General features: G+C 44.5%; 1 protein-coding gene and 1 non-coding gene across 5 annotated transcripts; one reads left to right on the top strand and one right to left on the bottom strand.

Moving 5' to 3' along the window:
• Positions 1 to 26,089: 26,089 nt before the first annotated feature.
• On the bottom strand, positions 26,090 to 58,513 carry RUBCNL (rubicon like autophagy enhancer). 4 transcript variants are annotated; one of them, XM_032496140.1, is made up of 14 exons: positions 58,149 to 58,513; positions 46,818 to 47,439; positions 43,966 to 44,048; positions 43,309 to 43,519; positions 40,020 to 40,121; positions 39,503 to 39,563; positions 38,785 to 38,917; positions 37,434 to 37,579; positions 35,402 to 35,466; positions 32,925 to 33,163; positions 31,924 to 31,985; positions 29,550 to 29,703; positions 28,819 to 28,909; positions 26,090 to 27,065 (listed from the first exon to the last, which is right to left on the bottom strand). In XM_032496140.1, exons 2-14 carry the CDS (start codon positions 47,344 to 47,346, stop codon positions 26,953 to 26,955), a joined length of 1,989 nt encoding a protein of 662 aa, XP_032352031.1. In that variant the 5' UTR covers positions 47,347 to 47,439; positions 58,149 to 58,513; the 3' UTR covers positions 26,090 to 26,952. The 4 variants fall into 4 exon arrangements, with proteins under 4 accessions (XP_032352031.1, XP_006187407.1, XP_014416946.1 ...); XM_006187345.3 differs by having other exon boundaries at positions 58,049 to 58,513; XM_014561460.2 differs by lacking the exon at positions 58,149 to 58,513 and adding an exon at positions 57,273 to 57,388.
• On the top strand, positions 36,786 to 36,857 carry TRNAG-ACC. Its single transcript has one exon. It is a non-coding gene; the product is annotated as a tRNA-Gly (tRNA).
• Positions 58,514 to 66,581: the final 8,068 nt, after the last annotated feature.

The following is a 66,581-nucleotide window of genomic DNA, read 5'->3' on the forward strand; positions in this document are numbered from 1 at the left end:
AAGTAGACATGATTCATTTACTTTCTTTCATTACTAATAAAGTTGATTTATATTGAGAACAGTAACCCTCTGTCCTGTAGGATGAAATTTCCTTTTTTTTTTTTTTTTAGTTTACTGCCTGCCTTTTATTCTTACCTGAAGTGAGGTTTGGTTTGGTTTTGTTTACCAGGGATGAGAGGGCTGGGAAAATGGAGCAATGTTGGTCAAAACCAATTTATTCCTTTATGTTTTTGTTTTTTATTGCTAAGCTTAACAAGTCCTTCCTTACAGTCCTTACTCCCAAATTTACATAAATATTGACCTATATTTTACATTTTAATCTTTGATTCATCCCAAAATTACTTTAGTATCCTAAGTGAGGTGTGGTTCCAAAATTCAAGTCTTTCTAGAATGCAGTGAAGTTGTGCCCTCATTATCTACTGTCTACCCCACCAATATGAAATGCTGTCTTTATGATATATTAAATTCTTCGTTAGACCCATTTTTTGTACTTTCTACTCCGTTCCATTAACTTGTCTATGTGATGCCAACACCATACTGTTTTAATGATTTTAATTGGAACCACATCTTAATATACCTCGCTTATCAAGCTCCCACTCAATGTTATCCTTATTCAAGACTTTTCAGCTATTCTTATACCTCTTTTTTATACAGTTTTTATAATTTTAAAACTTATTTTACCTCCTCTCCCCCTCACCAAATAAACAATTTTGGATTTGGGTGAGAATTTGAAGAAAACTGCTATCCACACAATATGCGGTCTCCCCATTCAGGAACATATACTATGTAACTTTACGTAATAATAATGACAACAAGTCAGTTACTGGGGGATTTGTTTCTGTATGACTCATACTGTTTATGATAAAATGTCTGCTTCTTATCTGGGAGCAGTAATCATAAGTATAATGGTTTATGCACTTACTCAGAAATATTATTTTCAAGCTGAGAGTTTTGATCAATATAGCTCCAAGGAGTACTCTGCCTTGCTTTGGAGTCTGTATGCTTAGCCAGCTGTGATGAAAGGCAAGAGAGGTAGGGCTAGGAGAGCAGGGCCCTCTAAGCCCCCTTTACTGGGGATTGTCACTTCCCACTCAGAACCCAAGGAGGCAGAAGTATGCAGCATCTCCTGGGCAGCAGGTGCTCAGAGGTCGCTCACTGGGGTCACTGTTTAACCATAACCTGCACATCAAGGCAGTGCTTAATTTCATACACTAGACATCACACATCCTGAGCTTGGATTCCTGATCATCTGACTCCCAGAAACTGCCTTTCCTGCAACACCCTATGGGTGACAATCTGAAGATAGTCCATGGCATCGATGTCTGCCAGAGATAGCAGAGGTGGGGACCAGTCCTGGACCAAGGTAGCCCCGGGGCCTTCTCCAGCCCAGGCTGGCGCAGCTGCAATGAGCCTTCAGGGTGGGACCACCCGGGCCTCTGCCTCCTGCAGACTCCGAGGTCAGGTCCTGAGGCCCTGGAGTCAGCCTGCTCAGGAAGGTCAAACAAGTGTCCTGCTCTGTGGTGATGAAGAGGCCCTCTACAGACCAACCACCCTCCTCTACTAATGCTCCATCCCTCCCAACTTCTTTCTCCTTCTGCTTGCCAGCACTGAGGGTTGACCTTGGCTGGAAAGCCGCAGTGTGAGTGGCATATGTAGGTGCAGTTGTTCTAACAGGCAGACACCTCAACTTGGGCGGCCACCATGGGACGGGGAAGGGCATTATGGTTTGTTTGCCTTTTTAAGTAGATTTTAAACACATATTTCTCCAATTTCTTCTCTTTTTAAATTCTCGACACAATGACATTTCCAGTGGATTGAATGTCAACTGAGGATCTCTGATTATTTTTATTTGTTGTTTTCATTACATTGGGGGGCGGGGCGGGGATGATGTAGAGATTAATGACAAAAGAATGATTCTTCTCTTTTCTTCAAGTTGTGCTTAGTTAAGCACTTCTAATCCTTAAATAGGATTCCTTTGGCTAGGGCCTGCAATGCAAATGTTCCAAAAGCAATTAATCTCAGAATTCCATACCTCCACAAATCGAGAGTGCCAACCCATTCTGACTATCTAACCACTATTTTCTAACATGATAGGAAGTTCTAATTTTCATTAATAAGAAATGCTGTATGTTTGATCAGAAAATGGTATTGGGGGACATCTATGTGGGAAGCCAAAGGGTTCAGAAGATCCTGCTGCCACATACTTCTGGGGAGACCTGAAGATCAGTAGTTTTGTAGTGAAGAAGAAAATAAATAATAATCACATTAACTATTCTTTAAATAAAACCTTCAAACTAATGTTTTCTGGAGATCAAATTTTTTTTGAGTTGAGTTCAATCCACCAGTGATTGAGCACTACCAGATGACCATCACCATGAAGCGTAGGCCTTCTGGATACAGTGTATGTGGCATGTACTATGACCAAGGTGTGCCCAGAGTGCCACAGGAGCACAGCGAAGTCACACCAGGCCAACTCTGGGGATTCCAAGATGACTTCCTATGGGCACAGTAGTTGACCCAGTGACCAGGGCTACTGTTGTAAAGTGTACGGCACAGCCAGCGTCACGGGAGATAAGGCTACAGAAATAAACAGAGTGGGGTCATAAGACCCACATGCCATGCTAAGGGGGGGTCACTGACTGCTAAAGAGTCACTGAAGGATCTTTACAGGACAGTAACATGACCAAATATGGAAACAGATTAGGAAATTTAGAGAAGGTACAAAGGTACCACCAGGCACAACAGTAGTAGCAAGGAGGAGAATTTTCAAGGAATATTTAGAGCATATAATTGGGAGATTGAGTGTTGAAAACGAGGGTGGGAGGGAAGTCTCTAGAATGGTTCCCTTGATTTGTATTTCATGGGAGGAAGGAGTATGAAAAAAATCTTTTTTGCATTAATTAATTCACCAAACTTATAACTCTGTCATAGGAAAAAATCAGTTTTATAGAGCTGATATATTTCAAAACTATACATTGGTTTTAAGTCATATTCTGTTCTCTTCTGGGCACGAAAGTGGAGTTAAGGCCACTTTATGCAAATACTACATATAAAAAAATTCTAGATTTGTCAAGACAACAAAATAAGGGTGATTATATTACTTATAAAAGCATTCTTTGTTTTGCAAAATAAATCTTATGATACCTTTAAATTATTAGCTCCAAATATGATACAATATACTGCTCCTCAGAAACACTATTTTATAAAAACATACATACTTGCAAGTTGATTTCTGTTTTATCCCCCAAGATTTTTTTTAGAGTAAGATGCACAACAATACTTTCTAGGATTTATTCATTCATTCATTCATTCAACTAACAACTGCTTATTGGGTTCTTCCTGTATGTCAAACACTGTCCTAGACCCTTCAGTTACAGGAGTGAATGAAATTGACAAAAGTTCCTGTCCTCATAGAATTTACATTCTAATGGATTGTCCTTTTGTTTTTCTTTTTAAAAACAGGGTATACCATTTTCCCTTTTGCTAGTTTTTAAGGTATTTTCTAGCACAGTTCCTTGCCCAGAGCAGGCACCTTCTATGTATTTATTCAATTGAATAAATTCTTAAAAGAACAGAAAGTGACTCTAATAATACATTGTATAAATGACTTCACAATTTAAAATATTCTGATATACTGCCAGACTCAGATGAAGATGGCAGACTATACATTCTCATTTTTTTTTTTAAAATCAGATCTATAGTCACAATGTTTAAGTTATTAATGAGAAAAAGATACAATTGTTGGAATACTCCTAATTTGCTAGCTTAATTTCTCATCAAATAGTGTACTGTCTTTGCATCACTTCAAACTCTTACTAGATTACATTGCCTAAAATTTTATAATTTGCAAAGCACTTTCATATCCCAAAGGGAGGGAGGGATTTTAAAGCCATTGCTTTCCTAGTATTACCTGTGTGGCACAGAAGGCTGATTACCCACAGCATTTCCTTTCTCCTGTTCCTCATGAGGAGTAGACTTCTGACTTTTAGCTAGGCACAACTGCCTCCCAGTATAAGATATTACATTTCCCAGGCTCCCTTAAAGCTAGACCTGATCACAAAATTATGGCCAGTGAAATATGAGTGAAAGTTTCTATAAGACTCCAGGAAGTCTGTTTAAAGAGAACAGATTGATCAGAGAGAAGACCCTTTCTGCCCTTTCCTCTTTCCTCCAGCCTAGAATGCATATGAGATGACTGGAGTTCCAGCAACTATTTTGGGCCATGAGGTGACTTTGAGAATAGAAAGCAGAAGCCAGCTATCTGATGACACCATAAACCACAATATTGGACCTGGTATTGCCTACCTTGTACAAGAGGGAGAAATCAATTTCTATCTTGGTTTAGCCACCAATATTTTGCATTTTCTGTTATCTTCAGTCAAACCTAACCCTAAAAACTATAGTCTGTTATAGACGTCAATCAACTACACCAGCAATGAGTAATACTCCTACTAATCTACCTTAAGCTCGACTCTTTCCCTTCAAGCTGCTCCTTCAAACCTGGTATCACTTAGGTTTATATCGTAGGCTGGAAACAAGGTTAAGCAAACTGATTTGCCATGATCTCACTTGTGGGATGGACCAGGGGGCCCAGGTCTTTTACCTCACCTGACACTGGTCTATATGACCTACTGGCAAGGAAGAAAGCAACCACTTCTGGTCCAATTACTTTTCTTTCTTTACCTCTGCATACCTCTTCTGAAAAAGAAAAAGGCTTCTAAACCAGCAAACCAATATAGCTTGGGAACAGCATGTAAGATCTGCTTTGTTAATGAGCCCCCAATGTCTTCTGGGGTGGCAAATTCCTAGCCCTGCATCATCGTATTTCCCAGCTCACTGCAGACATTACTAATCAATCCTAAAACTCATACATGCTAGGCCCTGCCCTGCCCTGCCCCTGAATTCCTAACTGGCCAGACTAAGCTTTTCTTTGTTTACATGTTAGTACCTTATAAATACATTTGATATCACTTCTTAGGTTGCTAAGCTATTGTTTGGTACTGGTTAGCAACTGTAACAGGAAACTAAAATGGGACTCTTGGTGTTTCTATCTTGCTGGGGCATAAGTGCTTAGAATAAAACGATGTTTCCAAATCAAAGTGTTATACGTGATCAAAACATTATATGGAACTCAGGAATAAGGTGGACAAATCAGATTTGTAATAGCTAGTCAGACAGGCAGATAGGTAGACAGACAGACAGACAGGCACCCCCCAGCCACCTGAAGGAAGTCATGGTGCTTGCTTTCCCCTTGCCTTAAGCCAAGTGAGAGAGGTTTCAAGGCCCTGCTTGATGAGTTTCATGTGTTCACTGGAACATCACAGACACAAGGCACTGATGTAGGACACACCCAGAGAATTCTAAAGGGAAGAGACTGTGGCTATTGGCATGAGGTGGCCAAGCAAAGATAAAAGAGACAGGGCAACTTGGGCATAAGTGGCAGGACCAAAGACAGAGGCAGAGTTTTCCTCTGAGTCACTTGACCACAGGGAGGATCAGGCCTGGGGTCATTCTGAAAGGGTTCTCTTTGGGAGCTTTACTCGGGGATGGAGCCAAATGACTCTGCAGTGGGATCTCCTGCTACAGGGACAAGGCTTGAGTGAGGAGATGGAAAGTGGCAATTGATGGAAGCATCACCTGAATAGTGGGAGCTGCAGTGGGAGATTCCTGAGGGGCAAGGGGCTCCCCAAGAAACCCACAAACCTGCCCAGAGAGAGTCGGCTCGGAGCATCTACTAAGCCCACATGGCACAATGCCAGGTCATAACAATTCCAAAGACACAAGGCTGTGTCCTTTCCTCCTAATCTCCTTCTCCCCAGGGCACTTTTCTGAATGGTCAGAAACTGCAGCTAAGCAATGGGAGAGCGAGGTGGGGGAGGGCAGTGAGAGGTGACAGATGCAGCTGATCACGGCCCCTACCCCACTGTGGGTTTCTGGCTTGACCCAATATATTCTCACTTGCTTAAGAGTTTGGAGTAAGATTATTACATTGGTCTGGATGCATTGTTGCTGCAGTAATACTGGTCTTATGACACAAAGGGCAGGAAGGACTTTGGGACCCAGCAGGGGCCAGGAAAGAACAGTCCTTGGAAGTGGATATAAAGGGCCATGGAGAGAGAGGGTCAAGTTACTCCGCACAGCCCCCCACGGCCTCATCCTTCATGGGGTCCTACTTGCTTAAAAAAGCTGCTACACCATCCTCACCATCGGGTCCCTCGTGGCCATGGACAGTGCGTGAGTCCAGGACACGGGGACCACCTGTCCCTTTTGAGAGAATTTCCACCCTAGCTGCTCCTGAAAATTGGAAAGGATGTCTCCTGTCACCTGGAGCATGAGAAGAATGAGGATCAGTCTCTTCAAAGTGTCACATTGGTTTTGCAATGTTGTCTGACCCTCCTTAACAATGTTTCCACAGTACCTTGCTGAATATGTTTGATTGCTGGGAAAATCTGAACGGGTTAAATTTTCATGATGTTTCAAATACAGAAAGCTGACGTTAGAAAATTCTGCAGAAGCCAGAGTCAAAATTTTATGGGGACAACTGGCAAATTCCTCAGAAACCCAGCCAAGCCACTTACTGAAATTTTTAAAAGTTCAGTGAGAACCATGGGCTTTACTTGAAACTGTACAAATAATAGCTTGATTTTCTTCCTTTACTTCTTTCCAGCTCAATTTCATGTAGCTTATGGGCTATAGTAGTTTTCTGTACTAAAAAGAGACTCACACTAATTGCATTTTTTGATCCCTGAGTCACTCTTGCTTTGGTCAGACACTTTTTAATTTAAGGAGTGAGGCACTAAAAAGTAAGAATTACCCAAGTAATTTATAGTAATGCAAAATTTGGCTCAACAAGCAGATCAATAGTTTCCATAAGGCCCAGGACAGACAGAGAGACGGTTACAAAAAGTCATTATCTAATTGGGAAATATCTGCTTGGACACCAGATTTCCAATTGACCTTAACTGAAGATTGTCTTGGCCCAGAAAGCATAATAGCCCTTGAAAAAGACAAGGGCATTTTTTTTTTTTGTAACATCACATGTCATAGAAAGAATTGCCTTAACTGGAACTTTCCAATTTCATTTTCCCTTTCCGCTTGGCAATACCCTAAGAGACCCAAAATGATCTACAGAATTCCTTTTGACAGTGCTCAAAGGACCCTCAAACGCCCCTGAATTTAGAGTCCAGCTGCTTTCATTCCACGATGATAACAGAGGGTGTCTGCTGTTGTGACTACTGGGTCTACCTCCTTGACCCCCTTTTTACAGAACAAATGGAATTACAGCTCTTTGGAGTTCTCAGTGGACACTAGTAGAAAGTATGTCCTGTGTAAAAGACAAATGAGTTTTTTTCAAAATAGGAAAACAACATTTCCTTATGAAGTGAGTGGGGATGCCATTAAGCACCATCCCAGCCTGAGGGGCTAGATGTTGCTCAGTTCAGCAGGACTCAGGCCAAAGCCCCAGGACGGGGCTCCTTTTGGGTTTACAAGTATCCTGGGGAGTTACAGAAGGTGCCTGCACAGGGTGGTTTGCCAGAAGCAAGACTTGTGGCAGTGCAGGGGATCAGTGCTGCTAATCCTTCTGCCTGCAAGGCACGGGGCAGGTGGAGCCCAGGTTTGTCCCATATGCAGCTCAGTGGTAAGGGGGACAGAAGTCTCCACGTGTGTGAAGGCTGGTGCATCAGCAAGGAGGACACCATTCAAGGTAGCCCCCAGGTGCGTGAGAAGGATCCCATGGAGGCCTGTCAGGCCACTTCCCTCCTCAGTGCCCGCCCCACTCCCCGGACAGCCTCCCCTCCCCACGCTGGCCACTCCCTCTCGCTCAAGTCCCCAGTAACTAACTCTCCATCCCGCGTAACACGACTTGCATGCAGCTCTCCTCTCTTCTCTGTGAGTTCCTGTGACACACCCCCTTTACCACCTTCCCTAACAGCTCAATTCTCCTCTTTTCTTTCACAACAGACCCTGATTTACCCACCCAATCATTTGACCACCACCTAATCATTACCAGCCAAAGCCAGTCTGAATCCCCTTTCCTCAGGAGCCAGAAGGCTTCTTCAAAGACCTTTGAAAACCTTCAAATAGACCCAGATCCTAATCTTACAAACCTGCCCACTGAATACGTTGATCAGCCCACACTAAGCACACAATTGCAGGCGCGGAGTGCTCACTAGAATGTCCCCTCGGGAGAACACGACGTTTGCCCCTAAAGCAATCCATAAAAATAACGTGTAGTTTTCTTATGCCAAGGAAGTCCTTAACCTTTTTTATGACAATACGTCTGAATTAAATTGAGAGCTCCAGCTTCCACACCTTCGAGCCATCTTAAGAGACCTATTTCAAGAACTGAATGGGAAGTAGGTGGGCCTCTCTTCCCAAAATGGGTTTTTTGGTTCCTCAAGCACATGGGAGTATCAATACCTGAAATTTCTATGCCACCGTGTTGCAATAATTTTTATCTGGAAAGACTTTTATTTTTTTTTTTTGTCAATATTATGCCTAACAATTGTCAAGCACACATTGTGTGCCAGTTTTCCATTAGTGAATTTGCAAGTCACTATGAAATAGTTACTACTAATATCTCTATTTTACAGGTAAGGAAACTGAGCGGATGAGTTAAAAAAAGAGGATGAACTCTGAATAATATAATTTCAGGGTTATACACATAAACATGCTGAAGGCTCCTGATACAGAAAGTCAACGTGCTTTCTGGAAAATTCATGCCCCACCCCCCACTCTACACCATCATCTTTTCCACCACACACTCAACAAAACATTGAGGGTTGTCATTTAAAATATTTACTCATTCAACAGGCGGAGCTGGGACCTTATTGTAGTTATTTTCATTGTCTTTTAAAATTTTCCTATTTTCTACTAGTTTAATTTTGGAGTCCTTCTGAATTTTGTGGGAGCAAACATGGCATAAATCCTAAGGAAATGGATTAAATGCTTCACTATTTTACCTGGAGCCAGAGTTAGCTATTTTACTTTCAAAAACTAGAAAAGGGAGAAGCTAAAAGTATCTCACACTTCTACAGCTTGTTCCAGAAATAGAAACAGCTTCTATACTCTGAGGAACCAGAAAGAAGTTTGTTCCTCTTCTCAATAGTCAGCGGGTCTGCGCCAGCCTCAGCATCGTCAGAGAAGCTGAGGGTGACAGAGCACATGACTGGAAGCGAGTGGCCAAGTCTGTGCCAAAACTAGGTTGAGCCTCACTCTGCTTTCTCCTTTTCTTAGATAAACTCATCACTGGCAATGTCATGTTATGGTGCCTCTGTGTGCTGAAAATATTCTGCAACTTGATGAATATGTGGTAATGAAACATGCCAATCCCAATACCCGTGCTGGCGTATAAGGAAGGGGGTCAAACAGGAGCTCGCTGCCTTTCACACTGCATCAAAGGGTTGCGTCAAACAGGATGATGGGTGTTGCAAGGGGCAGAGACCACAAACCGCCTACCACCACTGCCAGGCACCAGGGAACCTCAGTCATTGCCGCTCTCTCAACCCTTTCCTGGCAGATAGGTTCTGACACACTGCAAGAGGGCAGCTCGAACTAAAATGTACCATCAAGCAAGAGGAGAAATAATCAGATTACCAGCTATTTTAGACTACATTTGAATTTCCAAGTGTGATGATGACTCCCAAATGAACCCATTGTTTTCAACTCAGCTCTAACCAAAATAGCTAAAAGCAACCGAGTAGCAGCAGGAGACAAGCTACACCCTCACGAGAAGCAGCCCTTCTGCTCTGGCTGGCTTGTGTTAGAGGACATTCTGCCCCATAAGTACCATTATGAGGTATGTCCTTCCAAAAGACATGTCTTCCAAGAGATGATGCAAAGACTGCCCTAGGAGAGTGGGAATAACGCGCAGATGAAAGGTGTATCTGTTTCCTACAGCTGCTGTAACAAGCTGCCACATGTCAGTGGCTTCAAACAACACAATTTTATCATCTTACAGTTCTGGAGGGTTTAAGTCAGAAACGGGTCTCACTCGGTTTAGGGATTAAGTCACGGTGTCAGCAAGACTGCATTTCTTCTGGAGGCTCTAGGGTAGCATCCATTTTCTTGCCTTTTCCAGCTTTTAGAGGCTGCCTTCATCCCTCAACTCACAGCCCCCTATTGTCTTCAAAGCTAGCAAAGTTAGACTGATTCTTCCTCTCACTGTCATCTCTCTCATTTTTCCTCTTCTGTCTCCCTCTTAGAAGGACTTTTGTCCTCATTACAACGGTCTTACCTAGATGATCCAGGCTAATCTCCCCATCTCAAGATCAGCTGATTAGAAACCCTAAATCCACCTGCCCATCTTAATTCTCCCATCACCAGGTAACACGGCAGAGTCACAGGTTCCTGGGTTTAGGACCAAGACATCTTTGGGGAGCCGTTTTTCTGCCTACCACAAGAGGGAACAACAGAGACTTCAGTTTTGTATCTCTAATCCCCACAGCAAACTTCAATGTGGGACGTTTACAAAATAAGAAACCGACGCTTCGAGAATTTAAGTAATTTTCCCAAATATATTAATCTAGTAAGAGACAGAGCTGGAACATGACCTGGATCTATCTGTTCTGAAAGCCCACACTCATCCTCCACATCATGCTCCCACCCAGGAGGCACCCCTGACCTTCCTACTAAATCCCTATGTCAGATGGAGCCTGAAGACTATTTAGCAGGAACCTCAGAGGAAATTCATCTAACTTTGCGCTGGTGATGAGACTTAGAGGACATGTGACCTCTACTTCATGCTGCATTGTACCCACAATGTGACTCTGGGCAATTTACTAGAACTTTCAGGTTCTCAGGATCCTCAACCCTAAAACCAAGAATCTGGATCACAGAGCATCTAGCACACCCTCCGGCTCTAAAATTCTAAAATCAAGTAATCCCATGGAAGAAATCACTGTGCCACAGAACAGTGCCACATAACGCACGCTTTGTGGACCCCTGCCAGCCCACAAGCTATTCATTACCTGTCTGTCTCAGTCCATTTACACCACTATAAAAACATATCACCGACTGGGTAACTTCTAAACAACAGAAATCTACTGCTCACAGTTCTGGAGGCTCTAGAAATCCAAGATTAAGGATTTTTGTCCTCAACTTGTTTGGTAAATTTGGGAAAGTTGCCGTTTTTCCCCTCTGCTTTTTTTTTTCCCCCAGAGAATTGTATCAACAGTAGTTAACATTTAGAAAGGGCATTATGAGAAATATTAATTTTTAGAGACAAGTATATCTTAAAAACAGGAAGAACTTCTGTTACATGGTAACAGAATAACTGCCCTTATTTCACTTCACTCTTACATAACAATTTGAGTATAGAGTTCCAGGAGGATGGCTATTTCAGTCCAGCACTTTGCCCTGTATTTTTTGCCTCTATTGTTGACAAGACTGTTGTCTCTATGATTACTACTGTTTTTAGGTAACCTATGGATGTTTAGTATTTCCTCGCTGTTGTTGATATTCTGAAGTCGACGCTGATGTATTTAGTGTGGACTTGGTTTTATTTGCTATGCTTGTTAATTCAGAATGCGTCTTCAAACTGAGGCTGCATACACTCTCCCTCTACAAAATTCTTAGCCATTGGCTCTTCATTGGCCTCTCCCTCATTCCCTCTATGCTCTCCTTCTAGATGTAATTTTTAAGTCCCTTCTTTAGTTCCCATGGCTTTTAATTTTTCTCATTTCCTTCTATTTATTTTGGTGTACTGCATTCAAGATGATTTCTTCATATTTATCTTCCAGTATTTCAGCTGTTCCAAATAGTCTGTTTAATTTATACACTGAATTTTTGCTTCCAACGACTTTATTTCTAGAAATTCTTTTTCATTCTCTTAACTTTTTTTCATAGAACCTATGCTGTTACTATGATTCCTAAGCTTATTAAAAATTTAGTCCTTATTAATATGCTTATTTTATAGTTCCTTACAGATTATCCTGTTATTTAAAATTCTCAGGATGTTAATCTCCTGTTTATTATATATGCTAACTCTCCTTCATGATGGCTGATTTCCTCTTTTGAGAAGAATTTTTTTTTTAATTGTACTCATTTTTACTAGGAGTTACTTTTTCAGTGGGAGTCCCAGTGAGCCCTGGATTAAGAAAATCTTACATTTGTTTTGGTCAGGACCCTAGAGCTTTCAATGGCTCTGGATCAGTCTGCATGTTCACTTCTTGGCTTGAGTTTCACAATCCATACAAAGAGGATACCTGGCGACAGACATTATGCCTGTCTGTGGGGCATGCCCAGAGTTTTTATTTTTCATGGGTGACTTTTTCCTTACATGCCCACAGACAGGATTAATTTTCTCCCAGCTTCCTCAAGCAAGTGGCCACCATTTTTCTAATATGTATTTGTTGCCAAGGCTGCTCTAGGTCTTTGCTCACAACCCTCCAACCCCCAGCTTTAGCAAGAATGTCCTTGATCAAAACCTGCCAACCTCCACACCCCCTCACCTTTAGCAGGAGTTAACATAAATATTTAAGTTAAAGGGTCCAGAGATAAGGAAGCTACAAAGGGGAAAAAACCCAGATGGAACCAGCTGGGACTAAGATGGTGATGAATCTGACCTCCAGCAGAGTCTGAGTCTCATTAAATGCTGACTTTTACTACATTAACATATTAAATGACATCTACCAGCAGCCAGGGCCAGACATTAAAGACCAAGAAAGGATAAAATGGAGATGGCACCCCAATTCTTCAGAAAAAGCTCTGCCCCTTCCCAGAGGCATAATGCACAGGCCTCCCCATCATTAGTCTCACTCTTCCTCCCTTTGTCTTTACTCTTTAAAATTAAGTCCCTCCGGCCAGGTGGGCGAGAAGTTCATCTGCGAACTCAATTCCCGCTTCTCCATTCTTTGGCTACTGAATAAAGCTTATGCCGAGTCTATCGATTTCAGCTGCAGTTTCGTTATTCATCTACTCGAAACAGGAGGGGAAAATTACCCAGCAGGGTCCCTATGACTCAATTCGGTAACACACTGGGTTCCTCCCTCACCCCCTCCCTCCAACTCCCCGCTTTTACTGTCTCGGGCAAAATGCAGACTCCTCTGTACTTGGGGTTTGGAAAGTTGTTAACCTCTGGGCCTTCCCGCTGGAGCTGGCATCCTCTCATCACTCCCTTCACGGCGCTGAGATTTTCTTAAAACCAAACATTTTCCAAACTCATACTTCGCCACCTTAGTTTGCTATCTTAGAAGTATCCTGGGAAAACTTACAAAGAATAATAGCAGCATACCAGTGGTTGGTTCTATGTGTCAGCTTGGCTAAGTTGAACCGCATTTTCCAGAATTCCCGTCCTAGCGTGGGTCCCTTTAGGGAGAAACCACAAGAGAAATACGCGCGACACACTAGCAGCGTCTCCCTCCTGAAACGACCCTGGTGCTGCGCATGCGCATTGTCATGGCTCTGCGGCTCAACACCCGCGCCCCTCTAAATCTCGCGGGATCTCTTCTTTGGCTTCACAGCCTAGACCAGGTGTGAGTGCGGCTGCACAGGTGGGGCACCATCCTCTCCGCAAGCCGTGCACGGCGGCGAGGTTGGAGATTTGGAGTGGGGAGGCAGACACAAATACTGGTGGAGACTGGGCTGATGGCAGCAAACCTCGTAACACCCTCCAGCCAGAAGGGATGAGGGGATAGAATTTCCAGAACCAAAAAGGGGAGAGAGGTGTGTGGAGTAGGCAGCCTGGACAGGCACTGTGACCTTTGATCAAGGGGCACGGCCAACTCCAGGGACCCTCGTGGGAAAGAACCAAGGGGAACAGAAACCCTGACCTGACTCTCCTTCCACTCCCACATCTCCTTTCAGCCCTCCTGATCACCCAAACCTACCCTAAGCCAGAAGGCAAAGAAGGCATTGACACGCAGCTTATAGGTTGGCCTCCAGGGCAGACAGTGGGAGAGGGGTGGGAGTGGATCTGGAGGAGCAAACACAGGCTATCTTGTACTGCCTCTAGCTCCTCCTGTCAGTCATTGTGGTATTAGTAAGTACAGCAAAGTTCAGCAATACAGAAAAGAATACTTGCCATGTACCATTCACTTATCCAGGAAAACCAATACTTTTATACTAAAACCTTATTTGTACCAACATATTTATTACGTATCCACTTGTATTTACTCTCCTCTTGCATTTGTATGAAACTTATTACAAAACTAACTTTCTGAACATCAAAACAACGAAGTCCCAACAACACATTTCAAGTTTCTTCTGTTGAGACTCATTGGGTTGCCAGCAACACAGACTCTTCAAGCTCAAGTAAAGGGAATTTATATAAGGATACAAATAAAGTAATAGGGAAGATGAGCTGTCTTTCAAACTTTAAAGCAGAAGACCAGTGTGGCTGAAGCATAGTCAACAGGGACAAGGTAGAGAAAGATGAGGTCAGAGGCTAGAATATGTAGGATGATTGATGATGAGAAAGTATCAGGGCTGAGATACGGAGGGGCTCAATCATGTTGAAGAATTACTGGAGTGAGGATAATGATGTATGAGGCAGGGTTCTCCAGAGAAACAGACTCGAGAGGATACAAAAGGAGATTTATTATGAAGAATTGGCTCACATGATTATAGAGGCTGAGAAGTTCCACCATCTGTCAGCCACAACCTGGAAAGTCAGAAAAGCAATGCTATAATTCAGTCTAAGTCCGAAGGCCTGAGAACCAGAGGAGCCTATGATGTAAATCCTAGTCCAAGGGGAGGAGAAGATGAGATGAGATGTCCCATTTCAAACAATGAGGCAGGAAAAAAAAAAAAAAAAAAAAGAGCAGAGGCGAATTCCTCCTTCTTCCATCTTTTCACTCTATTCAGGCCCTCAGCTGATTGGAAGATGCCCACCACATTGGGGAGGGCAATCTACTTTACCGCAGTCCACCAATTCAAATGCTCATCTCATCTAGAAGCTCATCTCATCTTCACAGAATCACCCCCAAAGTAATGTTTAACAGGAAAGATGGACATCCCTTGATCCTGTCACACATAAAATTAACCATCATACTGGAGTAAGTGGTCTGGAGGTGGAAGGATGATGCTCAGACGACAGGAGGCTTCAGGCTGAGATTTCAGAGGTGATGCAGTTGTTAGTGATGACAATGTCATGGGTGTGATTTTTAGGAATGGGTAAATAAGGTATAGTGGAGGAATAAAATATCATAGTCAAGGAGATGAGAAAGTAGAAGGCAGGGTGGGTGTGGGTCATGCACAGGGAGTTAGGGTCTGGACGAACCTTATAAACTGCTTGTCCAGCTGCCCTGTTGGCTGACTATGGGGCCACCTGTCCTCCACCTCCACACCGGCCACACTGAGGTCCAACTCTTCCTTCTAATCTTCAGATTCCATGGGAAGGTAGAAGTTTGGGTAGATAAGTAAGCCAAAGTGGCAGCATGCAAGAGCTTCAGAAGAGGGCAGAGTTCAAGGGGACTGGCAGACTGACCCCAGATGGGCAGCCTCTCTATTCTGCAGTGAGCTTACTAAACTCAAAAATGGTGGGTATGTTGAATTCCTTTTTGAAAATGGTGGAAGAGAGGAGCCTCATGTCTGGATCTGACACAAGGCCAAACAATGGCACACACAGGTGTGGAAGTCTAGAAGAGAAAAGCCTGAGAAGTAAGGCCCAGAAGCTTTCAGAAATCCTGGGAAGGACTTGAGGGGCTGTAGATCCAGAGATGAGGCACCTGTCCAGAGTAGCCACACCTGTGACAGGCAGTGGGGCATCGGCTATAAACTTTTGTCTGCCCAGGAAGGAAACTGGGTCTCAGAGAGATTAAATATTTGCCCAAGATTGTTCACTTGCTAAAGTGACAGAGGCAGGATTTTAACCTAAGCCCGTTGGACTCTAAACCTGTGCCGTTTATCACTCTCTGGCACCCAGAGTAGGCAAGTCCTTCTACTGAGTTCCAAAGACTGAGTGGGGGTTTCCAGGAAATGGAGGGGAAGGTGAGAGGTGAGGAAATGGTACTGAGATACAAGGAAGGGGACAGGGCACAACCACTGAAGGAATGACACAGCAATGGAGGACAGGACAATCTGGTTACAACCAAGATGGCGGCAGATTCAAATTCCAGCAGACCTTGAGCCTCACGGCACAGCCACAGTTGCCATACAGTTCCTAGGCTGACCTTAAAAGGTCAAAAAGTGGGCAGGACCCAATTCCTGGAAATCCCTGCCCCTTCCCCAAAGTAGGAATAATCCTCCTACTCCTTAGCATATGAAATTACCAAGCCTCTAAAACTAACAACTCTGCACATGGTGGTTGCTCTCTCTTGCTTTCTGAGATGGCCCACACTCTGTCTATGGAGTGTGTATCTGCTTTTACTTTAAACACCCCACACCTCTCATTCTCTCCCTCTCACCCTTTCTGAGTTGGCCCACATTCCGCCTATGGAGTGGGTATCTCCTATTCTTCAGAACTTATTTCAAGGGCCAGTTCCTCCAGGAAGCCCAACCTTTCTCAGAGACCTGGGCTCTGGCTGGAAGCTCCCGGCACTCCAGCAAAAGCACTGAAGCAGAGGAATAAGAAATTAAGATGCGTCTCCCATACAGCGAAACGCATAACCTCATGTCTGTGACATTCCTGCCAAAAGCATGTAACACAATGGCAATTGTGAGACAACAAAGCCAGATGGAGGGACAAAATAACTAGGTTGTCAAGGTTATAAAAGACAAAGAACTGAGGAACTGACCCAGATTAAAGGAGATTGAAGGGCAGGGCAAATAAAGGCAGCATGTGACTCTGGGTTAGCACATGAACAGCAAATTTTGAATTTAGGTTTTCAGATTTTTGAAAAGATAATGCATGCAGTTTGGTGCAGCCATTGTGGAAAACAGTATGGAGATTCCTGAAATGACTAGGAATAGACTTACAATATGACCCAGGAATCCCACTCCTGGGCATATATCCAGAAGGAACCCTACTTCTAAAAGACACCTGCACCCCAATGTACATAGCAGCATTATTTACAATAGCCAAGACATGGAAACAGCCTAAATGTCCATCAACAGATGACTGGATAAAGATGAGGTATATTTATACAATGGAATACTATTCAGCCATAAAAATGACAACATAATGCCATTTGCAGCAGCATGGATGTCCCTGGAGAATGTCATTCTAAGTGAATTAAGCTAGAAAGAGAAAGAAAAATACCAAACGATATCGCTCATAAGTGGAATCTGAAAAAAAAAAGAAAAGGAAAAGACAAATGAACATAAATATAAAACAGAAACAGACTCATAGAATACAAACTTGTGGTTGTAGCGGGGGGTGGGAAGGGACAGACTGGGAGTTTGAAATTTGTAGATACTAACAGGTATATACAGAATAGATAAATAAGATTATACTGTATAGCACAGGGAAATATATACAAGATCTTGTGGTAGCTCATGGTGAAAAAGAATGTGACTATGAATATATGTATGTTCATGTATAACTGAAAAATTGTGCTCTACTCTGGAAATTGACACAACATTGTAAACTGACTGTAACTCAATAAAGTAAAATTAAAAAAAAAGAAAATATAATACCATTATGTCAACATTAATCTTCCAATTTTGATCACTGAACTCTGATTATGTAAAAGACTGTTGTTATTTTTTGAAACTACCCACTGAATTGTTTGGAGGGAAAAGGCATCATTTCTGCAGTGATTCCTGAATGTCTCAGAAGCACACACAGACTCAGAATTGTCCATGGTAATGTTTGGGAAATCTAGGCAAAGGGGGATGGGAGTTCTTTGTACTGTCTTTGCAACTTTCTGCAATTTGGAAACTATTTCAAAATAAAAAGTTTTTAAAATTAAGGTTAGAGCTAAGGAAGGAGAAGGAAGAGAAAGAGAAAGTGGAGGAAGCAGAAGAGGAACAGAAACAGGGGGAGGAGAAGGAGAAGGGGGAGGGGAGGAGGAAGGACTATTCCTTCTGAACACAGACACATAACTACAGACTCTCTTACAATAAGATTCCATCTATAAACACATACCATCAAGGCTGCCTTTGCCATGAGGTTTCCAATCCCACAGTGTCTTCAAAACTTCATCTTCATTAGCAATTGCAGGAAACTATGGTCCCAAATGGTCTCGTCCCCAGTCAAGGCACTCCTGCATCTTGCGGGGCACATACTCCTCTATGACACCTCAGTCCTGTCCCCTCACCTGTGGCCTGTGTGTGGTCACCCAGGCCACCGTTGCCCCCTTTTGCCTCATAATTTGTCAGGTGGAACTCCCGCTGATCATCACCTCTGTCTTTTGGTAACTTAGATCTCAGAGAACAGGGAACCCCACCAGGCGATGAGCCAGTTGAAGGATTAGACACACCCTGGGACAGGTGTGGCTGGGCTGTGGGCAGGGCGGTTTCCCTTAAAGGGGCTGCAGGTGTGCAAGGCATTCGCAGGCTCAGCCTGTCCAACAGTCTTAAACACTTAAGTCCTCCAAGCTGGTCCAGAGAAAAGAAACATATAGAATTCAGTGTTTACTTACTTTTTTTTTTAAATCTCACTCTCTCTCTCACACACACCCCAGCAGCCTCCTTTCCTTTCAGTTCGGCACTGCTTGTTAGCCCATTTGATGTCTTTCTTCCTTCCAGAAAGTGTTTCTGTCCTGCCATCCAACTCACAGAGAATGTACTTGGAGTCATTTTCCTGCCTGTGTGCTCGTTTTGTAAGTCATGCTCAACAGCTCCACAGTTAACCTCCCGTGGTTTGTAACTGCAAAAGCCGATGGTTGAGTTCCATCATTTGCAAGGTCTCTTCCAGCTCGAAAGTCAGTGGTTCAGCAGCAGTTTACGAACCGGACCAAGCACACAGTCAGAGCTGCCCGTGGGGCCTTCCGACAGGGTTTGAAAACATTTCGAGGCAAGAATGTGTAGCCAGTGCCCTCTTGTGGGCAGACCTGCAACTCCAACAGCCACAGGGCCTTGAGGAAATCACAAAATCAAAGCAACAACGAAACACTCGGATAATAATGGTTAACATCTGTAGACAAAAAATTAATCAGTCAACCTAAGAAAGAAATGGAAATTTTTACTGGAGCCAAATTTGACGATTATAACCCAGGAAGAGCATCTCAGAAAGCTCTGAGAACTGCTCTGCCGGTTAGAAGTCAGGGCACAGTTATGGAAGTCTTTTGTACATCAAATGACGTATTATTGTCAGTTTATATTACCCAGATCTGCGTGTCCTCCTAGTGGGCCACATGGCCCTTTACAAGCTCGGAAAGGAAGGTTCTCTTTTAAGGAGTGATCTTGTTGGTGTTAGGAGATTGCAGCTCCTTGTGGCTGAGCAGGTGTTTGAAGGGGGAGGTTTGGCTGATGCATAGCGCAGACACACTGTGCACAGTGCCGGGAGAGAGGAGGCCAAAGGGCAGAGGACATTTTCATGTTTAGATTTTTCTTGTCTTGCCATAAAATACGGGTCACACATTGAATTGAGGGCTTACTGAGTGTGGGTGCTAATCTGCAAACGTCACGCCTCTTACCTCTGCTAACCCTTACCCTGTGTGATGGGGGTGCTTTTACTACCACTTAAGAACAGAGGGAACTGAGGAACCCAAGGCTGAAGCAACCTGTCCAAAGTAACACCACTCACGGGTCACAGCGAGGGACCCAACTCAAGCAGCGGGATTCTGAGCAAACTTCAGAACTCAACACAATGCTGCCTCATCAGAGGAAAATTCCTTTCCATGTTTTTTCAAAATGGAAAACCATTTTGGGCATCATCTAGCCATCATTTCCCCAAGTGGCCCACTGTGAGAGGTAGTCCTGTACGAGGATAATAAGGTCGTGGGTATGTGATGGTGGGGGAGGGGAGGCAGAGTGTTCTAGCATTAAAGAAGTTTGAGACACACTGGGTTAAAGAACATTTATGCTGATACTTCTGCCCGTCTTCATTATGCTAATGTGCATTGAGAAAGAAATGGGATACGCTCCATAAATCTCAGACTGGTTGGACCAGGGTTTCTCATTACAGCTTAGTTCCTCAACCTTACAACACTCAGGGCCAGAGAATTCTTTGTTGTGGGGACTGTCCTGGGCATTGTAGGACAGTTAGCAGCACCCCTGGCCCCTACCCACTGGATGCCAGGTCGTGACAATAAAAAATGAGTCCAGACGTGGTCTGACATCCCCTGAGGGACAAAATTGCCCCTGGTCTAAACCACTGCTTTAGACTACAGAATTCTTCATCACGGAGCAACTCAAGGGACTAATGTTCCAGGGAACCCACTTCTGGAAACACTGATTTAGTTCATTTCTGCTCAATTTAGAGGCAAGGAAACGAAGGTCCAGGGAGGGGAGGTGACTTGCTCATGTCAGTCATGTAACTTGAGTGATGCATAGCAGAGCTGTGTTTCCAAATAAACCCTAGCCCTTTGGTGCTACCCTAGCTTCTCTTAGGTGATGCTGACAATGTAGGCAGGGGGTGGGGTCAGGAGTCAGCCTTCACTCAGCTCTGTGAAGCACTATCATTGTCTCTGGTGCTGCTTCACAGATATTTAACACTGGACACATTTTTTTCCCCTCTTATTGATGCAACTCATGGACCCAGGGCACTTAGACACTCACTGAAGAACAGACAAGCTCATGGTTGACCCTGTGGTCAAGGTCCTACTGTGATGAATTTCTGTTCTTCAACCAAAAGCAAGAAAGAGGCTAAGTTCAGAAAGAGTCCCTTTTACTTACTGAATTCTCCAGTAGTCCCTTTTCCTCATGGATTTCCCAAGAGTAGTACTGGGGCCAAAGTTGGCATCTCACGCCTTCTTTCCCTGAAAAAACTTTGGCGTGGGGACAGATGACATCGGGTGAGAGTACAGGCTGTGCTTTCTAAGAGTCAGGACCCCACAGGAATGGGAGGCTGGACCAGGTGCAAATTTAGGTTCTGCTCTGCTTCTCCATGTGCTTGATGTGCAGTCCATCCTAGATGCAGGGACACACCTCATGCCTCTCTGTCCACCCCAACTTTGGGTTTCGACCACCTAGATTCTACCCTTGGGAAAGTAGGGAGGTGTTCTGTTGCCACCTGGTCCTGGCTGGGGCAGTGAGCACGTGGCGCTCTGCAAAGCTGTTCTCAGCCCTGAAATGCATGCATGTTATATCGACAATACTCTCCATCACCTGTATTGCACTTTCTATGCGGCCAGTACCGCTCTCCATGCTTTACATTTACAGCTCGTTTAATCTTCACAACAACCTCATGTGGCAGGCGCTGTTATTATGTCCATTTTACAGATGAGGAAACTGAGACGCACACGTTAAGTAACTTGCACAAGGTCACAGAACTACCGAGTATAAAAGCCAGCTTTGAAATCCGAGAGGTCTGGATCCTGAAGTTCTTAACCTTTGTGCTGCCCAGGCCCCCACAGGTCTAAAAACAGCCCTGGGAGCCCCCTCTTTAAAGAAATTAAGACACTGCAGACTTGCCAAGAAACCACTCCTGGCTTTGTAATGACTGGGAAGATAGGAAAAACCAACTCTTCCTTATAAAAAGGTGACATGTCCTTATGGGAAAAAAATTTTTGAGATATAACCGACAAAATTACATATATTTAAGGTATATAATTTTTGTTATACATATATATTATTTTTCAGATTCTTTTCCCGTATAGGCTATTACAAGATATTGAATATGGTCCTCTGTGCTGTATAGTAGGTCCTAGTTTATCTGTTTTATATATAGTAGTGTGCTATGTTAATCCCAAACTCTTTAATTTATCCCTCCTTTCCCCTTTGGTAAATGCAGTTTGTTTTCCATGGAAAATAACATGTTTAAATTACAATCTGATCAACCACCTTCCTAAAGGGTGATTTTCTAGATGGTGATAATGATGAATTAGCTGCTTCTCTTCCCATGGAGACACCAAAGAGAGCCTGAAATGGTATTGATCTTGGCAGCCTTGATGTGTGTGCTTCGTTGCAGGCTTGCGGAGAGTAGAACGCAAAGCAATGCTGCCACCTGCTGTAGAGATGGACAGTATTTTTGTCTTTTTTATCTTTCCTAAACAATGTTAACAGTCAGAGCAACAAGGGAGGGAGATTATCAGTCTCCACCAGTCTCCCCCAGTGCTGAGATGGTGCTGAGTTGCAGTCATGGCCAAAGACATAATTTTGTTACTGCATTTCTTCTCACAATTGAACATAAGTCTACTTCAAGTTCTTCTTAATCACAGTGTTGATGCCTGGACAATAGACCATCAGTTCCTCTCAACTCTGCTGCTACCACTGCAGTTTTAGGCCCTATTGGCTCTTGCCTGGACCTGGATTATCTCCAGCTGATCACACAGCCACTGTTTCTTCCCCTAAACACCCCCTTCTCCAGGGTGATCACTTTAAAAGTAGAGCAGAGCATGCTTCTCCCCTTCATATGATCCCCCAATGGATCCCAGACTCTGTTTCTCTCAGAATAAAACCCACACTCCTACCTTGGCCTTGGCGGCCGGCTGGGATCCAGCTCCTGCCTGTTCTGTGATCACTGCCTGGATGGCTCCAGCCATGACCTTCTTTCTTTTGGACACAGCAGACTCCTTCATACCTTGGATCTTTTGCATCTGTCATTTCTTTTACCAAAAAACTCCCTGGCCCCAAATCTTTGCATGGCCATCTACTTTTTATTTAAGGCTCAGAATCAATGTCATATCCCCAGAGAGAATTTCTCTGGCCATTCATTTGAAAATATAAAAACTTCAGTCTCTGCCACATAATAGATGCACAGTAAATATTCGTTTTCTTCCTTTTCCCAGACAGCACAGACTCTGGGTGCTGTTAACACAAACATCCCAGGTAGAGGGAATTATTCTTGGAAGTCCTCACCCGCCCCCGGCTCTGAGGTTGGTACAGAACTGGGAGAAGACATAAACCAGTTAGCTTAGGTTAGTATCACTGGGAAGGCTGAGTGAATAGGCCTAAGTAGGTGAGTATGGCTTGTGTCAATGTGGGGCTGAGATTCTCAGGACAGGAAGGTCTAGCTGGAGCACCAGAGGACCTCGTTTAAGGATCTGGACTAAACCAAGGGGAGGGTGGGGTGGGTGGCCGCCCTCCCCATGCACACCCACGCGTTCATCCTCACCATTACCCACACCCTGGGTCCCTCACTGCCACCACCAATCCACATTTATAAAAATAAACACCTCCAGGTCCACATTACCTCTCTCCTCTCAGGCTAAACATCAGTGAGGGGTCTCAGGGCAGAGAGAAATGAGAGAGGAGGACAAGTAGGGTGTTTCAAGGCCAGGCTGGAAGTCACGGGCATCACCTCCATTTGAGTTTCACCGGCTTCTCTCTTACCACATTGGCTCAGCCAGATGCCAGAGGCTAGGACCGTGTGCCCATGAAGAGAACAGTGGATATCTGTGGACACTCTACAAGCTGTAAACACATCCTCCCAGTTGGTTTTTTTTTTTTTTCAGTGCACTCATGGTTAATGGGAACCACTGTCCATTAATTTGATGTAATGAAGGTTGTCCACTAGCTACTAAGAAGCCATTTTCTGTTTGATATTGATGGAGAATCTGTCCCCAGAGCCTCCCACCATCCGTGGGAGGACAAGGTGCTCTTGTTTGACATTTGTGGCATCCACAATGAGCAGAGCACAGGGAAGGAGCTCAGATCTGAGTAGCTGGAGTCTGGAGTCAAGCCCTTTCCCAAAGGCATCTCTATGCGCCTGGCAACGGTACCCACTCAACAAATGGCCTATGGAATGGCTTCATTCGTTTTTTAATGTTGAGACTTATTTAAAGTGAATGGGACCGAGGATGAGAACAAATGTAGTGGGGATAGAGAGGTGGCAGAAGGGGATGCTTCCCAAATGAGCAGTTAGAAGCTTCTCTGCTCCGCCTGGGTGGTGGCAAGAGGTCTGTGCAGCTGGAAGGCTGGTTTGCAGGTCCGTGACTTTGGATACTGGGACTGGTGATCTAATGCATCCAGGCAGCCTCGTTGCACCCTACTTCCTCTTCTCGCTGAGAGCAACAGTGTAGATGTGTCCGCGAGGAGTTGGGAACTCCAGTCCTTGCCACCATGGCTCAGTTGATTTAATGCTGGCCAGACACCACGTACAGGAAGCCTCAGTCACAAGACTTCTTAAGGTCATTTCCAAAGAGGGACGTGGGAGGGAATTAACATTGTCCAACTGTCAACATCCTTGATGAGCATGCCTCCTCAAAGCAAACATTCAAGGACCTCTATTTTTAAACAACTGGTTTGAAAAGAGGAATCACAGTTCTCTTCCTCACTTCATCAGAAACGAAGCGTGCTGTGATGAGCGATGTCATGGGAGGCAGATTGCAAACACAATTGGAAAACCTCAGCCTAAAATGGACAAAATGACCTTCTGTGCCTCCTCACGCCCAGACGGGCAGCTCTCCTGGCCTCGAGGACTAAGGATCCAAGAGATAAGCCGAGACTTGAAACACATTCTGTGCTTTTCTCTGTACTTGGTCAGGCCTCTGCCTGTGCCTCCAGGCTCCTCTTGTCCCCGGGCTGCACCTATAACCTTCATGCTCCTGGCCGGGGCCAGGCCCTCTGCTGGGGACCTCATTTTCATTTTGAATCCTCGTATCAACTACCTATAGTCATTATCTCCAATTTTACAGTTCAGAGTCACACAGGTGGGAGGTGGCAGATCTGGGATTCAATCCACAGTCCCGGCCAATGATTCCCACTCAAGTCATCACACCACAACGTCTCCAAAGTGGCTCGCCCCTCCTCACCCCGTGTCCCCCGGTATCACTCCCTACCTGCAGCTGAGAATCACAACTGTAAAGGCCGTGGTACTGGAATTTCCCTAGTGAAGAGTATAAAGGCAGAGCTCATCACTAGATCTCAGCACTGCACCTCCAAGCCTCATGGTGGGTGATGGTCCACAAGCAACATCAGGTCTTCATCTTCCTTCCGGCAGCCGAGGAAGAGTCACAAGGGAAAACCACACGAGGAGTACATCTCATCAATGAGCAATCTATATCACAACTAGTCACTTCCTCCCAGGGCGCTGCACGTGGGCTGATGCCACTTCTCTGTTCCAACAGGTACCTTATGGGGAAGGAACCTCTATTACCACGGTGGGAAGGAACCATGTCCCAGTCAGACCTGTAGACTGGTTAACTTAAATTGCCTCATTCTTCCTTAAAATAAAAAAATCAAAAGCATCACTTCCTGGTACCTCCTGTGCACTATTCCTCAACATCAAAGATGTGTCTCTCTCACATGCACACATATACACACACTCACTGGTACCTTATGAACACGGCAGCCTGAACACAGAGCCCTTCAAGCAATGCATAAGCCCTAGCAACTTCCTTAAATCAATGTAAGGGAACAATGTAAGAAAGTATTCAATGTCATACCACTAATTTAGGTTTGACCAGTACTTACAAGTTAAAGCTGTTTTTTTTCTGTATTATCTCAAACACACCACAGAAGAAGCAAGAACTAGGAACATGGGCTTTGGAGGCAGGCATCATGCACTACCTGTGGGAACCTAGGTTAAGTTATTTCTCCTCGCTAAGCCTCAGTGTCCTTACCTGTAAAATGGAGATATTGACATGAACCTCGCAGACCTGTTATAAGGAATATTGACATTCCTCTCAGACCCTGGATTCCTAACAGAGAATGTAAGCTAAAGGTCAGAATGAAACACTGTCTTAAATTTGGTCTTATTTATCTTATCCCACATGCCTAAATTTGTACTTAAAAGAGACCCAGCTTAAATAACGAACGGAGGCACAGCTCTGGCAGAAGCACCTGCGATGGGAAAACAATTGACAGACGAGAAGACACCAGATGGACAGGAGACACTCATTTCTTGCATGCGCTTAATAGTATCCCACTGAATCACACACACACACACACACACACACACACACACACACACGGGACTGGATGGGGTGAGGGCACGACCTGGAGCACTTGATTGCCTGTCTGTGCTGTTTGACTAGTCCATTCTGAGTAGGTTTACCTAGGGCACGAGAAGCCCCGGCATATGACACCACGTTCCAGACTGAAGATGTTGCGGAGAAGGAACCCAGCCCCACAGCCCTTTCTTAAGTAGGAGAAAGTACATAGGAGGTAGAAGAAAAAAAATAGATTCACATGTTTCAAGAAAGCATATAAATACAAGAAATGTTAGGCAAAAGAAATTCATAAAATTTTAGTGATTCACCCAACCTTGTTGGTAGAATGTCTATGATTTTAACGTCACTGCTGGAATCACATTGTTCGTTAACAGCTTTTTCCCACAGCTTATTTAAGTCATCAAATACCTTATGTTCAACTTTATATCTATGAGACAAACTCCTAAAGGGCAGGATAAAGTTCTGCTCACCCAGGCATCCCCTGACTTTGTGGAATAGAGCAGGCAAGTAAGGTCTGATTTGTGCCATCTGAAAGAGCGCCATCTAGAGGCAACTACTTCAAACGTCACCTTCAAGCACTGCGGAGCAACTCAAACTCAGCTTGACACAGAGTAGTAACACGCAGCCTCCACACAAACCCGGGAATAAGTAAAATCTGTTAGGACTGATACAATTACAAAATGGCATTTAAGTTAGGGGGGGAAAAGCCCGAGCAAACAGATTTTTGGTTGCATTTCTGTTCGTTGAAAGTACAAATCCCTTTCACAAAACAAGTTTACAGAAAGAGGAACTGAGTAATTCATCTTGTCAGTTACAATTCATACAAAATAGGCTCCACCATTCACTAAATACAACGATTCAAATACAATTTCAGAAGTATCAAAAAAACTTTAAAAAACCTGTAGCAGCAAAAACATTGAACATTTGTAAACAAAACCACCAGTAACAACCCTATGCTAAATACCAAAGAATCTTCCTTCTTTTAAAATATTAAATATATATAATAAAGAGAATATTGGCCATCTTTTTTCTTAATAGACAATACTCAATAATAAAACCATGCTATCAATAGTAGACACAGACGACATGGTCATAAGGCGTGTGAACAGTCCTTCTCGCAATACTCAGGGCATCATGTCGCTGCGGAGGGCAAACTTTCCGAAAGTCTTCTCCTCGCTCTGATCCTCGCACACCGGGGGCACTCGGAGGACTGGAAGCACTGCTTGTGAAAGCAGGCTCTGCATGCTGCAAGCAAAGAGGACAGCCGTCAGCAAACGGTGTCTGGTTTCTCAAATATGAACAGACGCTCATCCCTATCCTGGAGAGAGAGGGGGTCTGAAGCCTGCTACCAGAGTCTTCCAAAGGGAATTCAGGCAGGTGAAACTCAGAGAGATTATAAGCAGGTCATGAGGACCAATAAAACACGACGCTCAGAGAGCCTTTTGTAGTGGATGCCGCAGTGCCTCCCGGATCCACCCAAAAACTGTCCTCCCAAGGTGCTGAGAGTGTTGGGGGTTGATGGCTCAGGTGGTGGCATTCCTTCTCTGGAAATGGCCCTGATTAGAGAGAGCTGCTTTGATTAAGGTTATGCCCCCTTCCTGGCACCAGCTCACATCCAATGACTGGTCTATATAAAGTTTAAAGGCCTGGTTGGTTCTCTGTCCCCAGTTTGGGACAACGTTGAAAGGCCACCCCAGCTCCAGACTTCCCCATGAGATGCACTGTACCTTCACTGCAACCGCATCTCAGTTCAACCCCTCCCTCTGCCCAACCCTGCTGCCTTCATACCCCAGCAGGTGCTGAGTTTAAGAACACACCCCAGTGAACTTTCTTCATGCAAATCTCTGCTTCAGAGTTTCTCTGCTGGGAACCCATACTGCGACACCGCCTAATGGGTTAGGGGAGAGAATGCTGGAGGGGCCTAAGAGGAGGGCCTGCTCATATCAAGGGTGAAGAAAGAACTCATTAGCCAGATCTCTCCCATGAAACATTTTAGAGAGCAAGGGATTTCCTGGGGCACTTATCCAGGCAGACCTCAGAGACACTGCAGGTTTGATTCCCTGCTATCATAACAAAGCGAGTATCGCAATAAAGTAAGTCACACAAATTTTGGGGTTTCCCAGTGCAAATAAAAGTTATGTTCACACTACACTGTAGCCTATTAAGTATGCAATAACATTGTCTTAAAAATGTACAGTACCTTAATTAAAAAATACTTTATTGCTAAAAAATGCTAACCATCATCTGAGCCTTCAGTGAAATCTTTTTGCAATAGAAATAGCAAAGATCACTGATCACAGATCACCAGGACAAATATAATGATAATGAAAAAGTCTTAAATATGGTGAGAATCACCCAAGTGTGACACAGACACACAGTGAGCACATGTTGTTGGAAAAATGGCACCAATAGACTTGCTCAGCGTGGGGTTGCCACAAACCTTCAATTTGTAAAAAACACAGTATCTGTGAAGCTCAATAAAGCAACGCAAAATATAACAAGGCTTGCCAGCATAGCAGAACAAGGGTTTGCAAATCTCTTCTGTAAAGGGCCAGATGATAAATGCTTTCGGCCTTGAGGGCCATACAATCTCCATAGCAACTACTTGACTCTGCCATCAGAGGGCCTGACACAAAAGACGACGCTTCAGGGTCAGGCGTGACTGTAATTCAGTTACAAAAACAGGGGCGGCTGCAGCTTGCCCTGATGCAAAAATGAAGTGTAGGCAAAACAGGGGCTACTTCGTCTCTCTGAACCCTGTTCTGAGAGACATCATCCTTTAAATCTGCCCTACTCCTCCCTGTGCACCCCAAACCTTACCACCTCCAATTCCACATACAAGCACGCACCAGCATCATGATATTTTGAAGAAATAACACTGTGCTTTAGTTATTAAGCTGCTTTAAGCTTAAGTTAATTTTGTGCTTAAGTCATCAAACTAAAGTTACCTCTGCACTGAAGTTATTAAGCTATTATGAAGGTCACGGTGTTAAGGTACCTGAGCATCTTCTACATGTCGCGGTCTGAAATGGAAAGATGACAGCTGTGCTCCGGCAGAATTCACAAATGAAGCCCTTTCCTTGACACAGCTGTGAAAACAAGAGTCAAAAAGTTGGAGTCTTCACTGGTAATGTTTCTTCTGCTGGAGGAGCTGAGTTACCACTTTTACTGAACTTTATAAATACCAACTTTTAAATGTCTATGATCCTAGCCTGTAGGAGGAACAGGATACGATATATCCTGCCACGATGAACAGTCCGACTGGGACAATAAATGAGCGTTTGTTTTGGCCTGGAGAAACTGCACATTAAGCCAGTGTGAGGCACCAGAGAAAGAGCATGATTTTAAACATGTGTTTTTAAACGGCCTAATTTTGTTTCTGGCAGCACCCCTGCAGTTCTTTAGCCTGTGAAGGCAGAGCTCGGGTTCCACTGCATTCTGAGTCCACTTGGCTGTATGTGACACATCAGAGCAGATGGGAGTCGAGGGAGGCCCCATCCAGGGCTTGGCGCCCAGACTATAAGTTGCTTGGCCCAAGCTCGCCTCCCAGTAGGATACTCTTGGTTTGGTACTTAACACCTCTGAGCCTCATTTTTCTTGTCTGTAAATAGCGTTGGCAGCACATCCCTCAGGGTTTGTGAGGGTTAAATGACATAAAGTGCTGAACAGCCAGCAAAGGCCACAGAAAGGACTGCTCAGGGATGCCCCGCCCTGGCAGGCAAACCTCACCTCACAGCCAGCCACGTGCGCAAGGGAAACTTTCAGGATGTCCTTGAGCAAGGGCGCCAGCAGCCCTTTCTTGACCCTGACCAGGTCCTCCAGGGAGAACAGGTGGAGTTCATCAGTCAAATATCCAGGCACCTGCTCAAACTCCTGTAACGCACTGCCCGAGAAAAAACAAAGAGGAAGTCAAAAGCCCACCTACACAGGCCAGGTCAGAAGAAGGGGGATGCCTTTTCCAGGCACTCACACTTAAATTTTTAACTCAATTAAAAAAAAAAAAAATAGCCCCAGGAACAAGTTAACCTTACTCCCCACTCTGCATTTTGCAAGTTTGCTTGGAATCCAGGAAGTTAAAGTTCCAAAAATGCTGATTTCAGAAAGCTGAACGAGGAGAGAGAAGTGTTTCTTGCAGCCTGTCCACGCACACACAGTGAGCAAAAGGAAACTGAAAATTTGTTTTCAAGTCCTAAAAATGGGTACTGAGATAAAAATTACCACCTTATTCATTCCAGCTAAATTTCAAGCCCATCAGTGTCACTGACTGATGTCTCAGGAGAGTTACTATGACTCCCAAATCCACGGGTCGGGTCCAGCACTGAGATTAAGACTCAGGCATTCAACTGCAGGCTGGTCACAGCACTTGGATGTCCCAAGGGCATTCAAAACTGAATGTAATCTTCCCTAAGCCTTCCTGATTGCCTCCCGAATTCCCTAAATCCATTAGCGGCATCCCCGCTTGGGACTGCATTCCCAAGCCAGCCACTGTCTGCACTGGCCTTTACATTCCAGTGATGCCAAACCACGTTTAATTCTGGCTCACACTGCTTCCCCTCTGCTGAAGGAGCCCTGACCCCTGGGCTCGGCTCTGACTGGCTCTCCAGGAAGCCTCGTCTGCTCACTTCCCCACCTCATCCCTTATGAACTATGTGATGCCTCCCGAGCACCCTCAGGGCACGTGCACTGTGACTGACACACACTCTGGCAATGATCTCTTTGTGCTGACTTTCTCCCTAGACTCCTCCTTAACATGTGTTCTGTTGATTTTTTTATCTGACACACCGAATGGAGATTTAAGAAATTTTCGTAGACGGTAAGAATTGGAGATATTGTTACATGTTATGGAGAAAACTAAGGTCCTGAGAAGAAATTCACCTTTTACGCCAAGGCCCAGGTTGAGATGGAGCTCAAGGTCAAATGACTACAGAAGACAAGCTCCTCCCAAGAAAAGTAATTCAAAAGCAATGCAGCATCATTAAACAAAGATCAGAAACGAAGCTTTAAAACAGAACAAAAAATTTTAAAAATCTATGATCCCAACTCTTATAACAAAAATCTTAACTCCTTGAGTAATCTACTTTTCTTCCACTTAAAAATCTCTATCTCTGTCAATGAATTCATGCCTGACCTTTACGGCTGCAGAAGTTCATTGTAAGGATATACCTATGTATGTGGTTAGAGATTCAGCTAAAGCCTAGTGGGGTTTTTATTTTTGTAATAACAAAAGATATTAAAAACCTATTAAATGTTCAGTAATGGGACAATACTCATTACCACATCATAGTATAGAATATTATACAGCCAATAAAAGTCTGAAACACCACTAAATGAGGGGTTTTAAAAGGCCATTAGTTCCCCCATGAGCATAGCAGCACTAGTCACAATAACCAAAAGAAAGCAACCCAAGATGGATGGATGGATGGATAAAAGGTGGAATATCCACACAATGGAATCTCATTCAGCCTTAAAAAGGAAGGAGATCCTAACACAGGCTACAACGTGGGTGAAGCCAGAAAACATTATGCTACGTGAAATAAGTCAGTCACTAAACAAGTACTGTGTGATTCCACTCATATGAGGTACTTAGAATAGTCAAAATCACAGAGACAGTAAATAGAATGGTGGTTCCCACATGCTGGGGGAAGGGAGACTGGGGAGTTGTTTAATGGGTACAGAGTTTCAGTTTTATAAGATGAAAAGGGTTCTGTGGATGGAGGGTGATGATGGTTGTACCACAGTGTGAATGTACTTAACCCCTTAACTGTACACATTAAAAAGGGTTAGGATGGTAAATTTTATGTTATGTGTACTTGACCACAATTTAAAATAATAATAATAATAATAATAATAATAGCCACTGGCTAGAGTTGTTTCATCCTTGTACTGGCCCAGTCTCCTTAATATATTAAATTCACTGCTAGTGAGGTAGAAGGTTTAGCAACATTAAAGAGAGGGTCTGCATTCCTAAGGAGAGACAAGAGGTAACTGCTGAGCTCAGAGGCTGGAGGAGCTGGACCAGGAGGTGCAGAGGATTAGCAAATATGTGGAGGTTATCAAGCCTCCACTTCACAGGCCCACGCCGCCCCAGCCCCAGCAGTAGTACCTTTCAGCAAACCTGCAGGTCTTCAACAGCTTCTTGACATGGAATAGCTGCTCCTGGAGTTCCTAACGTGAGAAACCAAACGGGGGAAGGTAAATGTGATAAACAACACTGGCAATGTCGAAGTCAAAACTAAGTGTTATTTCTAACCTCGAAATGCTACAACTCTATACAGTAAGCCTTTGGAATAAACAGTCTGCAGAGCAGGGGCTCATGACTGAGTCCAGAGAGCTACTGAGGGCCCAGGCAGGACTCAGGTTTTTGGGGAGCCTGACGCTTACATAAGGGGGGGGGGCGTCTTTAAGAAAAACACCAAACTATGTGTAAAAGAAGGAGATGCTGCGATCTGAGACAACATGGATGAACCTGGAGGACATCGTGCTAAGTGAGATAAGCCAGACGCAGAAAGACCAAAACTGCATATCTCACATGTGGAATCTAGAAGAGTCGAGTATGTAAAAGCAGAGAGTGGAAGGGTGGCTCCTGGGGCTGGGGGTAGGAGGCAGGGGGAGATGTTGGTCGAGGGCGCACAGCTGTGGTCATGCAGGGTGACCAGGTCTAGAGATCGAATGGACAGCATGACGACTGTAATTTCCGAGACTATTAAACACCGGAAATTCGCTGAGAGTAAATTTCAGTTGTCACCACACATACGCACAAGGTAACTGCGGGAGGAGGTGGGTATGTTAACTAGCTTGGCTAGCAATCATTTCACTGTTAGTATGTATAACACCAAATGGCCACACTGCACACTTTAAACATATACAACATCTATTTAAAAGATAATAAAATTCAAAAGCTATGTATAAAGGACAGCTAGGCATACATGTAAGATTCAGTATGGGGCCCAAGCAGGCGAGGGCCTCTGCAGCATAAGCTCCATGCACTGGAGGGTAAACCCGCCCCTCAGAGGGTCTGTCTGGATCCCTGAGCCAGGGGAGATGCCCATTTACAGGACCCTCTGAGCGGCTGGCCTCCCTTTCCCCAAAAAGGCAGCTGCTCACCCTCACTCTGTCCAGCTCCTTGGCCTTCGTATAGAGGCTGTGGCTGCTGTTCCGCAGATTGAAAATGGGCTGGTGCCAGATGCCGTCCAGCAGCCGTTTGGAGAAGTTGCTGACATAGCATTTCCTGAAGTCCCACAGCCTGAGGACCCGGGCAGGGAGGCAGGACTCCTCGTACGAGTGGCAGCAGTCACAGAAGTACCTGCCCAGGTATTCGCAGTACCGGAGCCGCTTCACAAACCCTGCGGGGCACGCGGGAGGCTGAGCATCGCTCCCCGGACGCTGGAAACCCGCCCCCGCCTGCCCCCCGACTCCCACCAAGGTCAGGACTCAGGCTGCTCTTTTCCTGCTGAGGAAGCCATGCTGGGGAAGATCTGGCAGGGACCAAAATCACGGCCGTGCGTGAGCTCTGCTTTCCTGGAACAGATGTTGGAAAAGAGAAACCCCTCGCCAAACACTCCTGGCTTCAGAAGATGGGCGCTGTAAACAGCGGTGTGGCCAAAAGACCATGAGATTCAGGCTCTGGAGATGTGACGGGAGTCCCGACCCGCCTCTCACTGGCAGGAAGCCTCTTACTAGCCGGAATCTCCTCAGGCTGACTGTCCTGAGGCCACACAAAACAACTCAGAGCTGGATTCTGTGATATCACACAGATGAAGAGTGCTTTGTAAACGATAACGCACTCCATGCACATGGTTAGGAAGCAGCGCCAAAAGAGTTCCTGGATAAATCAGTGAGGGAAAAAAATGCACAAAGGATGGGAATACATGGAAAGATGAGGCACAAATAACCAGTATAGAGATGTGAAAAACACTCAATCTTAGTAACAAAGACATGCATATTACATGAGTGAAATACTTGGCTTTGCCTCAGACTGTCACAAGCTTAGAAGCTACCTCAAAATGAAGAGTTAGAACCATCCTAAGAACTACAGGAAGTTCACAGGAAAAGTCCAAAATCAGTTCACGTGGGTGATAATGCGTCAGCCCGTGTGCTCTGCCTACCTCTGCAGCGTGTTTTCGCCTCTTATTCTCACCCTCCAGTCACACAGGACTTCTCTGCAATCGCCTTGGGCCCTTTGCCTATGGTGACTCCCCTCCCCCCCACACTCCTCGGGGGACAATCACTTCCTTTTGAAGCCTTTCACTCCCAGGCCCCCTAAACCCAGATGAAGTTCCCTGGCTGTAAACCCCACAGCACTCTTGACTTTCTCTTTCATTGCAGGCATCACCCTGTTATTCACTTGACTGGTAACTTCCTGTCAGCAAGCTCCATGAGAGAAGGGACCATCCTAGTATCAACAGGGCAGGCATATGTCTCCACATTTGAACAAACTCCAAGAAGTACTTTAAAAGCTGTTGGAGTCACTAGTCATGAGTTCATAGTTTCTGATTCATGCGTTCAGTATTGACTGAGGCACCAGGATACAGTGGTTAACCAGACACATGGCTCCGACTAGCCTAGCTGGGAAGATGAGTCACTCAAAGAAAATCAGTTCCAACTGGGATGCCCGGCAGGGGCCATCAGTCAACATGGGAGAAGGAAGTTCAGATGGATTTCTGCTATTTTTATTTATTGAGGTGGAGATGCCCAAAGTCTTTTTCCTTCCAAGAATGCCAAGGGAACCCTTTCCAGCAAAGCTCCTCTTCGCAGCCTTCCACCAGTCAGACCGGTGGACACCCTCATAGCAGAACAAGTGAGTCCCAATCTCAAGAGGGCAACTCGCTTTTCTGATGGGTGAGACCTGATTTTCTAGGCCCTCGGACCACTCCCTGAAACCCTCCCAGAGGAGTCTGGCGAGCTCCTGGTAAGTTATTCGATCATTCAGCAAACATCTTTTGAGTCCCAACTGTGTGCCAGGAGCTCTTGTAAGAGCAGGAGACAAAGCAATGAGTTAAACAGACCACATAATCTGTCCTCAGAGAACCGAGAATCTAGCGAGGGAGACGGGCAATAACGAGAAAAATCAGTAAAACAGGAGAGAGTGTTTTAGGAAGATAAGCACTAGAATAAACAGTAAGAAGGCAGGGGAATTTAATGTGCACACGTGTGTCTGTGGCCAGGAAGGTGGCGAGGTGGACGGACAGTTTCAGCAGGGAGACCAAGGAAGGGCTCCGAGTGAAGATGGGGAGGCAGGAAGGGAAGCAGCCAGGGGACATCGGGGGAGGGCATCCCAGGGAGCGCAAACCACAAATGCAAAGTCAGGAGTGAGCCTGCCACCTTCAAGGACCAGCAGCGAGGCCATGTGGCTGGAGCAAAGTGCCCAAGGTAGAGAGAACTAGGAGATAAGAGCCCGGGAGGTAACGGGTGGTCACCCAGCCTTGGAGGTCACGGTGGCCTCTTCACGCACGAGACGGCCATGTCACGAAGTGCCTGTGACAACGTCTCATCCAAGGCATTTCTCACAAAAACTGTGCACCGCCCAACTCAGTTACTCTCATCATCGCGCAGTACGCAGGCCACCCACTGTCCGTACTTACTAGGTTCTATCGGAGTTCCGCAGCCGGCGCAGAGGAAGTTCTGGGCTGCTACCACGAGGTCCCTCCTGAGGGCAGAGAATGAGAAGAGCTACATTTCAGAAAAGGCCAAGGGAGCATTTTTCACCGGTTGGAAAAGAAACTGAGCTCATGATACTTTTCTTGGCTTTGGGACCTTAATTCTGTCATTTTCCATTTGGGAAAGAAACAGAATTATTCCACAGTTTTTTCTAGTTGGCATCTCCAGGCCTTTTAAAAGCCCCTGCTACCATGAGAGCTGAAGTCAGGATCTCAAGTAACTATTCCACCAAGGGGGTCTTTGCAGACTTCTCGCGGGGCACCCGCAGGGTTCTCTCCAGAGAGAACCAGACGCACGTAACGTGTGGGAGAAGGTGCAAGGGGACAAGACACCAAGAGATGACATACTTGGGAAGTTTACAAATAGATTCAAAGGAATTTAGATGAATGAGAGGTAATACATGACAACGCTATCAAACATTTCTGGTGAATCTAATAAAACTGAAAAATGAAAAAAAAGTTTCAAAAAATATAGAAAGAAAGGATGATAGCAAAAAAAAAAATTTCTGGTGAGAGTCTATGGAAGTGCTTTCTGTTGAATTATTAGTGCCATGATTTCCCATGTGATTTGGAAATATGGAGAACATTGTAAAATTTAATGACAGTTTAGGGTCAGCAAAAATGGCCAAGGTAAAAAAATGTGGAACCCTTAGCCATGTGCCTTAGAGAGGACCCAGGAAATCCTAGAGGAATGACACCCCATATTGAGGAAGGTGACCTGCTACAAGGCCTGGAGACTGGGCTCTTCTGCCCAAGCAGCCCCAGAGACCTCCGTGGCGCTCCCTCAAAAGGAAAGAATGAAAGGGAAGCCAGTCTGCAAGGCACTTCCAAGGGGCACAGGCAATACCCCTCCCCAGTCCCTCCATAACTCTGCAGTCTGCACATCGAATTAAATATCAACCAAGAGGAACGGAAAATTGTATTTGGTTAAAATGTTCCTTTGTCTACAATGTCATATACTCTCAGAAGAAATAAATTAAACTACTACTTTAAATTATTATATATATTATATTATATTATTATATATTATATTATATACCTATATATTTTAATAGAATTTATACATTTATATAATTTATAATATATTTATTTATATATATTTATTTACATTTAATATATTTCATATATATAACATAGATTTATATTTTATATAACTACATTTATATTTAATTTATGATATATTTATATACATTTAAAAGATTTATATATAACATGTAATACATTTATTTCCCTTTTTTGCACCATCTTAGTTGTTTTGTCTTTTAGGATTTTGTTAATTCTTAGAAAACAAAGATATTTTTACTAGAGGGAGGGCATAGCTCAGTGATAGAGTGCATGCTTACCATGCATGAGGTCCTGGGTTCAATCCCCAGTACCTCCATTAAATAAATAAATACATGAATAAATGAATAAATAAATACCTAATTTATTTATTAATAATAATAAATAAATAAATAAATATCTCCCCCCTTAAAAATTTTTAAAACATATTTTTATTTGTATTCTGTTACATTTCTTAACTATAGGAGCTTTCTTCAAGATTAGAGTTTTCCTTTTAAAAAATTTTATTCATTGACTTTTAGTTCACCTTGCATTGGAAAATAGAGCAGTCTGGTCTTCTAAAATTACTGTATGTAATTTTTTAGGTTCAACTTTAGCTGCTTAAGATAAGCCTATTTAATTTTCAATTGTTATGTAACGTTATATAATGTTCATAATTAAGGATACATAGCTAAATTTTCAACTTGTCATAACTTACAGAGGCCCAAAGCCTGTGATAAAAGAGATGCCAAGAAAGCTAATTCAGAAAAATATGCCCAACTTTCCTTTTCCTAAAACAAATGTTCTTTTGCCCCTCGGTGCATTATTTTTTGCCTTCACCTATTTCCACAAAAAGGTGGGATCTATCACAACTGGTTTTAACTGGATTGGAGCTCGAGCAGCAACCCCGACTTACTTGAGTGGTGGATGAACATTAAATATGATTTGAAACCTTGGGGGCGCCCAGTCTTCAGTCCCTCTGATCCTCGACTTCAGTTTAATTTCCTCCAGTATATCCATGCTGGATTCAAAGTCTTTCCCAAGATGCTCTTCATCCACAACCTGCATAAATAACACAGAGGAGGATTTAGGAGCAACTCAAGCAAGCTGATTCAGGAACTGAAATAAGAAAGAAGCTTCCAGTGTGTTTCCACCACTAAAATTTACCTTGAAAATCGAAAACTACTTTCAGCTGAAAAAAAGGAAACAGCAAGCACTCTCCTGGTATCTAAAGCCATCTGCAGAATTGCTTAAAACACCACCCAGCTGAGATCACTTTGCTTAGTATTTTTCGTTAGTTCATTTGTTTCCAGGCTTCAGATTACCATGAGGAGGTCAGTGTGACCTGGGATGCTTCTACACACAGCGGAAGCCTCACCCGGCCTAGGCTGACAATGCTGCCCATCAGAATCCCCTGTTACAGGCAGACTTCCCCAGAAACAGCCCTCTTCAGACACTGCCCTGCTTAGACACGTGCAGAAGCTCCCCTCCAAACCATTAAACTTCTTTATTAGCATTTAAAATCCAAACTCTGCAAATAAGCATCTACGTCCTCTACAGTTTGGCTGCTTTTGAACCTCATTTCCCCGGGAAGATTAAGATTAACACCCTCCCCACCTGACACACAGATACACACAAACACTCCTTATCCAACCACAGCAAATCACTCCGCTCAAGAACCACACCACGCACCTCCTGTCGCTTTGACTCCAGCTGTCCTTTGCCAAGAACGCCCTTTCACGCGTCCCTACCCGCTGCAGTTCTGCCTGGCCTGACACTTAGCTCAAGTTCTGAGCTCTGCAGTCAGCCTTTCCAAGTTCCCCTGATGAAATGAAACACTGCCTCCCTGCACTTGCAGAGTGCTTTTCACCAGCCCCGATTTCAGCCTCTGCCACACAGCCCTCTGCCCCTGCTGGGCTGCCTGCATCAGCAAGGGAACCTGCCTGGATTTTCAAATGAGGCAACCTGGGGCTTGACTCCTGCCCTTACTACTGACCAGCCCTGCTGAGGGTCTGGAACTAACGCTTTAAAATTAAAATAACAGCAGCATCTACCTAACAGCAGACTTCTGAGGACTGAAAGTGAATTGTTGAGCATGGTTCCTGGTGCATCACAAACACTCCATAGACACGAGCCACATCCTTCATTTCCCGTCTCCCTGATACCCAGCGACCACACAAGGAAACACACGGATGTCTGATGTGAACAGCTGGCAAAATGGGAATTCAGCAACTTTCAATTCCAGGTCAACTCGGGCTGATACTTACTACTGAGCCGGCCGGATTCAGGGAGCCTGCCAGCGGATGGTTAACTCCTGAGGACACCCAGCACTTCCGGAATTCTCCGTAGAGCTCTTTGGCGAGTAGCTCAGCAGAATTGAAGTTTGGCTCATAAACAACACTGAAATATAAGAGACGCAAAGAATGGAAAACTATATTTATGAGACGTGTGTTAAGGGTCTTCTGCTTCTGGTTTTTGGCTATCCCTCCCTCTCCAAAAACCGGGGTGGAAGGGGCATCACACAAGAGATTGCATCAACCACCCCCCAACAGTTCTGTTAAGCAACACAATTCCACAGGCTCCACAGAGCAGCTTGTGTCTATTGAGGGCACCAAGGCGGGGAAGGGTGGTGGAATGAGCACCAGGGTCAGAAGACCTGAGTTCAAGTCCCACCCCTGCTATTTAACAGCACGGTGCCCTAAGGCGCATCCTGTCTGAACCTCAGTTTCTATATCCATAAAATGAGGTTTAAAAAAACCCCACCCAGCTTATCCCTGAGGATTACATGGGAATGTGTACAAAAGTGTTTTAAATCTCCTAAAAACACTGTGGGAACTTTAGTGGTGATGGTGTCATTTCTAAGCAGTAAACCCTGTTATTGGAACTAGGTGAATCTGGCCTGAGGTGTCTGAGGCCCATTGTTCCCAGCGCCTCAGAGGTGACAGCCTGGGGGTCTATGTGCAGGTGCACATGGAAGAGAGATACCTCTTAGAGGAGCCGCAGGAACATCCACAGGTCTCTGTGATGTCGCTAAACTCTCCAAGCTCTGTGGGAAAATCAAAGAAAGGGTAGTGAGGTCTTTTAGTCTGTTTCACTTAAAGTCAATTTTATAAGAATACAAAGATAGCTCCCTGCATCTGAGAAAGGACCAATTATTTAGTATCTCCATACTGTACGTTTTTTTGTGTGTGTGTTTCTATTAGGAGACTCCAGCTAATGATTAAAGATGGGATGGGACTGGGTTTGAAAATGTGCCCATCTGAAAATGTCACCAAATACAATTGAGGGGCCAGATATCAGACCATAATGACTATCTGCTTTTACATTCAATTTTACAAGTGAGATGAGAGATTAATATCAAGACATCTTATTTTTTTAGATCAGGTTCATGATCTTGGGAGGAGCTCCTCTGAAAGCCACTATGACGGCGTATTGCCTGTCAGTGTGTTGGTGGCGGGGAAGGGAGGCGCCTAGTCACAGGGGAGGAGTTTCCAAATCTTACCTACGATAACGAATTCATCCAAGTCACCTTTGCAGTCCTCCTGCATCACATCATAGGAAGTAGATGTTTCAGCCACTGGGCTGACCTGTAACACAGCACAACCTAGAGAGAGAAAGGAAGGGGGTTTCACCAACAGGGAGAAAAAGAACCACCACCCAACCTGCAACATCCAACTTAACTGAAATCGGGGAATGAAAGGGCCAAGAGTTTAAAAGAATTTAAAAATTCATCTGCATGAATTAACAAACGCAGGGAGCTATTTTTGTGTTGTTCTTACATTCACATGATTAAATGAAACAGACAGCTGAGTATATGGGAGTCAGAGGAGCAATCTGCCTACTTTTATGTAAGTTTGAAATTTTCCGTAACACAAAATTTAACAAAATGAAAGCGGGGTAAAAATAGTCCTTTTTTTTTTCGCAGTGAGGCAAAGGGTATAGGTGACACAAACATTGTGCTGGGTTGACTGTGTTCCCCCCAGAACCTGTGAATGTGACCTTATTTGGAAATAGAATCATTGCAGATGTAGTCAGGATGAGGTCACACTGAATCAGGGTGAGCCCTAAATCCAATATGACTGGTGTCATAAAAAGAGGGAGACGCAGACACAGACAGAGATATACAGAGAGAACACGGTGTGGAGCTGAGGGCAGAGACTGGCAGGATGTGCCTACAAGCCACGGAACATCAAGGATCACCAGCAACCACCAGAAGCCAAGAGATGCAGAGAACAGACTCTCCCTTAGAGCCTCCTGAAGGAACCAGCACTTCCCACACCTTGGCTTCACAAAGGAGCTACTTGCAGTCCATTTAAAATGTGAAGATATTGAAAGCTACCTAAATGCCAAATAATAGGGAACTGATTTTGCAAATCATGCTATTACCTCAGGAAATAATATCATCGAAAAATGCGAAAACTGTAGCAACACAGAAAAACCAGATAGGAAACACTGTTAATATAATCTGATCATATTACTGATGTAATGACATTAATATGAATGTATTATTAGTATGAAAATGTACCCACTTGAATAAACATAGGAGAGAAACACAGAGAAACGAACTGTTGTTTAAGGAACGATTGTAGCCTGGAGATGACAGAGAGGTTACATGAATGAGCTTCCTAGAGGACTGGCCAGGGTTTAAAACCACACTGCTCCATCCTCACTGGGGGACAATCAGCTTCTCAGCTTTGGTTTCCTCATGGGTTAAAGGGGGCAATTTCACCCACCTCTATGTTTCCCACACTCTTTTGATCAGGGTGGGCTGCAACATACAATCCACACTGCAACCTAGTACGGGAGCAAAAATACATTTAACTGATAAAGTTCCAGGAAGCGCTGCTCACCCTGAGTGAGGTGCATGTTAATATTGTCTAGTTTTTTGTTTTTTTTTCAGATGCTCTAATGACCAACCTGCAACTTGTAGAAAGCTGACCTACCTCATGGAGTGACATCTCTGACCATAAATTTCACAAGAGAGATACTTGATAAAAGAGAAATATTTTTACTTGGGTGGTAGAAATATTTTAAAATTTCATTTAACATATTCATATTTAAAAAAATTTTTTCTCAGCTAAATGTGAGCTTTCAATCAGCCATCCAACAAATATTTATAAAATACCTATTTCAGGCAAGCCACTATATTGAATGCAAATATAAATAAGACAAATCCTCATTCATGCAAGATCTCATGAGGTGGCTGAGACACCAACACACTTAACCACAAGGAAACAACAGGTGTGCACCACGAGCCTTCAGTATTTCAGGGGCGGGGGAGCCACACACATAGACAGAGCATCGTGGAGCACAGCTTACATTTCACATCACATGAATGGTACCCTGTTCCCTGTCCAGAAACAGGATGGAGCATGGGCATAAGGAGGAAGAAAGAGTCAACGGCAGAGTACAGTGTACAGAAATATGAACCCCTTCTTTCCCACCCACGTGCCTCTTCTCCCCATGGGTGGCCTCAGAGGGGATGATGGCCCATGTCACATTCCCGGGCTCCCCAGCCACCAGTGGCTGAGCAGCTGTGGACACCCAGTCAAAGCAGGCCCGATCAGGTCCACTTCTGGGGTCCTGCAAGACAAGGTTGAGCTGTGAGACCCTGGCTGAGCCATCGGGGGACTGCAGAGCTGAAACCAGATGCCTGGGGCAGGGGTGGGCAGAAGTCAAGCTGCAGAAAAAGGAGAAGGAAGCAGCTGCAGGAAGAGAAGTGATGAGAAGCCACAAATCCCCCAAAAGACAGATGCAGGAGCTGCCTCTCTACTGGTCAATTGTGTATTGGCCCCCACTGGGCTCAATGAGGATGCTTGCTGTCCTTTAAAAAAAAATTCCTTTAAATTTGAGCAAGGTTGTACATTCAATAACTATTGATCGTACACCTATTTTGTGCCAGGCACTGGGCTACATACACATTTTACCACGTGGAGTTAGCGCTTCCTTCATTACTGAAAGGTTCCTAATTAAGATGCTAAGTAAAGGCGGTCCCAAGGAAAAGTAAGCTTTAGTTTTTAATCTTTTTTTTTTGAAGGAGGGGGGTTGTGAAGGAGTGATAGATGACTAGTTTAGAGATGTTTAAGTTAGTTGGTTATCTGCCAACCAGGTAAACATGTTCAACAGGTCCCAGCCATGTGAATCGAGCACTTAGAAGAAAGATGCTGGACAAATTCAGGAGATGTCCATGCAGAGGGAATAATGGAAAGGTACTGCAGTGGGTAAAATCTCCCAGGCAGTGACTATGGAGAGAGAATCTAGGACTGAAGCAGGACCCACACTTGGGATTGGGAAGAAAATGGCAAGCACTAACCTCAGTTCTCAGCTTAGGTCCCCTTCACTCTGGGAAGGCTCCCTGGATCCCAGAGTGAAGGGAGCTGCCCCGACCCCGTGACCTGCCTCGCTGGACACCTGCCTCTGTTGGCTCTGTGCTGCCACATCCCTTCCTCAGCCTCTGCTCCGGCAGGACAGCTCCTGGGCCGAAGGGGCACACTCGTGGCCTGCTGACCCCCAGCCCATTGGATGAATGAAAGAGGACCACGCATGTGGAAGGCGAGCCAGGGGAGTGCTGTGTGACAGAGGATGGAGGAAGAGGGCCGACGTCAGCCTCTGCCAAAAGGAAAAGGAGGATGGAGCCCAAGAGAGAAGCACATCATTTCAACAACTGAGTGGACCATAATGACCAACAGTCAAGCCCAAATGGCAGAAACGGTGGGGACTGTGGCGGCCACTGCAGAGGAGATGTGCGTGAGGGATGCAGCATAGGGCTTTCTCAGCTGTGCCCCACTCGCCTTCGTAGCCACTGTCCGACGAAGTGGAAGACCCAGATTCCTGCTTCACGTTGGTGTAAAAGGTCACTTCAGGGTCTACTTGATCGTTCCCAAGTGACCCACCAGCCTCTCCCGTACTCCAGCTCTCTGCGTGCAGCTGACTCAGAATATCACACTTCATTTTCTCCATGATTGATATAATCATATCGGCAACATAAAAGTGGGCATTTTCCTGTAAAAAAAAAAATCTGTTAAAATACAAGCATAATCAACATTTTTCACCAAGGGTGTATTAGATTGAAAAATCAATAAAATGTATTTAAGTGGACTTCATGCATAGAAATATAAATGTATTTAACTAAGTTATTATAGGTCATCACATGAAGTGTAGCCCCTATCTTTCAGAGACAGAAGATTGAACCCACTGTAACCAAGGGATGACCTGAATCGATTTTCTTGTGATATAAAGCCCTAGACTGGTGGTGCTCCAATGGTAGACATCATTCTTCAGTCATGGGAAACTTCCCAGCTGAGTACAGACACTACCGATCAGATGCTGAAAGGAAACTTATCTGCCATGCTTTATCCAGGGAAGTTTCCAGATTGAAATCAGAACAGCATTATCCAAGGGATTACCACTCTTGGTGGTTTTAAAGAGAGAAAAGAAGATACGTTCACCTTTTCAACATCGACAGGGAGCACGAATGCCTCCGGGGAGAAGGAATTCAAAGGGACGTTTCTTCCGCTGACGTGAACAGCACCTGCCAATACAGCAAAGTTGTGAACAGTGGAGAAAAAGAAGTTCAAAGATTATCGAAGAAAATAAAGCAATTCTTGGGAGTGGCTTTTAAATATCATTTTTTTTAAATTAGCACAATTCTAGAATAAATTAGGACGACAGGAGAAGAAAGACCCTCCTGATGGTTGGCCTTGCAGATGGGAAAGGGTTGGCACTTGTACAAGAGTAACCTGGGAGGACTCCTGAGAGGAGGCAGCGGCAAGCACTGGGAGGGAGGAGACCAATGAGGCAAAGTGGGTAGGAAGACAAGTGGATCATGGAGGGTGAGAACGAACAATCTAGAAGCAGGGCCATGAGATTATGGAATCACTCCCTCAGCTCACTGTGATTGACCCCAAACTTCCTGTTTACAGAAACAAAATCTATCTGAAAAAGGCCAGCACTGCTTCTCCAAAATGATCTTCCTCCAGTCAAAAACAAGAAGCAACTGCAGAGGGTGTATTTGGCTGACTCATCCATTCTGCACCTCGAAGCCGCTCGATTACTGGCAGTGAACACCACCAAGGCAAAACGACATCTGTCACGGGACGCCTTATTGCGGCATGGAAGGCAAGACATTTCTGTGAGATCCCTAAGTGCTGCTGTCCCAGCCTGATGAGTCAGAACGAACTGTTGCCGGTGTCTTAATGGTTTTAAAGGTCTCAGGGTGGCAGACAGAGAGGTAGCAGGATCCCTCACACCCCCTGCCTCGTCCTCAGGGACCCCACTATTCTGTTTGGACCTCTCAGCTTCAGAAGCCGTCTGGGGTGGGCAAACTTTTTCTGAAAAGGACTAGGTAGTAAATATCATAGGGTCTGAGGGTCTGTTGCAACGAGTCGGTTCTGCCACTGTTCTGAGAAAGCAGCTGTAGACAAAACAAACACAGCTTTATCAGTAAAATCAGGAGTCTGGCTGGATTTGGCTGCAGGTCACAGTTTCAGGACCCTGAGGATAGGGGAAAAAGCACAGAGAAGAACCAGACAGTGGATTCCAGCTCTAGCTCTCGGTGCACTGGCTGCACCTCTGCAGTAAAATTTCCTCATCCCTGAAACTGGGATAATTTATTTTGTGAGGAAACTGAAGGTGATAAGGAATGTGAAAGCACTCTGTAAACGTGCAGCTCCTAAGCGGACAAAAGGAGCTGTGGAATCAGTTCTTGCAGCCTCAGGAGATGCTGACAGGCTCAGGCATCTGTCCATCTCATGCCATTGAGGAAAGGAAAACCCTTGAGATACAACACTTCCAGGAGAATCCTGGGTCCTAGTGGCAAATACCTGACCTCCCCATCGCTGCCCCACACCAAAGAAACAACCAGATCACTCAGGATTTCTTCTTAATCCCATAGAATGAATCCCCTTAGCAAGTCTAAGAGACACTCTCAAACAACACAGTGATTTTTAAAGGTACTTTGCTGGGAGTCTCTGTTTTTGGTCAAAGGGGCTGGGGTACCTGTTTTCTTTCTGGGAGAAAGGCAAAGCTACAAGATAATTTTAGGTTGCAGAACCACTTCCGGTACAGGAACACAAAAAATGATTCGGCGCAGGGGTACACTAGGCGCTAAGGATCATCTCTGGTCACTTTATAACTTGTGGTGGTGGTGGTCTGTGGGTGAGAGGGCTTCCCTTTTCTCTGTGTCTTCCTCACTCTCCCCGGGAGACAATCTAGTAGGAGAGAATAATCTCTCACTTTGTAACCACTAAATTTAAAAATTACTCTTTTCCTGAGAACTATCCGTGCAGGTGAGCAAAAAGATAGAAAACAGTCCTGTAATCAGACTGTCATTTTGCTTAAATTTGGTTCTTATCTCAAAATTAGCCCATTGAAAGATTGTCCAAAATCGGGTGTTCTTAAACTACAAGTAATGTTAAAGATTGTCACCATCCTTGACTTTTCAAGTTTCCAATGGAAAAAATAAACCCCCTATTTTAGGAAAGGGGGAGGACTAGTTCCTGTAAGTGAGAAATACACACACACACACACACACACACACATACACACACGTTTTCAGGCAGCTTTTAAAATTGTTTTAAAAGGAAAAAAAATTTCTCTGACCCTTTGAACTAGGATTCCAACAAAAATGTAAATCGATACAAAGCGTGCTACAACATAATGGATACTTAAAAATAAACGAAGCATGCCATAAATTATAACAGTAAGAGCTAATTTGTTGACTCAATAGCCTTCGGCATGGATTATCTCATAGGACTTTGAGTACTTTAGGAATACGTGCGTTACCTGGTAGCAATGGGAACCATGGTTTTAATTTAATTTTGTCCAGTGTCTGGAAGAATTGTGTTTTTAAATCTTACTATTTTTCTAGTCGCACACTGTCCAGGTAAACCTAACAGGGGAGGCAAGTTCCTCTCTGACATCAGCACGGCTGTGAAATGCAGCCCACCCCCTCTGGACCACCTTCTACCAGCACCTGAATGCAGACACCTCCAGTGCTCTCCCTGGCACACAGCTTAATGAGCTGCAAGTTGCGGAGGGCACACACTTGCCCCAAGATGCCAAGTGACACTCACTCTCAATCAAGTGGAGCTAACATGACATTTCCCTGCAGTCCAAGGAGGACAGGAAGCCGTCCAGGTGGCCTGGCCAGAGACAGTACTAACTGAGCTAATGCCCTGCCTTGAGGTCAAGGCGGAAACCTGTGACCTTTATTCTCATGAGGAAACTTGGCTTTGGACCCATACAAAGCAAGCGTGAGGACAGACAGGAGAGGAGGGAGGGAAGTCCCTACTAGAGTTACCTTCATCAGCGGGAGCTGTCAGGTGGGAAGGCTTGAAAAAAGCACTGTCGGCCTCAGGACCTGGGGAAGCGGCCAAAATCTTGGGGCTTGTGAACAGAGACGTCCGAGGACCGCGTCCTGGGAGCACGGCCCGCTCTCCCGCTGAGGTAAGAGAGAAGTCCCCGCTCTTCTCTCCTGAGCCCTGGGCAGAGCAGCTGCCTGTGGAGTCCGCAGTGCCCTTCAGCAGTGATGTCTCCACCAGGGAGTCCCCTGCAGACAACAGTGAAGGGCCCCGGGGAGAGGCGGCGTCCCCCACAACGTGGCTCTCACTGTCTCCCACTGCTGGCACCTGGCTGGGCAGATCCTGCAGCTGCACACACTGGGGGTTAATCCAGGCAGCCCTGTGCCTCGTGAACCTGATGTCTGATTGGCAAGAGGTGTGGTCAGTGTCCAGGAGGCTGGGCGAACCATCAGTGTCACCAGGGTCATCGCTGACCCCTTCCCAGGGGTCCTCTGGAGAGTCCCGGCAGCCCGCAAACTGTGATACCATCTTCTAGGCTCGGGGCTGGTGTGAATCCTGCTGTCCTATTGGATTCGGACCTTGAACTCACCAAGTGACAGGGTGGAGGGCTGGGAAGTTTATCTGCAGGCAGCAAGAATCATTCAAGATAAACAAGGGCTCAATCATATTTTTAACTCGAAATTCCTTTGAGGAAGCAAAGAAACAAGAAATAAAAGTTTGTACCCAGCCCTGTACTACACAGTAAATCCCACTTGGATTTAAAAGTAAAAAATTAATAAATAAACCAGCCATAAAACTTGCAGCAAACTTAAGGGATATGACATTGGTATAGGAAAGAGGTTTCAAAGCATAAAAATAATTATTTTCATACAATGATAAAGTTGTATAAGAATACTGCTGATAAAAAACAGGTAAAAATGTAAAACATCCATGCATTATTCCAGTAAAATTAAACGTCAAACCCAAAATGGGAATACCATCTGGAAGTCAAGACACATTTTCATAGTTTCTTATTTTTATTCAGTTTGTGTTTGTATTTCAATAAAGTAGACAGGTGGCATGTGAAACTGAGAACAACAAAAACATGAAAAAATTTGTTTTGTATAAATTTACATGAGCTTATAATACTTACTTATAATAGTAATGTAAATCAATGCTTAGCTTATACTGTCTAAAGAACACACTATGAATCTAGACTCTGTCTTTAAAATGATCCGCTCACTTTTAAGCTCCGTTTTTAGCTTTAATAAGTTAGGTAATGATTGAAAGGTTGAGAGCTGCACAAAGGAGAAGCACTCTCGTCACTGTACCTGCAGGCTCGGCATGTGTGTCTTTCTAATGCCCTCCCAGTGTCCTTCACATTGTAAAGCTTAAAGCAACCTTTAACAGCCAAAGCCAGGTCACCAAGGGGCTGGCCCAGAGGTGGAGGCAGTCCCTTTGGCGTTCAGCCCAGAGGAAGGGTGGGGTCCGCAGGCGCACAGCAGGGAGCCTGACTCTGGTTCTCACAAAGTTCAGAGGCTAAGATCATCATTATGTATACAGGCGGCTCCCACACGGATCTATTTCTGACCTCCCATGACCTCCTGGCGAGCAGACCTTACTGTTTGACATTTGTCTGGGGAGGCGGGGTATCACAGCCTGATATATCCAAAGCATACACTGACTTCTCCCCCCAAACCTGCTCCTTCCTGGTTTTCCCCATCTCAGGGGACATACTTCCCAGTTGCTGAGGCCCCAAACCTAAGAGTCATCGCTGACCCCACCTTCCCCAGCTCCCCCTCTTTACCCATCCACAAGCCTCTATCGAGAGCAGCCACCTGAGCCTAAGTCACCATCTTCTCCCACCTGGACCTCTGCCCATCTTCCCAATGGTCTCTCTGCTTCTGCTCTTACCCATTTATTATCAAGTTAGTCAGAGACATCTTTTATAGAGCTACATCAGATGTCATTCTTCTAATCCACTCCCCGCCTCACCGTCATAGCTTCCCATCAAATCTGGAATAAAATCCAAAATCCTTACCTTGTCCTTGAGGCGTGACACCATCCTGTCCTGCAGACCTCTCTCGTGGGTCCACTTTCCCTAAGTCCCGACCACACAGCAAGCTCCTGGGTCCTACAAGCTCCCGCCCACACTATCGGCCCTGTTCTCGGCCCTCCGCCTGGAACGCTCGCTGTTCCCCCAAATGACCGCACGTCTGGCTCCTTCCCGTTTTATGCATGCCTGGGTTTATGAATTACTTCCTCAAAGAAGTCTTTCCTAACTGCCTCTCTTAAAGTAGTTCCCTGGTTACTCCTTATCACATCACCTTGCTTAATTTTCATCACGCTAGCTCTCACTTCCTGATACATATAAGCCCTCCGGCAGCTTACATTCTGGGGGAGGGGAGGTAGTGCCTAAACACACATTCAGACATTTTGGGTGCTGGCAGGCAACGAATAACATGAACCTGAGAAGTGCTAGCTAGGCATCTTCTCAAGCCCTTCCCACCATCATAAATGAGCTCCTCTGAATCAGAGATGCTTAGGTGCAAAAATAAAATCAATTTCTAAACACATTTTAAAGGAAGAGAAATCCAGCTACAAAAGTTACCGTCATTTCTATTGAGACTGTCCTACTGAGGGTAAGCACAGGCCAGATTACTAGTTAATGTACGTGCAGCAGCAAAGGCCCGAGACAACGCAGGGACTCCAGGACTCCCCCCACCCCCATTCATTCTGGAAGGTCCCTGCCCAGCGCGGTCACTGGTCCCATTGAGAATGACTGCATCACCAGGGCCACTGCAGAGCCACAGTGTCTTTGCACCTGGCAAACATGCAATCTTTACAGGAGGGGCGGATGATCAGCCGGGCATGAGCCACCATGAACTCTAGTGACCTCACGAAAGTCTTGCAGACCATAAGCAGCCAGCGCTCTGACAGTGGATGAATAGCTTTAGCTCCGAATACCCCTAACAGTTTTGAAGATACTCCATGAACAGGCACAAGTGTGTCAAGTTTAGGATTTATGACTTTCTCTGCCTCAGCACTACCGAGTACTGGAAGACATACCAGGGAACATCAGAGAAAAGACTCACCTTTAATGTCACTGTCTTAGTGACACGCCCCCTGCTCACCCGGTAAAAAACGGCTCCCCAACAGTTCTTCTCCCCTCCCCAAGTCTAGTTTTTCCTCCTTACTCCTTAGCTCTAGTCCCCATTTTATTTATCCTCAATGACTAACACTCATTAGAATGTAAAATCTCTGAGAGCAATTTTTTAAAAACTTATTCTGATCACTGCTCTGTCCCCAGTATCTAGAGGGGGCACATAATAGGTGCTCAATAAATATATTCTTAGAGTGTATGAATGAAAGAATGAACAAACTAGCCAATAGTGCCTAAGCATGGTTAGGCTGATTATTTCTGTTGTCCAGGAACGGAAGTCAAGATTAGACATCATCTTGTAGATGACATTGGAGATCATGACCTAGAATGTCTGCCAACCATTTCCTTGGAATAAAGAATGTTAGAGAATAGAAATCACAAGAGTTGAGGGTAAAGGGAAAATTCATTTCTCTCAATTTTATGGTGTCTTACTGAGCATGCCCAGTAAGAGACAAAAGCAAGCAGTGCGTGAAATGGTCCATAATCACAGTGTGTGGGCTGTTTGGTTAACACAGTTCCCCAGAACCTCTTTCCATCTTTCTGTCTCTGCTTCCCCTCATGTTTTGACTTTAATCAAAGGTCACATTCCCCCAAGGATGTCTACAGAGTTAAGCTATCACATGTCACACAGAAACCATCAAGACGCCCAATAATGCAACTCCATAGCTTCCACGACAGTGGCCAGGAATTGGAGTAAGCTGCAGGTTTCAGACAGCTGCACATCTCCGCTGCAGCATGTGCTGAACACCGTGTTCTCACACCAAAAGCACCAGATTGCAATGGTGGCTGGTGGCATCACACGGCTCCTCTCTGACCAATTTAACCTTTGGCAATGACCCTTAATTTTGAAGGTCTGTTGTCGAGAACACAGAGGAAGGACAGAAAGCAGGGTGGGGTGAGAAGGGGAACACCCAACCAGGGCAAAGATCAAGGAACACCAGATATTTGCCTAAGAAAACTGTAAGGTTGCCCAAGATGCACAGATGACTAACTTCCTGTGGTCACTGCTTATGTCACGCTTACTACTCTCACTCTGCACAATGATAACTTCCGATATTTCAGGTGTTATGAGGCCAATTTGGCAACTGAAATGGAGACCGTTAGGGGATTTGCCCCAAGTCTCACCATTAGTAATCAGCAGAAGTACAACAAAAACAAAAGCCCAACACCTGATCCAAACCTCCTTCCCTGGTATTTACATGTTCCACTTGGGCTAAAATTAGCAGGATATTTTCAATTTCATTAGCAAAGTAATTTTAAGAATTTCCCCTTCAATTTGTCACAAAATGTGGGATTAAGATCCACTCAGCTATATATATTCGATTCCATGCCCTTTGAAGAGTTGTCCCCAGAATTTTATGATTACAATTTCCTATTTGTGAAAAAAAAAAATCTTTGCACATACATCTCTAATATAGGACTATTTATTTATAAACCTTACATATGCACAGCTATTCTAATACATTATGTAATTATAAAGCATAATTGAAAATAGCATTTTGTTCTTGTTTTCCAATGAGTCATCCCGTTCCACTTTGGGGACCACTGCTCAAGTCATGTTCTACTCAAAAAAAATGTTTTAAAAAATACATTAAAAAACCAATAACAAACCAAAAAAGATAACTAAATAAGACTTAGAAAAAATATTAATACAAAAATTTACCCAAAGTAAGGGCAGGTACCTGTACTTGAAAGATGGCTAGATTTCCATATTTGGGCAAAATAAAATGGGGAGCCATGTGAGAAAACATTCTGGCAGTTCCTCAAATGGTTCGACATCCAGTTACCATTTGACCAAACAATTCCACTCCTGGCTATAAACCCAAGAGAAATGAAAGTGTATGTTACCGCGAAATCTTGTACATGAAAATTTCTTAAACTGCAATATAACTGACATATAGCAGTGTATAAAGTGCACAGCATAATGATTTGATTTACATACATCACGAAGTGATTAGCACAGTAGGTTTACTGCATCGTCTCATATAGGTACAAAATCAGAGAAAAAAGTTTTTTCTTGTGATGAGAACTCAGGATTTACTCTTAACAGCTTTCACAGATAACATACAGCAATCTTAACTGTATTTATCATGTTGTACCTCACATCCCTATTACTTATTTATCTTATAACTAGAAGTTTGTACCTTTTGACTGCCTTTATCCAGTTCCCCCTCTCCTAATTTCCCACCCCCACCTCTGATAACCACAAATCTGATCTCTTTTTCTATGAGTTTGTTTGGTTTTTTTGGAAGTATATTTGACCTACAACACCACATTAGTTCCTGTTACACTACACAGTGATTGGCTATTTCTATCCATGCACAAGTGTTCATGGCGGTGTTATTTGTAACAGCTAAGAAGTGGAAGTAACCCAAATATCCATCAGCTGAGGAGTGCTCAAGCCAAGTGTGCTATGGCCATACAGTGGAATATTATCCAGCCACAGTGAGAAGTGAAGCACTAACACATGCCACAATGTGGATGAGCCCTGACAACATCATACTAAGTGAAAGAAGTCAGGGACAAAATACATTTCACCTCTATTTATTTATGGATTATCCAGAACAGGCAAAGCCATAGGGACAGAGAGAAGATTAAGAGTTGCTTTGGGGGATGGGAAGATGGGGGTGAGAGCTAAAAGGTCCAGGGTGGTATCTTTTTTTGAGGCTGTAATTGTTCTCAAATCAACTGCGGTAGAGCCGGTGCCTGTCTGCAAATATACTGAAACCACGGGATTGTGCACTTTAAATGGGTGACTTGTACGGTGTGTGAATTCTATCTCAATCTCAATAATGCTGTTGAAAAAACGAAATGGGACAAGTATCCGACTCCCTTCTGGAAGGTCTGGGGAGAATAGAGAGCCCTGGTATTTCATGGGCTACAGGGATCAAAAGAGCAAAGCTGTCAGTCGGCTGTGAACAAAGGCACTGAAAGTTAAAAGCATCAACAGAGAGCAGATAAAGGGCGTACTGAATAAATGCACCCAAAGTAGGTACGGAGAAGGGAGAGAGTAAGTGGAGGTGAAGATGCCACGACTGAACTATCGAGAAAAAGAACAAACCCCAAGGGCCACCAAAGACAGCATCACCAGCGAGATGGCTGAGTAACTGGGCACCACTTGCCAGACCCCACACTGCGGGCCGCAGGCATTCACCTGTATCTGGACACAAGTATTGCAAGGGAGGGTCTGCTAGGCCTGATTTACAGACGGGAAACACAGTCAGGTTAAGTATCATGGTCATGTTTGGTTAAGTGCCTACCTTTTAGAAATATATACAGAAGGATTTAGAAATAATTGATAGAATTTGTTGAATTTGCTTTAAAATGATACAGTGGGAATTGCCAGTGGGGGATGTGGACGAAACACAACTGGCCAGGCTGACCGTTGCTGAAGGTGGGAGAGGGTCACATGTCCTGTTCTCTCTACTTGTACGTTTGAAATTTTCCAAAAGAGAATTCCCAAGTTAAAAACAACAACCTTCAGCATTTGCTATGTCTGTCAGTGTGTCCCTCAGTTACCTCTCTGACCTCCTTACCCACTGCCTCTGCACCCCTACACCCTCCTCTACTTCTCTACCCACCCCCACATTTACTCAAATTTACCTCCGGATGGAGGCTTTCCCCATTATCCTTTTTAAAACTGCATCCCTGCAGGTTTCCACTATCCCCATTTACTGCTCTATTTTTTCCTGTAGCACTCATCTTCTGGTATCTTACCCATCATCATCAGTTCATTACCAACACTTACATGGCATCTACTGTGTGCCTGACACTGTTCTAAGCTTTCTACACACACACACACACAAACACACACTCCATCCTCCTAACACCCTATGAGGTTCATATAACAGCACTATTTTTATTTTACAGGTGAGAAACGAGGCACCTTGGGTCAGTGGAGCCAGTTTCACACCCAGGCACTGTTGCTTCCAAGTCGACATTCTTACCCACAACAGCACAGAGGGGAAGGGAAGACCCTTAAATCTCATTGTTGAAACGTCTCTCCAGGACATCAAAATTCACCAAGCATGGAAGGGCTGCTGTGAGCCCAGCAAGGTCAGTAACACTGACATGCTTACCTCCCTCAGCCCAAACCTCCATAGAGACCAAAGTAAAGTAAGGGTGAGAAACCAGAAAAAAAAAAAAAAAAAAAGCTTTTATATAGGTCATTGGACAGTTCAAATGCCTTGACAATTGAATCATATTGTTTAAAATACCCAAACAATAAACATATATAGAAGTTCAATTTTCCTCACCTATTAGATTTAAAGTGGCCATCCTAGGTTTCTCAAAAAATTAAAAATAGAACTACCATATGACCCAGCAATTCCACTCCTAGGTATATATCCGAAAAAAACAAAAGCACTAATTTAAAAAGACACATGCACCCCAATGTTCATAGCAGCACTATTTACAACAGCCAAGACATGGAAGCAACCCAAGTGCCCACCAACAGATGAACAGATAAAGATGTGGTATGTATGTATGTACACACATACACACTGAAATATTACCCAGCCATGAAAAAGAATAAAATTTTGCCATTTGCAGGAACATGGACAGGCTTGGAGGACATTATGCTAAGTGAATTAAGTCAGACAAAGATAAACACTGTATGATATTGCTTATATGTGGAATCTAAAAAGTACAACAAATTAGTAGTGAATATAATAAAAAAAGAAGCAGACCCACAGACTAGAGAACTAGTGGTTACCGGGGGGGGGGGGGAGGTGGGCAATAAGGGGTAGGGGAATGAGAGGTATAAACTATTGGGTGTAAGATAGGCTTAAGGATGTATTTATTGTACAACACAGGGAATATAGCCAATATTTTGTAGTACTGTAAATGGAAAGTAGCCTTTAAAAACTGTATAAATTTTTTTTTAATTTTTAAGGAATCCAAAATAAGTAAATAAAGTGGCCAGGCCAGAAACTGTCTTCTAAGAACAGCTTCCAAATAATGCAAGAGAGAATAGGGAAGCTTACATATATTTTCAGGACTCCATTGTTTTCTGAGCCACTATAGCTTGCTGGAATAAAAGAAAGTAGAGGAATGTAAGGAATAAAAAAATTCCTGCCACCCTCCAGTTTTCATCATCTGAAATCAACTAGAGAAAAGCACGTGCTGGCCATGGGTGCTATTCAATGATACCTGCCAGAAAAACTTAGAGGTCTACTTTGCACTTATCTCTTTTAATAAATGTAATGCTAAGGATCCAAGAACAGAACTAAATAATTTTTTAAACAATTTTCAAACACAATTATCGGGCAAATCACATCTGCCAGTCTACTCTTGAAGCTAAAGGAAGTAAAGACCACATAGCGATTCAGTGACAAGCTCAGGGTCCTGGATCCCTGCTCCATGTCCTCAGTCTGGATGTGTGGGATGAAACCCAGTGTAGAAGTAAAGAAAAAAACACAAGAGTACCAATCAAATAGAAGTTTTATGCCAATTTGAGAGAAATTACTTACTAGTTGTGTGATCTTGGACAAGGCACTTAACCTCTCTGTGCTTCATTTTCTTTACAAATTATTGTGAGAACTAAATGAGTTGTAACATGCAAATCTCAGTCTGGCACACAAGAGTCTATAAAAGTAAAGTTAGCTTTATTATCACATCAGTGTTATTTTATAAAGACTTCCAGTTCAGTGTAAAACAGTCTAGTTTTATTTCCCAACCTCTGAGTCATATTTCAATTCCTTTTAATTAAAATGGAAAAGCCAATCAGAGATCTTATTTAGTACCTTGAAAAGATATAATATGACATACAGGCACTAGTACTGCTCATGTTTATAATCTCTGGAAGGCTGGACATGCTTATCTAAAAAGAACTGCCTAGATTTTAAAAGTTATCAACCAACCATGTGAATTTCTCCTTTCCGTATTAGAATTATGAATCTAAATTTAGTAATAAGAGAAACTATTCAAATTTGTCCCTGCTATTATTATGTGCTCTGATTTGTGTGGGAGGATGTTCTGGAGCTCTTTACTTATCTTCTGCTAAAGACTATTCAAATTACAATGCTTATTCTTAGGTGTTTATTCTTGGCTCTGATAGAATTGTCCCCATGTCAGAAAACAAGAACTCTAACTTCAGAAAGTTGACAATATATCCAGAGTTAAATGGTCTCCTGAAGAACATGTCCAATTAAATCTAACCCCCCAGCTGCCACGACTCAGCTTTCATCAATTCTCCTAACATCTCCCTCCCCTCCCTTTGTATGTGCCCTAAAGAATGTGATGAAAAAGGCAAAGGTCCTGTCCCCTGATGTCACGCTGTGATGGGCAGTTTCAGGGTGACTGTGTGGTGAAGAGGAATTGCAACAAGAGGTTGAGAAACAGACTCATCTTGCCCCTCTGCTAGGGTAACCAGAAAAACTTCAGCACTGCCCTGAATTTCCTGTCTGGACTCAGATACAAAGTTCTGTTGGTGGCCAGGAAGGAGGTGTGGGGAGCAATACGGTGATAGCTTAATTTGTGGAAACCGCATTTTACACTTTTCAAAACAATACCCTCCCTCTAGTTACCTTCCAAACCACCCAGTGAGGTGGGGCAAGAACTAGCCTACTTCACACACAAGCAAACTGAAGTTCAGCGAGATGTCCTGACTTGCCAAGACCTCACTGCCATTCGACCTCAGGACAGGGTCTAAGAAACCTAAGTTTGCAAATGACCCTCAGTCCTTTGCGCTTTCCCTGAACATCTTCGATTCAAAGATCCTCCCAAATTCCACTGGAATATCACAGGGCAGGTCTTGAATATCCCCTTTCCTTTGAGCCCTCATTCCCATTAAGGCTAAATAACCCCGCTTCTGAAGTTTCTCCACATTCTCCAAGCTGACAGCATCAATTTCACAGGATAGTGAGCCTCCCACGCGGTCATGGGCAGGCGGCGTGGGGGTGAAATGCAGCATCCGCTTTCCCAGCTGCAATCTCAGCAGGTGGATTCCACATCTGGCGCTTGGACCAAACAATGTGCTGCGGTTTCATGCTCGCTAGCGCGGTTCAGCAGCAAAACTTTGTTTGCCACCAGCTTTGGGCGCGTTGGGGAGGTGGTTCTGCGCTGGCCTTCGCCATCTGTGTGTGCGCTTCTGCGGAACCGAGAAAAGCCACCAGTCCGGAACCCAGCGCCCAGGACCGCGCAGAACGAAGGCTTTGTGCTCACTAAGAGTCGTCCTGCATAAAAGTGCCTTGAGGTCCCTCTCCTGCGCCCCTCTGGACCCAAGATGGGTACGGGGTCGCCCCCGCCCCCAACCACCTCGCAAGTCAACTCCATAAAAATCGGCCACCCCTGCTGAGGAGCCCCCTCTTACCTTCTCCCAGGAGACTCGGCACTGCCTTTACCAACCTTGGGGTTCCCCCGCCAGTCTCCGCTCCGCGCATGCCTCTCTGGCGTCCCTCCCACTACTCCCTCTCTAGCTGCCTCCCCCTATCCCCCCACCTCCCGCAGCTCTGGCACCCCGCCCCCAACCCCCAGCCCCGCCCCGCTCCGCTCCCCCAAGCGCTGGAAAACTAGGTCCGCTACTCGCCGGCGCTGCTCGCGGCAGCGTTGCAAGGTCACTGCGCCCCCCAGCGGCCGAGAGAGGGAGAGAGGAGGGGGAAGCGGCGCCCTGACGCCGCCATCCCCAACCCTCTCCCCTCCAAAAAAAAAAAAAAAAAAAAAATCCGGGGCTCCTGCCGCAATCCAAGAAGCTCACCAGGGAGGCGAAGCGCTGCTCCCGGCCTGCTGCTCTCAAGGAGACACCGAGGGCGCAAACGGGAAGGAACTCGGGACCCCTCCCTGTACCTCCCCCCCAGCCCCTGACCTCAGGCCCCGGGCGATGCGAGCTGGGGACCGCAGGAGCAGCTGTGCGCTCCTCTCTCCCGGTTCCCTCTGGAAATCCCTCCCTGCCCTCGCTGGGGACCCAGATGGAACCGCGCTTTCAGGGGTCGAAATGAGGTAAACACAGACCTGGCCCAACCCCAACCCCACAGCCCCAAGCAGCGGTTTTTAGCATCAGTACAGTTGCCTGAAAAGCTGATCTTCCCTAGTAATTTGGATTAAGGTCTGCACTGAAATCAGTGGGCCCAGCGGGGCCCTGCAACTTACCCGAAGCGAGAACCGCGTCTTTCTGACCTCAGCGGGCTGCTCCCCGCGGAACCCCTCTCCGAGGGCGCCCCTGTCAGCATTCGTCCAACCTAACCCTCACCTCGTCCTCTTGCGGCCAGGGTCTGGAATCCCATCACCGCTGTGCCGCGGAGAGCGCGCAGATCGCGCAGATCGGGGTGGAGGCTGGGGAGAAGCTGCCAACCAATACAGAAAGTTCTCACAAATAGAAACCTAAGCCCTGACAGTACAGCTGAGGGCACGCAGTCCCGCGGCCCCTAGGGAGCTTCAGCGCGCTCCAGCAGCGCCCTCACGTCTCCTGGGGGAAGAATCCCCCAGTTACCGGCCCCGGGAACGACCCGCAGGGGAGCTGGTCCTGGCTTGCTTAGAAGAGGTCCTTCTGCTCTGTCAAGCCTGACCCGCATCGCACTCCCTTTGGTTCCTTGGCTTTCTCCTTTGTCACTTCCAGGTTGTGGAACCATGTCACAGGCATTTTGGCCTTTATATGCCCGGCGTCTCTCTGAAATACCCACCTCCTTTACCCAGCGCAGCGTGGAGGAGTTAAGGGGCGGCACTGCGTCGTCGCTGCTTCTACAGATGAAGGTCTCAGTGAGCCAGCATCACGCAGCTACGTGAATACCAGCTGTCAGTATCCGCTTCGGTTGGGGGCAGCCTGTGTGGAGTCTAGACTAGCTTTGACCCGAAACACCTCTGGACATTGAGGGTTCTGTCTTAGGAATTCAAGTCTGTTGAAGGCCGACTGGGATGGGCTTACATTAAACTAAATCAAGAAAGAAAAGGGTACGGGATGGGTGCTAAATTTTGTCAAGTCTCCGCTATATGCCAGGTACTTTTACTATTTCCAGCAATGCTATCCACATCCCTGAGAATAACAAATAATTTGTTTCCATTTCACAGAGGAGGGATCAAGCTTAGAGAGGTTCAATTACTTGCCCAAGGTCACACACCTGGGATGTAGCACAGTCAGGATGTATCTAACATGAAACCCCATGTATCTAATATGAAACCCCACGTCCAATTTCCACCATGTCATGGACAAGACACAGAAGAATAACGAAATGAAGGGGCCAAGCCAAAGCTTTTTTCAGGAATATTTAAAAGAGGAGGGGAAGCCGAGAGAAAGAAGTTTAAAGCAAGGGCAAATGTCTTGCAAAGTAAATCAGAGATTCTGCTAGTCAAAAACAAACAAACAAAAAAATCAAAAACATAAAAGACATACTGAGTAGGTGGTAGGCTGGACATAGTCCAAGGCAAGAAAAGTATTCTTATAGGGAGACGAAGAGATTTTGGACCAAGATGGTAAGGTTTGGTCAGTTTCCTCTGAAGCTACTTTGAAATTACCTTTACCAACAGGTGAAGAGGGAAACAGGCCGGCCTGTGCACTGTTGTGTGGGGCACCCTATAAATCTGACTCTATGCATTCCACATCTAGTCACAGATAAAGGAGACCCACATTCTGGAAGAGCATCTCTAGAACTAAGAAACTTAAAGGACAGATTTTTTCAAATTAGAAAAACTCACTGGAAATCTGCTCTGTTCCCCCCAGGGATCTGGAAGTAGACTGTCTCAGGCACTACATGCTGAGGGATAGGCTTTCCAAGACGGTTCTAATCGATTGGCCAGTTCAGAGAAGGTCACAAATAATTACAAACCAAGAACCTTGCAGGAAAATCAGAGGCGAGTTCTCTTTTTCATGGGGAAGTTCATCTTCCAGGTCACAGTGGACCCCAGGACCTGGGACACAAGTGCAGTGAGATTAAGTGTCAGGAACAACCCACCACTTCAGGCAGTGGGGCGAACGCCCAGCACCCGTTGGTCACACACAAAGCTCCACTGTGGCCAGGACAGCCACGTAGGAGACTCGAAGCCTGGCAGCTGCCCGCCCAAACCCAGCCAGGCTTCATAAGAAGTGATTTGTGCCAGGAGCAGAGATGCGACCCTGCTTTTGAGCTCAGCTGACAGAGCCAGCAAAGGGGAAATCAGTCTTTGTACAAAACAGGAAGGATATGAGCTGAGATGAACAGCATGAAGAGCTGTGAGGAGCCCAGTGGCATCATTGCCATGCAGGCGTCCAGGGAAGGAGGGAGCATCCTGCATGGGAGGGCAGCCAGGACCGTGCCACAGAGTAGAAGAGCCAAGGGAAGCTGCATTTGGCTTGTCTCCGTTTTTTTCCCTTCTGTCTGTCTGAAAGATAGCCACTTTTAAAAAATCCACAAAACCCCAGATTTATATGATTCCATTTCCACAAGTAAGCTAGAGTAAGCAAATTCATGGACACAAAAATAGAATAGAGGTTACCAGGTCCTGGGGGAGGGATTGTTTCCTGGGGACAGAGTTTCTGTTTGGGATGATAAGAAAGTTCTGGAGATGGACAGCAGTAACAGTTGCATATTATTGCAAATGTACTAAATGCCACTGAATTGTATTCTTTAAAAAATGATTAAAATGGTAAATGTTATATATATTTTACTGTAGTAAAAATATATTTTATTATAAAAATAATGTATGTTTTTAAAATCTGTTATCATGATGTGAGTAAAAGCCAAAGTGAAAGCAATCCATTAAGAAAGGACCCCTCCCCCTGGGAATTATTTTCCTAAATGTTAGTAAATCTTGTTTTCTTTTGCTTTTTGTTGGGAGTGCCAGAGCCCAGCTTTTGGGTTGTTGCACTTCCCCATTTGGATGGAAGAACAGTCCTGCCATTTTACTATTTGCTTCCGCTGGTGATAGGTAGCTTGGGGTATGTGGGGGTGAACTCAGAGATGCCATGCCCTGAAAGAGGCTCTTTACCTTTAAGAGATAGAGGCAGTTAAAACAAAAGGATTGCAGGTGAAAATACCAATTGCGTCAAGAAGTACCAGAGGCAACAGTCCCACAGCTTCCCACGAACCCTGATCCCCAGGCTCAGCCTTTCCGTGGAGTATCGTGAAAGGGTAAGGGACACGAGCCCTTGGTCTGACAGATAATGCGTAAAGCTTGTCCCCTAGTCCTCCTCTCTCTCTCTTCCTTACACAACTCCAACTTTTCTCTTTGAAGATGCTCTTAGCTGAAGTAGAACCGGAAGATGTCCCTATTCTGTGGGCTATTTTCATGATAAAAAATGTAAACAGAAAAATCTGAGTTCTGGCATGAGTGCGATGGTAAACAGTTACTGCATTAGAACTAAAAAGTCTTAAGTTGTTTGGATTCTGTCTTTTCTACTAGATTGTGGACCCAGAGGGCGTTACTCATTTCTGAATTCCTTCCCCCACAAGTCTCCTCCCCAGGACCTAGCCCTGTACTTCACATTTTAGGTGTTGCATACATTTTTTAACTGTTCACGTGGCTTGTGGGGTGTGATTTGAATGCCATCCTACAAAAAAGGAAGACAGGCAGCTAAGATTATCCCATGTTTGGGAACTGTTCACATGTCCAAAGTTCAGTGGCTTGAAAGTGTTCTTTACTGTGATCTCAACCCGATTTTCAGTCCCTTCTTTTACTCCTGACTGAATTACCCTAAGATCCACAATGGTCCACCAGTTGCTCTGGAAACATTCTTCATATTTCCTACCTTTGTACTTCAAGCATTGACCACGTCTTACATTTTTCCCATCTGCTTTCCAGTGCTGACGGTTCAGTGTTCCATGCCTCACATTTCATTCATTTCTGTGGGAGCCTTCTAGCCCAGTGTAGACAATTCTCCAACTCACTTTCACATGGACTGTTTGATAGGGAAAGGCTGAAAAGCCTGTATAAAATCCTGTGTGGTTGGTATGACTTTTTCTCCACAACTCTGTTACCAAAAGCAAAGTTACCTTTTTTTTTTTTTTGAAAATTTTTTCTAAATTAAATTGACTTGCTATCCTTACTTGAATAAGTGGCAAGAAAAACTTGTCATGTGATGGAAAGCCTTGCTCCCTCCCTAGAGTTTCTTAAGGGTCCAGACACTTATGTAACATTAAGGGAAGATTTCTTGTCTTTTTCCATCATGGTCACTGCATGAGTCTCAGTTTTGAAGTCTGTTAATTTGGTAAGTTCCATCAGTCTAGGTCAAACATGGGTACAAGGCTCCTTCACCAAGCTCTTAGGGATTCATTTACTCGGCATCCAAATCCCCTTCAGAGAGTCTGACCCTTTGTCCTTCCCATCAAAAAAAAAAAAAAAAAGTCTCTTTTCCTTAGCTCCTACTTGAAAAATCTCCTTCCCATTGAGCAGGCAACTCCAGCCTTTCTGCTTATCATTCCACAAAGCCACAATTAAGCCAAATACAAACATCCCTTAACTCTGCCCTGGGGGACTCAAAGCCCTGCCAGCCCTTTTCAGGGAGGCAAGAGAAAAGTGATCTCATTCATTCAGATTTTTCTGCAAAGCAGTAAGAACAAAACAAGTGGATTTCTCAATAAATTATTTTGCCACATTAAATTTAAAAAATAAAAAATTCTAATGTACCAGTACAATGAATACCGATGGATACTGGTCTCTAGTCTGAACAGAAATTACTTGTCTGTAACAGAGATGGAGCCACTCAACAGCTTCCCTCTCACAGAGTCACATCTTCAGGCATTAAAGTCATTCAGCTTGATTTGAAGTTCTGATATCATGCTCTCCAAGCTTTCTTCTATTTAAAAATCGATTTTCTGTGTCAATTTGCCTACAGGGAAAGGAGGTGCTGACCAGCCAACATGGGCATTCCCACCTGTTCCACTTCCCCAAAGTGATATTTTTTTGTAGGAAAGAGTAATAAATGATCATTCTTGTTCATATATGACTCTCCAGTGGGTTTGGGCAGATTAAATCAGATCCTGTGATGGGAAGAATAATGACCCCCCAAAGATGTCCATGTCCTAATCCCCAGACCCTGCAGTCAGGTTGCACAGCAAGCAGGGGATTCAGTTGCAGAGAGAAATAAGGTTGCTGATCAACTGACCTGGATGAGCCACATGGGCCCAGTGTAATCACAAGGGTCCTTGTAAAAGAGGGAGGTGGAGTGTCAAAGTGATGCCATGTGACAGAGGTTCAGCCAGCCATCACTGGCTTTGAAGATGAAAGGAGGCCATGAGCCAAAGAATTGCAGGCAAGATCTGAAGCTGGAAGAGACAAGGAAATAGATTCTTCCCTAGAGCCACCAGAAGGAACGTAGCCCAGCTAACACCTTGATTTTAGACCGGTGAGACCCAATTTAGACTTCTGACCTCCAAAACTGCAATAATAAATTTGTATTGTTTTAAGCCCCTAAGTTCTTCGTATGTGAGGCAGCAATAGGAAACTGCTCCAGATATGTGACAGGGAACTATTACTATTATAGTGATAGGAAACTAGCGCAGACCCCAGGAGACTGATTTTGGTTGCACTGATGAATTGCACTTCCTGGAGCTGCAATACAGTGACCCAGCCGAATGGGTTCCTGGACTCCTCTGAACAGATCTCAATTTTTTTTCCTCTCTTTAATCAACAAAGTGCTCTGAACATAATAGAGGCTCTTAAAAATATCTGTTGAATAAATAAGTTTTGGCAAAATATAGAGACTGAGCCATAACTGTATTTTTGATAGTCTGAAAACTTTAAGGCTTAACTATCTCTCTAGTTGTGAATGAATGCCTCTACTATCAAGATATTGGTAGTTAAATTATATGGACTTGAAATAGCTGAGAATTTGTAAAAACTGATTTTTACAGCTCTCTTTTCTACTGTTGTGGAAAAATGGGGATTCAATTAAAAAACCAATGCCTAGTCTTAGCATCCAGTAGTAACTTTCCTCCTCCAGGAGGAAGCTTCCTTTCTATTCTGGGGCGTATGCAAGCTCCCTAGGCCGGCTGGTGGAAGAGCTTGTGACATTCTTGTCAACACAGCTGAGAGGGATCTCATGTCCAACACTAAACACTGGGCCAATCTGAAGACAGACAAGTAGAGCAATATCAGTGAATCATGACAACGTGTGGTCAGCTAAGAAGGGCTCCCAAGAGTCCTGTTGGCATTCTCTGGTGCTGGAGCTGCTGTCAGAGAGTCTAACCAAGAGCAAATAAAAAGGTCTCTTGGAAAATGGCATCAGTTGAAAGTTGCTGACTCAGGAATCCTCCTGGGAAGAGACTGGCTTCTCCAACTGAGCTGTGCGCAGAGCTGATGCACTGACCTGGCCACGTTCACACTCACCAGGCTCCTCTGGACCAGGAGATCTCTCTTTTATGTTCATTGCTCCCAAATAGTGCTGTATACTTCTTTGGCTTTAGAACACTCCTATTTCAGTTAATAGGAATGTATGCAACACATAGAGCAAAAAGAAAGCCTGGATGGTTCTCACGGCTGCTCTAAGTTGAGTTGGGCTGGAATACAAATCAGAAGAGTGAGGAGAGGAGGCTGGAGACTGGAAGGAGTTGGAACCCTCTCCTGATGGCTGTGGGAGCTACTAAAGGGTTCTGAATAGGGGGGCTGATTTTTGCTTTTTTCTTCCTTGGTGATCGAGTATTTCTTAAGTTCTCAGACTTTCATGTGTGTAGGAATCACCTTGAATCTGAATAAAATGCAGACTTGTATCCAGTAGTTCTCAGGTGGGGCCCCAGATGTTGCAACAAGCTCCCGGGTGACACCAGGGCTGCTGAGCTGTGGACCACACTTTTGGTTGCAAACGCCTGAACAGAATCACTTGTCAGCATCCAACATTGATTTTTTTCAGCGCCTGCAAGAAGGCAAGGGAGCAGCTGGAGGGCACACACAAAGCTCTGTTCCATCCTCAAAATAGCTGTGTGTTTTCCTGGGGTGACCTAACTGCCCGGGCAGAGAACATTGTGGCAACATCCTTACTCATTCATTCTGAGCGCTTCCTTTGTTCTGGACCGTTACTTAGATTCTCTGCACTTTCAGCTCAGAACTCTCTGTCTTGTCTTGCTCTCCATGTGCTTAGTTATGAAATAGGCATTGAAATTCCTCTTTCCCGCTGTCTTTAGCAGGATCGATTTCTCCAATTCTTGAGGTTGACATCAAGCCAAGAACATCACATTCTTCATAAACAACCACTATGCCGTGGTTTGGATAATTTAGTGATGTGAAGGACGGTTGCAGATAAATAAATTAGGTTCCTTTAAATTGATATTGCAGGGAGAGACACAGAGCCCTTTAACTTCCATTTTGTCAATATAGCATATGTGTGTGTGTGTGTATATGTATATATATATATGTGCGTACACATATATACACCATTATATAGTATAAATGAAATGATGAGTATAAAGTACTTAGCACAGTGTCTAGCACACAGGAAACATCCAATATATAGTAGCTGTTGCTATCAAGATACATACTTTGTAGACAGGTCATGAGAGTAAGTAAAGTAACACACATAAAGCACTAAAAATTGCACGTGGTAGATGCCAGTCAAACCACAATGATCATGTGCTGATAATGACGATGATAAGAAGGGAGAGGGGATGATGATGAGTTTCTGTTCCTTCTTCTGTCAACAGAATGACCTTCCTATGATAAGACTTCGGGAGAGATGAGGAGGTAGGTAATTTGCTTAAGCACATTTCAACAACTAACGATAGTTACAATGCAATCACCACCCTTCCTCGGTATTTCTTGAGCACCGTCAAAGGTGATCTCACTCATAACTGTCCACCCCACTTCATTGCATTCCTTCCCCTCCAATTCATGTACGCCCAGAATCTGCTCTCAAGCATCCCTCTTTCTCTCCAAATGCCACCTAAACTCTCTCTCGACATACAGCCCAAACAACTTTTGGCTCCTCTCTTTTATTATATAAGCTTTTTAAGACCCTTTCCAAACAAGCAAGATTCTTTATATGTTACAAGTGACAAGGTGGGAGAAACTAAACAGGCAAATACAGGATTTGCTTCATTGGGTGCCTATAGGGAGGAAAGACCTCAACACTTACATGTTGGTAATTTTTTTGTCCATCAGACATTATTGTATGCAATACACCTTTTCACCTCCCAGGAACTTTTCTTAAAATTTTAAAATTTAGTTACTATATTAAACTGTATTAAACTTAGGTCTTCTTTTCCTTCCGACCTCAGAAAAGCCAATAACTTCTTAGTTTATGCTAATGGCTTTCACTGACTAGCAGATCAAGGGAACAAAAGAGACTCTAAACACAGACTCACAGACATATGACCACCTGATTGACAACAAAGGTGCTACTGTAGTTCACTGTGGAGGGGTGGGGGTGGGGGTGGGGGAGAATGGTCCTTTCAGATAAAAGGTGACTGGGTTGTTTGATACCACGTGGAAAAAACTGAACATTGACCTCTTACCTCACACAATACACAAAAATTAATTTGAGATGGCTCACAGACCTTAATGGGAAAAGTAGATTAAGGCTTCTTTAAAAAAAAATACCCGGGAGAACGGATGCCTTCATGATTTGAAGGGGAACACAGATTACATAATCAGGACACAAGAGGCACTAATCATACAAGATAGGATTGGTATTTGCAATGATGTATTCAATAATACCTACAATTTAGCTGTTTTTTGTGTTAGAGGTGGTTGGTACTTAGTAGAGATTCACACTGGATTGTGA

Source organism: Camelus ferus, chromosome 14, assembly GCF_009834535.1.
Source record: "Camelus ferus isolate YT-003-E chromosome 14, BCGSAC_Cfer_1.0, whole genome shotgun sequence".
NCBI lineage: Eukaryota > Metazoa > Chordata > Mammalia > Artiodactyla > Camelidae > Camelus > Camelus ferus.

Coding starts and splice junctions, on each gene's coding strand:
- RUBCNL (XM_032496140.1), bottom strand. CDS start 47,346: ATGGTATCACAGTTTGCGGGCTGCCGGGACTCTCCAGAGGACCCCTGG. Junction 37,580..38,784: donor TGAATCCGGCCGGCTCAGTA/GTAAGTATCAGC, acceptor TTATTTATGCAG/GTTGTGGATGAAGAGCATCT. Junction 29,704..31,923: donor ACCTGCAGGTTTGCTGAAAG/GTACTACTGCTG, acceptor TTTCTCGGGCAG/TGCGTTACAGGAGTTTGAGC.